General features: G+C 40.7%; 1 long non-coding RNA gene across 5 annotated transcripts; it reads left to right on the top strand.

Annotated features, from left to right (window-relative positions):
• The first annotated feature begins 5,232 nt into the window (after positions 1-5,232).
• Positions 5,233-42,589, top strand: LOC119261137 (uncharacterized). 5 transcript variants are annotated; one of them, XR_008549281.1, is made up of 6 exons: positions 5,233-5,430; positions 18,022-18,087; positions 18,503-18,614; positions 19,876-19,919; positions 22,410-22,500; positions 24,138-24,589. It is a non-coding gene; the product is annotated as an uncharacterized LOC119261137 (long non-coding RNA). The 5 variants fall into 5 exon arrangements; XR_005128940.2 differs by lacking the exons at positions 22,410-22,500; positions 24,138-24,589 and adding an exon at positions 20,899-21,170; XR_008549282.1 differs by lacking the exons at positions 19,876-19,919; positions 22,410-22,500; positions 24,138-24,589 and adding an exon at positions 42,574-42,589.
• Positions 42,590-63,072: the final 20,483 nt, after the last annotated feature.

The following is a 63,072-nucleotide window of genomic DNA, read 5'->3' as shown; positions in this document are numbered from 1 at the left end:
TCCTGGCTCTGCCTGCAATGACTGTGTCGGTCATTCCTGTCTCTGCCTCCAGGAGACACTCAGTCCAGAGACTGGGTCAAAGCCACTGTCTTTCCTGGCAGGGTGTCCAGAAATGCCATTGGTGCCAGTTAATGGTTGATCTTGAGGAAGGGGTATAGGGAAAGCAATTATGTGAGGGGGTATAAGGAAAGCATATTCTAAAGGAATGACTCAGTGGTCAGTGTTCAATGCTGCTTATTCCGATTCGTACTGCTCTAAGCCTCCATCGCTTATACATTTATTTTTTTTAATTTATTTATGCATACAAGAACCGGGGTACAGGCCAGAGGTGTGTGTGGGAGGAGGGTAAGAGGATTCACCAGAGACAGAGTGGGTAAAAGAACAGGCAGACTGACTGAAATACACTTTTGAGGGGAGCAGCGGGCGAGTCAGGAGAGGTCTGCTGCACCATGTGGGCAGCTCCGGGCCTGAGGATCGAACTCATGTTGCAGTGACTGTGGCCGCTTCATAGGTTGCGTCTTAACCCCTTGTGCCACCAGGGAGGTCCCCACTTACACATTTGAACATCCAGGTCACCCTTCATGCACCTGAGCTTACCAGTCAGACCATACTCTCAGTCAACAGTTTGTGTGTGCCCTTTATGAATTTAAAGACTTAAATATGGATCCATTTTTCTCCGCCCAGTTTGGTGTCGAACCAAGCTCAGCCTCTCTTGCAAATGTGTCTGTTGCAAGTGCAAGGGGTGTATGCGAATAATAGATTTTATCTGTGTAGAAATCACACTTGATGGTCCGTAACTACCGTGCTTCTCCGCTCATAAAACACCCATCTCAATTAGCGAATTAGCAGCCCAGCAAGTTGGTGCCAAAGATGTGAAACCTTGAGAATGTTCATTGCGGCTAATGAAAATATGTTTAGCGATGACTTGCACTAGCAAGAAATTGGCTTATTATTGTCTACTGTATTTGATTCTGAAAAATCAATCTTCTCTTCAGCTCTGTCATCTAGCAGCTCGTCAGACATTTAAAGCATCAAATAAGCTGTCTGCCTTTAACCGTTTTTAGAAATTGGGGCATTTTCACAGTTTATCAAGTGACATTAGGACCATTATTATATGGATTGAAAACATAGCTACCGCCAAACAAATGAATGACTGCTACGCTTCTTGAAATATAATCCTTCTGTTCACTTATAGTCAGCACTGGGTAAAAAATAGCTGTGTTTCTTTGAAGGGAACAGATTCCAGGGGAGACGTAGTTAAAAATATTAAGTATCATACATTATTCCAAACATCTGTTAAGTGTTTGTATTGTACATTATGAAAACCTTGATATAAAATGCCACAATTGAATGGAAAAGTATTAAAAATGTCAGCACTATTATATCATTTCTGAAGCCCAATTTGCCTTTTTTTTAAGGTTGTAATGAGCCTGGTTCATTTTGCTTCCTACCATTTATCTTTTCAGTAGTAATGGAAAATTTCCCCCTTAGGCACAGCACGCTATTCTTGTCTTAGACGATTAGGCAGAAATGAAGAAGATCATAAAGGTGAGAGGAATTTTTCCACAAACAATACGATGCCTGGTGCAGTGGCTTGCACAATTCAGGCTCAGGGATTCCAACTGAATTCAAGGATGGTGGTTTTGTGATGTGGCAGAGCTGGTAGAAAACAACAAAACATCTATTTCCCACTGCACTGGAGGTGTGTGGGGATTCAAAGTTCAGACTCGGTCTCAGCCTTTCTTTGAATGCACAATAGCTGTCAAACAATATAATTTAACTCAAGAAGGTAAAGTGCTGATCTGAAATGCATTGAGGCTAGAAAAGCAGGAATGGAATAATTGTAGAGCTATTACATTTAAACTGGTAGAAAAAATGTTTCAGTAATTACTCTTTGTGGAGGATTAGCATTTGTGTATCAGCTGCTTCTGGAACAAAGACAGCTCAGTGGCTGTTATGCCTAAGGAAGCAAAGGTGCTAATTGTACTTTTGAGAAAGAACAGGAAGAGTCCTTGGGTTTGGAGCAGCCAGCGCTGAAAGCAACTCCTGGATCTGCCCCTCTCTGCTAATGCGAATACACAGAGGCATTTAAATGCACTCCCATCTATTTCCTGACCTGCAAATGCATCTGGGTTAGTCTGAACCATATGAAATTGTTATTTGACCATTCTTCACTGACCAAAATGGCAGAGTTAGTTCACAGCCTAAGAACTGAAGCCATAAGATAAAAAACAACAAGCTTCCCGAGAACACAGGGTGCAGTGCCCACAATTCTCTTGATGCTTCTTGGGATGAACATGCAGAGCCTTCCAGGTACGCGCTACTGCCAGTGCCTGGCTGCTATTCGGACTCATGTTAGCTAATCCTGGTGCTTAGTAAGCAAGAATTATGCAGAACTTTGCCAGCAGTATCTCATTGAATTAATCCTTAGAGATCAAGATGGGTCTTACGGTTATTTTCTAATACGGGTTTGCAAATGGAGGTCACGTATCAGGAACTGCTTCAGCAAGGACAGCTGGAGAGAATTTGGTCCTAACCAGCACATTCTATGAGGTCAGAGATCCATGTTCAAGGTCATAATCAGAACTTCCTACTCAGGTCTCCTTTTCAAGCCCTGAAAGTTTGATGCTCACGCAGGAGGGGATTTCTGGAATGCAGTTTGAGGCCTGCAGATTGTGTCATTTGGCTTCCCGCATGCAAGTCCCAGCACTCACTGAGCTGTATGACCTGCCGACATACATCCCATGGCCATTATTTCATTCATTTTCTTTAGATAATATTTATTGATCTTAGAGGCAGCAGTCACTGTTTCAGGCATGTTGCTCAGATACCCCCTTTCATATTCATTTTTACCACTTTTGTACCTTTATTTAAGTTCTCTCCTACATATTTTTTTTTACTTTTTTTTAATCGAAGTGACATCTGATTAAAACACTGCCTATGATTCAGAAGTATCAGTTCACACTCTGCAGATGATGTCACCACACCTCCCCGCCACCTGCGCCCCATCATGCTCCGCCACGGCCCACTGGCCTCCTGCCCGCGGACCCTCCTCACCTGCACGGTCACTACCCCCCTCTGCTAGTTCCAATCTTACAGTTGACTTCTAGGCTTTGGTTTAGTTTTATCTGTGTCTCTGTTTTGTTAGTCTGTGTGCCACATGTGAGTGACATCACCCAGTCCTTGTCTGTCTCCTCCTGACTCATTCCACCCAGCATGTGCCCCGCCAGGTCCATGCCTGTGATGCTGAACCAAACGCTGGTCTTAGTTGCCTCGGACAATAAAAGGAAACATTTAGAGGGACAGGAAAGTAGTTTAATTTGCAGACACAGGGAGGGCAGCAGACTCCTCTGACAGGGCGGGGCTGTCCATTCAGAGGTCCAAGGGTGTAAGAAGGGGAGGGGATGGCCAGGGTCAGCCCCTCACCCTGTGACACACGCCTCTGGGGAGTCTGGGGGGAGATTCTTGGTCTCAAACTCTTAGCAACGATACCAATTTAACCTCTGATCTCCATTTCTTTGATGTTTAAATAGGATTTTATGATTATGTACATGAAAAGACCTGGCAATGCTATAGTCAATAAAAAGTTTACTCCTATTATTGTTTTAATTATATGTGTTAACCGCTTTCTGACAACAACGAACTTGTCCCATAAAGATTTCTGGCCCTAAATGCAGATGAAAAACTGAGCCTTATCCATGAGATTCATTTCTCCAAGACACACATCGAAAGATCCTGAAACCTAAACCTTTTGACTCAAGGCACTGCTTTCCACTCCACCATTATTTTCCCACTGTAAATGTTTATAATTAATTTATAATTTTATCTGATTTTTAAAATTCAATTTTACATTATAGCTCTCTAATTTTTAATTTCCTATACCTCAAATCTCATTGCTCTCTGTGTAATAACTCTCTGTGGTGCCTAATGTACCGCCTCTATGATGACTTACTGATAGTTTTCTGACAGCAACGTTCTTGCTACCTTCTTATTTTCTTATGCAAACTGGATGGATGAAAATGCTTTTCTTCTATTTTTTTTTTCTTTAAATCAGAGGAAGAGAAGAAACTGGGCACAGATAACATGCTGTCTTCCCTTTTCTGGAAGGTCACAATGATGCTGTGAATGCCCTAAGCACCGAAGTGCAATTAAAAAGTGAAAAGAGACGGCTTCTTTCCTGACACGTCATTTTGATCATTCACACATTGCCCAAGTTTCAGGCTGGTCCACCCCTGGAATTCATCCCCTCCATGCTGAGTCCGAGATTTACCCTCAGCCTAGGTGACCCACACACTGCTCACCAGCGGGCACCGTCTCCAACGACTGCTCATGACTGCTCAGTGAACAGGCATCATAGATTGGTCCCTTTTTTTTTTTGGTGGGACCCTCACTGGCGGCCGGGGATCGAACTGGCACTGCAGAGGTTACAGGCAGCATCACAACCCAGCACTCAACCACTGCGCCACCAGGGGAGTCCCCATAGACTGGTCTCTTTAGCTTAAATTTAGAAAACGTTAAAGGGCTATTCCAGCTCTTGAGTTCTTGGTGCGTTCTAGATTAGCCTAGGGCTTTGCTCCTCTCTGATCCAGACTAGAGACAAAAACACACAGCTTCTCCCTTTTCTCAGCTACTCCCTTCATGCCCCCACTGACCAGGATCCAGAGACTGCACGCCAGTAAATTCCCTAACACCATCCTCTATCTCAGAGCATGTTTCCTGGAGAACTTGAGACCTAGGGCAGCCAGGTTTTCAAGAGAAGAGAACTTCTTTGGTGCTTACCTTATTATGATCTAGTGTAGAACACTTTTATGATTCCTAGACTCAGTAGGAGTTATTTTTTTTTTTTTTTAATTAATTATTTTATTTATTTATACATGCACTGGGTACAGTCAGAAGCGCGGGAGGGTGAGAGAATTCACAGAGCCAGAGCGGGGAGCAGAACAGGCAGAAGAAGTACACTGCTGAGGGGAGCAGCAGCGGCAGGAGAGGTCTGCGCGCCATGTGGGACCTCCTCCGGTGGCGGGGAGCAGCGGGGATCGAACCGGCGGTGCAGAGGATGCGGGCAGCTTCGCAACCCAGCACTCAACCGCTGCGCCACCGGGGAGGCCCGACTCAGTAGGAGTTATATTGACTATGGTTAAATTTCTCTGCTTCTAACCATTGCTGTTTTACCAGAATCTCATGATCTCGTCAGTCAGTGTTATGTCATAACCATCCCCTAACAACGGAACACAGATCTCTCTCATCTCCGTTCTAAGTGCCATCCATTCTCATCCTTTGTCTTTGGCCCTGCTGTCTTGGCTTTATTCCATCCATTGAATCTCCACCTTTGGCCTCACATTTGAACCTAGTTAGCATTTGAACCTTGCACGTCGTGCTGGTTTTCTGGCTTTGGACACATCAGGGGACAGACAGCTCATGTTGTTACAGGTGGGCACGCTCGGCTCTTGTTTCCTCTTGGGGCTAAAGTTTAACCCCTGCTCCCTTCAGAGATAAATTCAGTCAACATCTCGGAATATTCTCATGTCAGGATAAACATTGTAATGTCAGGATAAAACACCCTTTGAATGGATCCATCACTTTCCAGATTTCACCGCATGAAGCTAGAATCACATAACATGGTAAAGGTGTTCCTCAAAAAAAAGAAAACATTTAAAAAGTTTTGGAAAAATTGCCTTTCTAAAATCTGTTTTCAGGATTCATATTTTCTTTTCCAAGACATTCTTCATGCTGTCTTCACTGCCCCTAACAACTTCCCAGATCTGAATTGACCATGTTGTTCTTTGTTTCTGTCTTAGACACATAATGGGGAACATCAACCTGGTTCGACCTGTGAACAAATTTCAGCTCTTTGCCTATATCCTTGTGATTTTTCTGACACTTGCATTGATACCAGGACACTTGTACTTCATTTGACTTTTGCCTTTTACTTAAATATTTGGGTTAATTTTATCACACAGGTAGAGGACATGAAAATGACTACAATGACAGTGGTCATACATCATTTCTTTCCTGTGCTCCAGGATAGAGCAGCCCTTGTTGAAGGGAAATTTAATAAATAGGGTCCAGATTGGCCCTCTGGCCTTGTCACGAACATCTCCAGGGAATAAAGAACATAGCTTTACATAAGGCAGACAATTTCACTGCTAGATTGTTCTAATTATTATAAATTGTCTTCATTTTAATTTCTATACACCTTCCCTAGATTGGCTCTCTGGAGCAACATCAAAAGCTAGTTTTATTATTATTACTTTATTATTTTTAATAACTTGTCATCCCATTTGATATTTGAAGGCAACCAATTACCTTACTCAAGACTTCTTGTCTGCAGACTAAATATAGACGAATTATTTAATATTCCACAGATGGCATCATTTGCAGAATCTTTTTATAATGTCATTTTCACATGGACATATGCTAATTTGCAATAATTCCCATCCCTAAATTTTAGCTACTCCTAGATCTTATATTCCTGTAACAGTTTGGACACAACAGAATACTACTTCTTTGTTGTTTCAGAGGAACGGGTGAATTTTGCATTTTCCTCCTAGGGTTTCCCTTTCAATAAAAGATTATATGAAAAAATAGATAGGGCTCCTATTTTTAGTGTGACTATGATTAAAAGACCTCCTGGGCTGTGATAGTTGCATCCTTTTGTGATTTACACACCAGCTGGCATATGTGTCATTTAAGAAATGGGAGCCAGAGGATTCGGAATTGCTAAATAGCATTAGGTCCTCTCTGGGAAATGAAAAGTCAACACCTATTTTGCTTTACTTCCCCAACTTACAGAATTACCACAGTTCTTGCCAATATTTGACATTTTAAACTTCAAACAAATTACCCACAGGCACAAAGCTACTTCACACATATTTTCTTATTTAAACAAAATATGATTGAGAGGAGCTCACTACTAAAAAAAAAAAAAATCACTATTTTTTAAATGGCTGGATGTAGTTAAGATCCTGTATTGAGGGCAGGCACAGTTTGCTAATGAAAAACATAGACTATGATTTATCAGTATATATAAATGAACTATAGCAAATCATGTTTCCTGCAAATACCAAAATTGGGGTAATGATAAGTGAAATGAAAGACTAATTTAGAAGTTTTAGTCTAATTGACAAGGATATTGAGAGCCTGCTGAATTATATTATTGGTTTTCCTTTTAGGTCAGTTTGTCTTTTATCCTAAAGAGAAAAGTACATATAGGTGTGATGCTCAAACCTAGCTGACTGTGCTAACCCTAATCTATCCCATAACTACCTTACATTTTTTTTTTTTTTTTTTTTTTTTTTTAGTATGTAGACAAGTATCTTTGAGTCTATTCTATTTTGTTGGGGGTAGAAGAGGGAAATACATGAGAGAGAAAAGGAATGGATGATTTCTTCATTGTGTCTCCTACACGAGTTCAGTCGTATCTCATTCAAACCAGTATTATGGTGTTGACTTCTCTATTATTTGATTGATGAGAGTAAGAGTGTAGTGAGCAATTCTATTTTTTCTTCAAATACAACCATTGGGTTTGATGGGAAGCCCAGTTTGGGTGACTCTTAGCTCTCTTGGCTCTTTCATTATTGCATTTGACAGCTCGGAAATCTCAAGAACTTATTCAGGTCTCAGAAAAGTTGAAAATTCAAGAAAAATTAAACATATGAGTCCTGACAGTTTAAAAAAGTTGAAGATGCAAATAAAAAAGCATGGAGACAATCTAAGTTGTTCTGTTTCAAATGAAAAGCAAATATAAACAATTAAAGAAATATAAATATGTAATAAGGCAAAATTTAAAAAGATAATAGTAGACATAATTTATAAATACTTTATGGAATCTTAACTTTCAAAGAGAAATTTCTAGAGAGTAAACATTGAGAAACTCCTCATACCTCAATGCATTTTCAAACATTAGATCACACATTTACAAGAGATCTTTCTCCATTGGGATATAAAGAATAACACTACATATACTTAAAAGGGTAAAAGGTGGATATAATACATAATAGTTATCTGCAACTCCTGCCTCTTCACCATAGTCTTAATTTGAAACCAGATATATGTTAGAAACTTAACTCTGATTGGTTTTGTTTATTTATTTTAAATTTAAATTCCTCCATATGCTAAGAATCCAAAACACAACCAAAATAAATGAATAAAACACAAAAACCAAATTCCAAAAGAAACTAAACTGAACCAGAAGTAATCAGAGCACTAAGACATCTCAATGTTTTTCTATATCATGGTGGTCTGTGTACATAAAGGAAGATAGCAGGGGGTGGATTAATATTAACTTAATTAACACTATAAGCTTATTGTAAAATTTTCTGGGTGCCCTGCCCTGGCCTAGAAGGCAAAAGAGTAACTGTCTTCACAGGCTCTGCCCTGAATGTAGAAATATGATGCCTGAAGGTAAAGTCTGTCTTTTCAGATATATATATATATATATATATATATATCTCCAGGCTTTGCATTTCTGCAGTGCATTAACTAGCAAGGGAAAATTAAATCTTCCATTACCTTCCTCTATGATAGGCATACCTTTATGTCAGAACAATTTAGAAGTTTCAGCCCTCTTATCAAGAATATTACATTTGTAATGCCAATGATTCACTCTTCTTCTCCATATAAACTAAATTCAAACTTGTGTTTATTGGAATAGCTCTCACAAAGTAAATCTACAGGGCTGCTTCCTATATTAAAGTCTTCACTTTTGTTATATGATAAACTCTGCACATAACTATCACTTTGTGCTCACACCTGAGCCAACATGACACAATTTCTGTCTTCACCTTGATTTAACACTTCAGTTTAACGCATTGTGTCACATTCAAGAGCCATGGTAATCATAACTTGCTTAATTCTTAAGGACATATTTCGATACCAATAACATCCTAAGGAACACTTGTTGGCCATTTTAAACTGATAACACAAAAGCGAGCAGCTATTCCAGAATGTCACCAATTACCCTGGTACTCCCCATACAACGCTTGGTGACTCCTGAACTGGAGAATGAAGAAAACTTCCCCAAGTCCTGCATGTTCTCAGCTCTCACATCCTTGAATGCCTGACTTTCCATTGTAACCTTCCTTCCCTTGTCCCTAGGAGATGGTTTCTATAGAGTACTGACTTTCGAAAGTATTATGGGGCAGACATACCTACGAAAGAATTGAAGGAATTGTGTATACACACACACACACACAAATATACATAATATATATGCATATGCATCATATATATTTAATTATACTATAAAGGTATAACCATATATGTAGAAAAGATAAATGACTGTAGGATCTAAAATGTTTCCAATTAAAGCATATTACCTAGAGACTAGAGGTTGCCTTTGCAAACCAGAGCAGGTACAAAGAGTAAAAAAATGTTAGAAATGGGAACAGTACAGGACACAAGGGGGAGAATAGATTCTGAACATCGTACATGAAAGGCTCTGTATGATGGCAGGGCTTACACCATATATGAAACTCTGGGCAGGAGAGTGGCCTGCTAATTCTAAGAGTGTTTAGAAACGACCTGCAATGTCACAACCTTTCCATTGGTAGATCCAAGGGACTGGATGTCTTCAAGCTAGATTAAGTCTGGGCTAAGGAGATAGTAAGTGACTTTCAGAAGAGTAGTTTCCATTATGCTTACCAAGTATTTTACTTAAACTTCAAAACAATTGAATTAAAAGCTCAGTTCTATAGATGGTTTTTTAAATTCATACTGTATAGATTCAGGAGCTTGAGGTTATCCACTAAGCATGCTCAGAAGGGTAAGTGATCCTCTGACCCTGGTTGATTCCCTTCTGTAGATCTGTAAGAAAGCTGGCTCCAAAGCCCTGGTTCGCTTTTAAATTGCCTGTCATCTGGAAGTGCCTCGTTTTTAGTTTTTCACTTGCATTCACTGGCCTGGGGACAAATTGTCACTGGTAGTTCCACATTTAATGTTGTGGGCTGCCACTCACAAGGCTGAATTTTGGTACCCCCAATGAAGATAATTAAGTAAACCTCATAATGCTTTAATTGGAAAGTTAGCAGATAATTGCCCATGTAATCATTCCAAGTCATTTTATTATCATTAGTGGAGGATAAAAGTCAGTGGTATAATTCAACATCAAATATTACTCTATTACTGAGATACATTTAATGTTAATGCATCTGTTATATAGCAACTTGAGACTTTTCATCTGTCTGAAGACAAAGAATGCTGATTCTGGACATGAGTAACATCCTTCAAGAGAGGAATACTGTCTCTGAGGTGTCTCATTTACCTGCTTTTATCCATTTCTCTCATTCTCAACAAAACATCCAAAAGTTTTGAATTTTCTTTTGGAATATCTTCCACCTGTAGCATATGGGTAAAAGAAATTGTTTCCTCTAAGAACCGGAGGTAGAGATGATGAAGTCTTAAGTGTTCCATTTTCCTTTTGTGCATCATTTCTTAACCACGGGACACCTCCATTACTTCTCTCCAAATGCTCTGACACCTGACTGCTTACCACGCCTGTCTTATTGATGTACGAGTTATGACCAAATTTTCTATACTGGTTTGCTCAATTTAGCTTAACTTAATTTGATTTGATTTAATTTTAATTTAATGTAATCGATCTCAGTAAGATTGATTATGATTAAAGCCAAAAAAATTAGCACTTTTATCCTTACTCTGTTGCTAAGCAACTGAAAATATATATTTAAAAAATGGGGGGTACATCAGGTACCTTAATAAATAATCAATTTCACAGTCATATCCTTAAAGATATCTGTCTTTTCTGTTGGAAATCCAATATTTCCCCAGACTTTTCATTAAAATATTTTCAAAATCTTCTAGAATGCTTTCCAGTTGACTCATCTCACAAGTCTCCTTTCTAGATTTGCTATTCTAGCAATTATCTGAAAAATTGAGATTACAAGGAAAAATGATTTGCGCTAGTGCCTGAGGGTTGTACACATAATAGTTGATCGGGGTCCACAAAATGAAGTCTCTTTGAAAGATAGGCAGGAAAGTCAGATCCTATACAATCTCTTAACATTTTTTTTTTTTCCTAAAGATTTATTTGTTTATACAAGCACTGGGTACAGTCAGAAGTGCGGGAGGGTGAGAGAATTCACCAGAGCAGGGAACAGAACAGGCAAACCGACGAAACACACTGCTGAGGGGAGCAGCGGGCACAGCAGGAGAGGTCTGTCGCACCATGTGGGACCCTTGCTGGTGGCCGGGGATCGAACCGGCACTGCAGAGGCTGCGGGCAGCTTTGCAACCCAGCACTCAACCGCTACGCCACCAGGGGAGGCCCTGATCTCTTAACTTTTAAGTGTTGAAAAGGAATAATTTCAACTTTTTGCAAGTGAAATTATGCATTTATTTGAATATTGTTTGAGACTCCTATTATAAAAATTTGGGGCGCATTCAATTTTTTTTAACTTCTCTCTCAAATTTTTCTGTTGAATGAAAATGAACAGTCATTTATGAAATGAAACAACTTGACAGAAAGGAGTCTGTGGAATATTTGGATTAAAAAAATGGCAATATTTTCAGATTAGGCTTTATGAAATCGGACCTATGCGTATTGCAAATTGAGGAAAACAGGTTGGACAAAAAAGTCTAAATGATTTCTTCCAGTGATGAATGCTGCTCTGATTGGTCTTCACTCCCGAAGATGATTCCCAAATAGTCTTGAGTGTGATGAGAATTCAGGCTTCTGAGAGGATCGCATGAGTGCGGTGATGAAATCCATTCCAAACTCAATAATTTTTTAATGTACTTTAGTATCAGCTGTGGGATTTTATGGATTTCCCTTATGCTTTCTCTTCTCTCATCAAACGTCCAGCGTGTATAAACTACACTCAATCCACTGTGCTCAACCCATGGGGACATACAGGTCAGGAGTGTCATTAACAGAGGACGCACACACACGACACATAATGCAGGATAAAGTGAGAGTTAGTCTTACAAGTGACGAGAAAGATGTGTAGTGGGTTGGAAGGGACATTGTCAAAAGAAGAGAGACAAAATAACGCCCTGATACTTGAAATTTTCGGAGGGTAGCAAGCTTTCTATTTTTGCATCTTTTCTTAGTTGGAAGCTAGATCTTTGATTTGCCTGAATTAAATAATATTTACCAAGAATGGTTTTATTTTTTAAAGTTATTTTTTTAATTTTATTTATTTTTCATTGAGGTACTATTTGGATACCCCCATCAGGTATTTCCAGTGTGGTGCATCCACCACCACATCACCCATAGTCCACCACCATAGTGGAAATGTAATTTAAATGATTGATCATACGTCATGATGAAGTATTTAATGTCACCCTCCCCTAAACTCATTCTTCTTCTGACAGAACTCTGTCTATTCTTAGCACTTTTACATAAAATGACAGTGCCATCATACAGGCATTCTTCCCAACCTTTTAGATAGATCTAATCAAATAATCTGTGTGTGTACATGTATATAAATATATGTGCATGTATATGTATGTATATAAATGTACCTTTCATTGCATATATATTATATAGACACTTATTATATATTATGTATGTGTCTTTATGTATAATATACTCTATTAGTAGTAAAATACTACTAACATAAAGTATTAAAATTATAAAAATTTAAAGTAGTGAAATTATATTCTTATGCATATGTCTACTTCAACAGAATATAAGACATATGTGGGTCAGCATTTTGGGAGAAATTATGTTCCCAATGCCAAACATGAATAATATATGTGGGATGACTAAAATAACAAATGAATTGGCAAAGGAAATCCAGGTGAAAGATTAATGTGTCTCATTGCAACATTTTTTTTTTTGCCTTCTTTCTGTTCAGATAAATCAGCTGATGATAGATTAATGAAGAGTTTTTACAAGAAAATAGTTATTACAGATACTTCTAGATTTGCATGCCATGAGTCTTAGCCATCAAATATAGAAAATGAGTGGATTATGGGATTTATTGTCCTCTTGTAGTAAATATATTTGTGTTATATGTGTCTAACTTATTTTTTTTGCAAAGATAATAATTAGAGATTTTTGGTATCAAAACACACTCTGTAAATTTATGTTGAGTAGGCAGTCCTTTAGTGAAAATGTTGATATAAGGAGCTCCAAAAGTTATCTTTTTAATAAAATGAATAAGAAAACTGATATATGTCATCAGAATCAACTTTTCAGAACACTGTATATCAATCAGAGACGTGTAGCAGTCCAGGATGTCTGCCTTCAAGGAAACACTGAATTTCTGTAAGACTGGTGACTTTTTCGGCATTTTATTTTCTCTAATCCCATTCAACTCTTCCTAGCCCCAGGATAGCCTTGAAAATCAAGAGACCACAATCACTGTGAAAGCCAACAAACACTTGATAGTTGATAGAATGGGCTAACTGGGTTGGAAGTAATTTAACTCCCCATTCCCAGAAAATTTATATTATTGGACTGAACAGGTAGTTTCCTGGAAGTCTCCACTCTCACGGCTGTCTTTATTTGATCCAACTGAGAGCTCACTTGTGCAAACAATGTTTTCCATAGGGGTGTTGTGTAAGACAATCAGAAGGGATTGTTGAACATCACGGCTGTCTGAAGCAGCGGGTAGCTTTGGACAAATAGAAAAATCAAGCAGTTTAAGAGGAAAATATGGAGAATGACAAATTCATAAAGGGTTTTAAAAAGCTCTGGCATAATCCTGTGAATCTAAAACAGCACACACACATGTGGGACTGTGGAGATGGGGTCGTGTGCAGGCTGAGGAAGGACTGAAGGAAACCCTTGGATCAAATAAAGCTCTGACTGACCCTGATGCTGAGCCGGCAGAAGTTAAGGCAAATAGTTAAGTTTGTGACCGACTGTCAAACGTATGACCTGACATGTACACTGAACCTTCCTGAAAGTTTGGGGACTATATTGGAAATATCTGTCAAATTATAAGCTGATCACTAAGCTAAATGAGCAGACACGTCAGTGTCCACAAGTGACAAAGAGTAGCTATAGTGATGGAGCATAAAAGTCACTGCATAAAGAAAAACAGCTACAAACTTCTACAGAAACAAATCTTAGGAGTTGGGGAGGCCCTGATTTTCAGTCCTGTCAGATTATATTATTTGAAATTTGTGTTTAAAACCAACTCTAGTTTTTAACAAAAAAACTATGAGACATGCAAACACATATATACACACAAATAGAAAGTGCAAGAGTGAGCAGTTACTACCTAAGGGTGGGAGGAAGTCAACAGAAACCGTCCCTGGGGAAACCCTATTTTGGACTCACTGGAAAAAGTCTTGAAATCAGATATTTTAAATATGGTAAAAAAAAAAAAAACAAACTAAGGGAAACTATGTCTAAAGAACTAAAGGAAATTATAAAAATAATATTTTACTAAGTAGAATATTAATAAAAGAATACATTTAGAAAAGCCAAATAGAATTTCTAGACTTGACAAGTACATGAATGGAAAGCAAAAAAAAAAAAAAAAAAAAAAAATCATAGAGATTTGACATCAGATTTGAGTAAACAAAAAAAAAAAGTTGCTTGAGATCATCCATTCTATGCAACAGAAAGAAAAAATAATTAAAGTAATAAAAACCAGTCTCAGAGACCTGTAGGAATATTCAAGAACATCTACATATTCTTGCATATGAACTTTCAGCATATTGGAATCCCAGAAGGAAGGGGAAAAAGAAAAGGGCAGAAAGAATATTTAAGAGAGATTGTGCCAAAAAATTTCCATAATGTGAAGGAAAATAATTGGTTTACATGTCCAAGAAGCATAACAAACTCTAAGGTGGATGAACTCAGCTTCATAGCTGGATGCGTCATAATCGGTTAAAACCCAAAAGTGAATAGGTCATTACTAACACTAATAAGTGCTAAACAAAACTATGATGAGATTCCATCTCACAAACACATGATGACAAGTGTCCATTCACATGAAGGTGCAGAATAGAAGCATCTGTAGAAGACAAAATAAAGAACAGCGGTCAACAAAGAGTGTGGGCTAGCAGAATAGAGTGTGACAGCTAATGGACTGAGATCTTTTTTTTTTTTTTTGGTTATCCAAACATTCTGGCATCACACAGTAATGATGTTTGTACAACTCTGTGAATTAAAAAAAAAAAAAAAAACTAAAACAACAGTGACTTGAACATTTTCAAAGGATGACCACTGCAATTTTAAAAGAGAGAAATATATCTCAATTAAACAAAATACATGACACTTGCAATGCTGAAATATTGATATCCCAAACCAAAGTTTACTGAAAATATATATGTAAAATATGCAATGATTTCAGCAGAAATTTTACATCAAGGGCCAAATGCTGACACTGAAATGAGGGTGGTGTTACCTGATGTGATTTTCACAACCATGGATCCTAAACTTTGATGCTCCAAGATGTTCCTCAAGTGCATTACATGCACATTTTCATCTAAATCTTCATCAATTTATGTGAGGACTTATTTATAAAATCCCCAAATATACACATGGAAAAACCAAAGCTTCGATGATTAAGAAATCAACCCCAAGTCTCTCCACTTGTACGTAGTCATATTTGACTTGAGATACATCTGACATTAAAGCCCACAACATCCCACTGAGATATAATTTTTCATTAATAGGTTAATTATTTGTAAATTATATAATTTACTCAATAGCTTTTTATTTTTAAATATTTACTGTGGCTCCTTTTTAAAGCAGGCAAAACACTGAAATCTCAAGGAAAATCAAGGCACTCGCTGAGCTAGCAGGCTTGTGGGATGGATAACAAGTAGGAAACAAGCTGATTATTGTGGGAAGTCTTGACAAAATAGAAGAGGCGGCATGATAGCAAGAGACTGAGCGCTCCCAGGAGGCGGTGGAGAGATGATCTGTGAGTTTAGCTCTGCATGAGAAGCCAACCAGCTCTGCACAAAGCTGGAGGGAGAGTGACTCAGACCCTGGAAGGAGTGAATGCAAAGGCCTCAAAGCAGGAATGTGTCTGAGGAGAATGCAGCTGGATGTTGCCAGAATATGATGATGGAGATGGAACAGCAAGTGTGAGGTCAAGAGCAAGGTCAAGGTCAAATCATCCAAGGCCATAAATCTGAGGAACAGGTTGAGGGGAAGAAAAGGATGACAGTGTTGATGGTGGTGCCAGTGGTGGTGATGATGCTGATGATGGTGGTGATGATGGTGACAAGTCTACCAGAAACACACAAAATTGGGTACCTGATAATGCCAGCATCTTGCTAACAAAGTGCTTTGTATACATTGTCCTCACTTGCTTTCAAAAAGCATAGAAAGAGGAGGATTTTCTCCATTTTGCAAGGGAGAAGCCCAGACTCAAAGATATTGGTTAACTCTCCCAAGATCACACAGCTCTATGTCTACTAAATGGGTGTGATTCTTTACCGTGGTTGCCAGTCCCAACTGCCCTGTAAGGTGAAATTCTGAGGTAGAACACTATGGATCCTTACTATTCAACAATGCTTTAGCTGAATGAATTAAACCAAAGTGTATTTTGCTTACCAAATGTTCCTTGTGTGTGTTCTACGCTTCCTGTGGTTGGTAATAATTCTTAAAGTTTTGATGTCTATTATTTATATCTCTGAGGCTCTAATAATACCAACATCGTGATTTCACAAAGAACCCCCACCTCCTGAGTTGTCATTCTGGGTCACCACCTTGAGGATATTTTAAGAGAGCACCTTATGTTCTAGGGACAAAATATCCCAATCTCATTGCAAAAGCCAGCTTGCACGACTCAGAGGCTGTGGCAGGTTTAAACTGTCAGTTATTAAGCAGGTTGTTTTAAATAAGCAGGAAAGATCTTGTTATTTTGACATGAAGTTACAGAAAAGGGTCAGCAGTCCCAGGAGCATAAAATGAAATGTCACAGGGTCCAGGAATATGCCATTTCCATGAGAAGCCATCGCCCCTGCCAGGGAAAGCATCAGATTTATGTTTCCTCCATCAAGTGGCAAACGGTATTGACAAGTGCAATATTTCTTGTGCTCTGTCTCCTGGGAGGATTTTAAGAAAGACAAAAGATACCTTTTTTTGCCCTTGTATTTTGAGAGGTTCAAACAATGGTCAGTGGTAGAAGAAAAGCCACAGCTGAAAGAAGTCACTGCCCTTTCACAGACGCACACCCCATGGCAGAGGGTTGGGGGAGAATGGGCTCAAGAGAAGTTCTTTTATTTTTTGGACATGGGACTAATAGCAAAGATTTATTATTTATTTTAAACATCCTTGGTTATTTTATCACCACACTGGATTCCACCTGTCAGTGGGGTCACCTTAATTCCCAGCACCAAGTGCCCAGGGCCCTCCATTCCCTTCTACTGCCCTCTCCTCCCACCACCCCCTTCAGTGTCAGGGATCTCTGGTCTGCTTTCAAGGGTCAGTCCTACAGTTTGTCTTTGTCTGATACTCCAAGAAAAAAAAAATGCCAGTCAAGAGAAATTCTTACTGTCCCTCTCCTCAGATAAAGTTTGGGTCTTGCTGGTTATTGCTGGGAGGCTGGAGCTCAGCAGCAGGGAGCTGGCTCAATGCACTTTCCTTGGGTAACAGCAGCTCCCAGATGTTAACCCAGCAGTCTGCTTCTGGGACCCACAGGAGCAGCTTCCATTTGAGGAAGAAGTCAGATTTCTCTCCTTCTCTGGGGTAAAACCATCCCAGCCTACTGGTTGGCCAGGTTCAAATCACATTCAATGAAACATTTTTCTGAGACTCAAACACATAATTAATTACTAATTCCTTTCTTTAAAAAAAAAAAAGCAACACGACTCAGAATGTTTTGAAATATTTTGAAATGTATCCAATTGTCTACAAGTGACTAGTGTATTATTTATCTGTATACACCTCCCTTATGTCATCTGGGAAAATGCAGCGATTTCTTTTATTATCTTCGGTCCATAGCTAAGCACATAAAAAGTAGTAAATAAGTAAATGATTAAATAAATTAATAACTCAAACTGGAAATAATCTAGCAAATGATGCTTTGGAAGTTCTCACCAACCTTGACAATAGAATTATGGCTTCATTACTTTTTTCAATCCCTTCAGATAAAATTGTCCAACCTTTCACTCGCCCTGGAAGAAAAGGCCAATTTAGCATCATCCATCTTCCAGGTAAGTTCAGAAGGATGTTTCAGGTGTTGTGATTTATGATAAACTTGTCAGTATAATAGGGGAGAGAAAAAGCTACCAGATTTTCAGAGTAATTTATTCTGGGATTGCGAAGGAGGTATGGATTGTGTACAGCCTTGCGTGCCGTGCCTCTCACACGTCTCTGTATTACCTGTCTCTTGGAGATACTGCAGTTTATCTCTGCAGAGTTCCACATATCTGCAAAACAACATGGCAAGGATTTTCAGCAGGATCTTGGCCTGAATCAGCCAAAATGGTGGTGGATTAGCTTTTCATTGATTATCTGATGGAAGAGGGATGTATAAAATGAGCAACTCATGTCTGAGTCTTGAAATAAAATCATTTTCTGCCTGTGGAAAGGATTAAGAAAACAGAGTCTGTCTCTCTCTCCTGTTAGCATAAGCTCTAGTTCTACCACCATCTTTTGATGTCCTCAAGCTTCTAGTGACATCTGGCCATTCAGCCCTACCGAAGTCCTGCTTACATCCTAATGGACTATTGATTGGAAGGTGAGTGGAGCAGGAGCTGTAATAACATCATATAAAAACAGGAAGACAATGTCTGTACCTTCCAAACATATATTCCTACATAGACTCACACAGCACTGAAAATTCAGGCCCAGCCCATATATAATGCTTATCGACTCTATCCCAGGCCTATCCTAGGCTGTTTATATAGTTACTTAATCTTGACCTGAAAGGTAAAGCCTTGTACTTTTAACTTCACAGATGCAGAAATGGACTCAGAGAGATTCAGCAGTCAAAACAGCAAAATTTGGTTTTGTGTACACTAATTTCACTGATCTGTATTTAGGACAAAAATAACTAGTAACAGTAAATAGCTATGATCTTATATTGATAATTGTGACATTTTAATGTCTATTATAGCCAAACATTACAGATGGAATTTTGTCCAGAGATCAGCAGATAAGCAGCACACACCTGTTAGTAAAGATAGGATAAGCAAGAGTCTGATGTCTAATTACAATCCTTGCTATCATATCTCACAAAGAGCTCTCAAGTCCTTTCTGACTTCTTTTTATGTATTGCCAGCACTCTGCTTCAAGCCAGTACCAACTCTATGGGACTGCTTTCCTAGCTAACTAGGCTGCTCATTTCTGTCCACCATTATTCATTCTCTTTCTATAGCTAGAGGTCATGTTTTGAAACAGTAATTCAAGCATTCTGTTGCCTTAAAATGAGTTAACAAATATTTAAGATGTCCCCCAATTTTTTTCTTCACACTAGAACTGCACATGAAACCATTCACTCTATGCCCATTTATTGGATGTCTCATTGGGATCTCAAATAATGTGACCCAAATGGGACTCTTGAAAGCTGCTGAAGATACTGATGCTCAATATTAAACCTTTCCAAAAATTAATGACTTCAAGCAATCACAACATTTATTTTGTCCATAGATGTGCAGTCTGGACAGGGCTTGGCAAGTGTGGCTTGCATCTGTCCCACTGGTACCGACTAAGCAGACTCAAGGTCATCTGGAGTTGACTCAGTGGTAGTGGCTGGGCTGAGTCACAGCTGGGGCCGTCAGGGAGAACGCCCACAAGCACACTCTCCGTGAGGTCTGGGCAACCTCACACCATGGTAGCTACGGTTGAATGTCTCAAGAGACAGAATATAAAGGGGAAACTTTGGTCCCTATTGATGTCCTGCCTTCCACATCAGCTGTTTTATTTTTTTGAAGCAACAGTTAAGCCCTGCTAAATTTTAAAGGAGGAGAAACAGACTTTATTTTTTGGTCATGTTCTAGAAGAGCATGTACGACTGGAGCTGTGCCCCTTTCAGTGGACAGAGGTGAGGTATATGTGTACTTGTGTGCAACTCTCTCTACCCCTCTCTATACAAATAGTAGATAGATGGTTTTGTGGGTGTCTATCTATAGTTGATATGTAGATGCAAGCACTAGTACATCATCAACAGATAACAGATCTTTGAGATCCTTACACATAATGTTCTATAAGGACAGAAATATTAACAAGTGCATTGATATCCATCATCTCTATTGTTGAAACTCATGAGTTGACACCAATATCTCCAATCCAGTGATTCCTATCCTACATCACAGGGTTATTTAGTTTTCTTTCTTGCCATGAATGCGACTCCTTTCTGTGACAGAGAAACTCCTTCTGTCCTTGGTACACTTATTTATTTGATAAATTTCCTTCATGGCAACCAGGCTCCCATTGCTACCACCACTGCCTTGCCTGGGAGGACACTTTATTTAACCTATTTGTTTTCTTCCACTTTGCTTAATCCTGAGTATCTGCACATTGTCTCTTCACCTCCCCAGTCTGCACATATGCATGTCTCTTTATCTTCCTAAAGCTCTGACTCACCAAGTGTCCCCGCTAGACCTCTGTTCTCATTTGGTTCAGACCCTGTATTCTTGAGTTTGTGTGACATCCTCATGGATGCCCTTCTCAGCCCATTTGGTTCTGGCCTCCATACTAGGTTTTTTAACCCACACTCCTCACTCAGCATGGACACCCTCTTCATCCAAGTGTTTTACAGGTAAAAACACTCCTCCAAGTAGACACTCATTGCCCTGCATGGGCTCTGAATCCCTCAGCTGAGCCACTGCCAAGCAAGCATTCCATCCTCACACTTGGATGACTCCCCAGGACGCCCACCCCATGCAGATGCTCTCCTCAACTTGTTGGGGTATAGGTCCCACAAAAAACTCCCCTTCCTGGTGGGTGGCTATCTTGCTTGGCCTTACCTGATGGTTTCTGAGCTAAATTGTTTAGGAAGTTGAAGGAAAATGTTGTGTCAGTTGGGCCCTTCAGAAAGTGGATGCTGAAATGGAGCCAGGAACGAAAACAACTGATGGTGGAGAGCACCTGAGAAGTCATGGGACAGACGCAGCGTGGCTCCCAGCCCATCTGACAAGGGGAGTCAGACAACGCCACCTGTGAACTGGGAGGCAGCTTGATAACAGCCTGTACTGGTCAGAGGAGGGCACTGAAGCAAGCATTGTCCTTCAAGTGAGTGCTGTGATGGCACAGCCAGGAAAGTGCAACCTCAACCATAATCAGAACTGCAGAAGGTAGAGCTGGGGGGCTCCAGTAACCTATAATCCTTACAGCCTGTCTGTACGTTGTTTCTTGAAGAGGAATCTGAGAAGTGTCTATCTCTGTCCATCTGTCACAGTCATGGTTAGGGAAAGGAAAAGACAGGGTCTCTATTATCTTTTGATGTGTGCTAAGGAAACATCAATGTAAATGCACGGCCATCTTGAATAACAAAAGCAATCCACAAAAATTCAAAATTGAATTCAAATTCAAAACTGATTCTCAAATGTCATTGTCAAAACCACCCTGGTTGATTGGCAAAAGTATAGATTCCTGCCACTGCACCACTGATCTAGAACTGAGCCTCAGTACGGATCTCAGGAACCTTCAGTTTGAACAAGTTATTATAAATATTTTTAACTCTGCCTTCTATTCACTTGTCTACTCAGTGAATATTTATTCTAAGGCCATTTTTATCATGCAGGTATGTGGACTAATCTAGCACTTCTGTCCAGCCCATAACTCTGGGAGCAATAACTATTGTTCTGCTGAGTGCAACATCTTGTCCTTTTACTGTAAATCTATTTTGCTCAGGGGCACACTTTTATAGGTCAAGATTCCTGCTGTGTTATTGAAAAATGGAGGTTAGGTTGTACAGAGCAATTGTCCCCTGCAAAGTCACAAAGTTGGGTCTAGCGTGATGGATATTCTTAGGTTATATGCGCTAAAACACACGCTGAAAGTTGAACTTAATTTGATAGGGTGCTTAGCAATCTGACCTGCCTTGCCAATATGAAATTTTAGGTATTAGGTGCATGTAAAAGAGGAAATATGGGAAAAGCTCAACAGTTCATGATTTTTGCTTAAGCAACACTTCTACCAGCTCACTCTAGTCTTTTTCTACGCTTTCTGTTTTTCTTTGACTTACTGACCCTTTGACTGTGAAGTTTAACTCAGTATCTTTTCTTAAGCTGTTCTTTGATTTTAATATATGTCCCCATCTCTGACTCAACACTATTTTTAACATGATTTGGTTACCTCCCCTGTCTTCACACATAAACATATGTGGTTGTTTAAGCATGTGCCCTATGGTCTCTCAGGTCCCCACAGGCAACTAGCAAAACAGGAAAGTCTTTGTCTTTTAAGCACATTGGCAGATATGTTGGTCTTTTTGCATCAAAACCTTTTGTTTCAAAATGTCATTACTGTTAAGGAAACACTCCAAATACAGTGACTTAAAACATAATTATTTGTTTTTCTTATGCCTTTGCAGTTTAGGCATAATACTTCATCTCTTTTTCATCACAAGCTTGGACAGTTCGAGGCTAGAGATGACTCAGAGCTGGAGGCTGGAATCATATAAGGTCAGATCACTCGTGTTGCTAGCTCATTGAACTGACATGTTGGCTGGGATACCTGTGCATGCTTGTTCCTCACTGAGCAGCAGCTGTGTTCTAGGAATGGGTGTCCCAAAAGGCAGGACTTGCGAGGTGACCATTCCTTAAGGTCTGAACCCAGAAAATGGCCATTTCCATTCTCAGTTGCCTATTTGTCAATCCAAGAGTCCAGATTCAAAGGTAGGGTCATAGAGCTCAATTTTCAATGGATAGAACTTGAAAGAATTTTGGGGCCTCTGCTTAAAACTTCCACACTAAACATACCATAGTAACATTTGCAGTGGTGAGGCTCTAACCCCAATCATAAGATAATCACCTTCAACAAAGTTTATTCCAAAAGAAGTTCCCATTTTATGTGAACTGAACAGTATGTGACCTACTGAGACAAAGGGAAAGGCAGAGGAAGTGCACTTGGCTGATTCCTGCAATGCAGTTATTCTAGAAATGATGTACAACAGGGGCGGGTTTTCTCATGGGAGTCCTCTGGCAACGGAGGAGGAGGGAGAAGACTCCCTGTAAAAGCTCATTAGACTCTTCAAAGTTCTGGCACAGAGAATGTCCTGTGTGCTGTTCACAATGCCCACCAGAGAGGAATCTGGGCTGCTGTTACCACTTGCATTAAACCAAGGCTAGAATTCAAAATTGTGATCTTTGAGAGTATGGTCGGTATTGAATAGCTGGCAAGCAGAGAGACTTAAAATCAATTTTCTGCCCAACCACATGCCAGGACAATTTTGTTCATTCAGTCATTCTGAATTCCAATTAGGGCCAAAGATTCCAACCTGAATTGGTTTTATGACACAGGTATGTTGTGAGACCTTCATAAAACACCTCAGTGGTTCCATTCATTAACCTGGAGAAGGGGGCAATTTGGTCAGAAGAGGGAGTCCAGTTCAAGCCCACTGACCTTCACAAGACTGACGACATCAGTGTTTCCTAGGACACAGCGTGAAAGGGTGCAGTTATGAGTGTGGACACTTGGGGCACACCACACTGTGCTGTTCATGTTGAATTTTCACAATCTTTCTCCCAGCTTCCTTCATGCCCATCTTAGGCCGTTCCTTTCTTTGTGAAGTCACATCTGATGTGGTCTAAGAATAGTGATTGGGCACTAAGGTAAGTTAATGATGTGATTCAGGATAGATGAAGAACCGAGTAGTCTTCTGCAACTCAGACTTCTGTGGGAGTCTTCTGGGGTCTGGGAGTTGCTGATGTCTCTGGCAGGTTTAATAGGATCAGTTTTGGGACACGGAGGGAAGTGTGGATGAGCAGCATGAGGTCAATTTTCCATTAGGATGTCTCAAAAAAAGACTTTAAAATGCTCTTAAGGTTTGTTTATAACACCTCTGAGTTTTCAAGGTTAGACAATTAGGAATAAATTTATTGAAGAAGAGAGCAGGAAGAGAACTTACTTACCGACCTTTTTTATGTTCTAATTTTCTTGGAAGGAGATGACCAGTTTGAAATTTAAGATGCCTGTTTATTTACAGGCAATCATTGTGTCCCACTAACACTCCTGCAATGCCATTGTATTAGTTTCCCGTTGCTGTTGTAATTGCCATGAACTTGGTGACTTAAAGCAATAAACATTTATTTTCTTACAGGTCTGGAGGTCAGGAACCCAGAATCAGTTTCACTGGCTTGAAATAGAGCTGTCAGCTGGCCCTTGCTCCTTCCTAAGACATTAGGAGGTGATCTGTTTCCTTGTCTTTCCCAGATGCAAGAATAGAATTCTCTCTATGCCTTGATTCTTGGTCTCTTCCATCTTGAAAGCCTGCAGTGTAACATCTTGCTTCATCAGTCATAACTACTCCTTCTCTTAGAATAAAATCTTCTATTTCCCCCCAAAAAGACTATTACAATTAAAATCAGAACCTCTCTGCATAAACCTCCATTTTTCTAGCTCTTAATCACATCTGCCAGTTTCTGTTTGCCATATAAGATAGCATTCACCAGATAAGAACTTAGAAATCTTCGGAAGCAAAGATATACTCCTATATTTTTTTCATTGTAGATAAAGCTCCACGGAAGCAGAACCTAGATTAAAGTTCAGATCTTTCCTTAGCTTACAGTTTTGTTTTCCACCCACCGCCCTCTTGCTTTACTGTTTGAGTCCTAGGAAATGCACCAACATCCTAGATGCAAATCAAGAATCAGCTAGCACCAAGATCCCAAAGTGTACAGAGTTTACACAAGGTAGTAGGTGTGGATCAGATAGCATCTTGGATGAATTTCTATATGAGCAGTACTGAGAGAAGTTGAACTTTAATTTTTCTTTTTTTTTTTTTATGATTTTGAACTAATTTTTTTTTATAGAGGCATGTTTTTTTTATTTTTATTTATTTGTTTGTTTGTTTGTTTTTGTTTTTGTTTATACAAGCACTGGGTACAGTCAGAAGCACGGGAGGGTGAGAGAATTCACCAGAGCCAGAGCGGGGAGCAGAGCAGGCAGAAGGACCGAAGTCCACTGCTGAGGGGAGCAGCGGGCGGCAGGAGAGGTCTGCGCGCCATGTGGGACCCTCCTCTGGTGGCCGGGGAGCAGCCGGGGATCGAGCCGTCACCACAGAGGCCGCGGGCAGCTTCGCAACCCAGAGCTCAACTGCTGCGCCACCGGGGAGGCCCTGAACTTTAATTTTTCTAATACAGGCACAACGCCTCTTGGTTCTTCAGCTTCTGCAGATTGTATGAATACTTAAATTTACCTTTTTTTCTGAAGGTGTAGGTTTAATTTATGAACCTTATTAGTGACAATAAATAATATATTGGGCCTTCTGCAAAGTCTAGCAAAAATAATTTTTGACTTATAAATATTGAAAAAATTGAATTAAAACATCCCTTAGAAAGAAACTTAATGGAGCAGCTGGACTAGTGCATGACCATTTTCTAATCTGATTTTACTTTTCTGTCTCTTTGGCTCATCCATGTTGATACATTGATCCTTCTAAGAACACAACAATCCTGCAGAGCACAGAAAAATTTCAGTGGCCAAATGCATTTGGGATAATTGCTATTCACTGTACATAAATATGTTTGTCACTCAAAATCACAAAGAAATGAGATTGGAATTGACCTGGAACTGCCAAGAGTGGCAGGGATGTGTGGTAAAGGGAGACCACAGGATGGGGAGACTGGAGAGCAATATTTTAATCCATTTTGATGAGCCTGGTCTCTCCCAGTACCCCATCATCTCTCTTAGCATCTCACGCATTTGTATTCCCCATGTGACCACTGCAATAGATGCTTAATGATTTCTCCTATGGGCATGGACACAGACCTTCACTCTCTGCCTCCCATCTATTCTAGCTGTAGACTTCTGGACAGTTGACTTTGTTATAACACTTAGCCCAGGAAAAATAATTAAAAAGACAACATCCACCCACTGGGATTGCAATGAAAATTTAAATGGTAGATTCAAAGTTCTTATTACAGTGTCTGGAAAGGAGTTGGTACTAAAGAAATACTAAGGGGATACTCTGAAGTTTCTGTTTCCATTTGGCTCAGTCCCCATTCATCTGCAATATCACTGCCAAGTTAATTTTTACAAGTAATTCTGATCACGTTACCCCTTTATTCAAAAATCTTCACTGGCTCTTTGTTAACTATACTTTGACTCAAACCATTCCTGTTGCCTTCTTGGTATTCCTCATTCCCTCACCTCAATATCCTGCAGTTTTGCTTCTGTGCTAAACCTTTCAAGTTTCTGACAACTCAATCTGTTGACTCTTTTCCTTAATTGCATTATTTCCCTGCACCATGCATGTCCAGACCTTACCAGTTAATGGAATATGGAGTCAAAGTGATCTATTATTTCTGAGCCAAGAAAATTAATTGGTGTGTAGTCCTCCATTCTCTCTTTGTCTTCAGCCAAATTCAAACACAACTTCTTAAATAAAAAATATATCTCTAAAAAGCAATAAACAAACAAAAATCCTGTGGCCAATTTCATACTTAGTAGTGAAATCATTTTGGGAAAACTCTATGAAAGTTTCTACTAACACTGAACATTCATGCTCATTGATTCAACTTCTAGGTATTTATTCAAGAAAATAGTGTCCTTATGTTTACCATGATTAGTTCAATGCTATTAGTAGCTCTGAAAATAACTTAAATATCCATCAAAATAATAAGGGAGATTACTCATGTGTTGGGACCCTAGTCTCAAAAATGAAACCAACAGAAACCTGAATAACAACAGAAAACTAGAGTAAACAAATAACTTGGATGAATCTAGCAGACCCAACATTGCCAGACTCAGCCAGTCATTTGTATTCCATTTACCTAACTGTTAAAAAACAGTCCAAGGTAGTCAACAAAGTGGAAGGCAGGATGACAGTGATTCAAAGAAATGAGAAAGGGACTTTTGTGATGCAGCTCAAGACCTTATTCTAGTTAGTTACATGGTTATTTTTACCTTGTGAAAAAGAATTAATTTCTGTATGTATGAGTTACATAATTTCCTAAATGCATATTATTATTCAGTATACATCAGTCATCTTGGACTGCCAAAGCAAAATACCATCAATGTGTTGATGTAAGCAACATAGGTGAATTACTCATAGTTCTGGAGACAGAGAAGATCCAAGTGCCAGCCACGTAGGTTTTGCTCCCACGCCTCTTCTCTTGTATTGAATGCAGCTGCCATTTTGCTGAGAGCCTAATTGCCTTCTTTGTGAGCTGGAGGAAAGGCAGGCAAGAGAGAGAGAGAGAAGTCAGCTCCCTGCTGTCTCTCTTATAAGAACAGTAATCCCATCATGGTGTTCAAACAGAAGCTGTACCCACATGACTACTGAAAATCAAAGTACTTCATGAAACCTCCATATTTAAATTTCATCCCATTGGGGCTACGTCTTTACCATCATCAATTGTGGAATTCAGTACATAACAAATCCCATGTTATAAAAATAACTATAAACTTAACCCCCTTCAACTCTTCAGAACATGCCCCCAACGCAATTATTTAATTGTTAGAACACATCCAAAACAGTAGAGATTTTGGCAATACACTCGTATCATTTTTCCTTACACCCTATTTGCAGGTCCTTGGTGTCTAGATTGAGTCTTCCTATTCATGCCATATGACTGTAGGATTCCTGCCCATATTTTCATTCTTCTGTAGCTTCTAAGACCCAGCCATCTAACTGTAGGAACTCACCTTGACCACTTTCATTACTTCCAATGATGCCATTTTCTCATTTTATTCAATTTGTGTTAGCAGAAAAATTCCCTTCTGGAACTAAGATGCTACCCTTTGTTAATGGCAGCTTGAGGAGAGGATGTGCCTTTGCGGTGGGTCTTTCCTTCCCTTGCCCGCCCACCAATCATTGCATCCTCCAGGCACAGACGGGGGTCCTGTTCCAATGGCAGCCTGGAAACAGCCTTATAAGTAAATCAAATCAAGTCAAGGCAAACATGTCTGCTAGCTCACCCCCTCGCCCCTGCAACCTGCATTTAGAGTGATCCCTTCAAAGTTTAGCTCTATTCAGTTCACCTTTCCTGGATCTGACTTTTTTTTTTTTTTTTTTTTCACTTCTCTTTGGTCAGTGTCAATGAGGGTCAGACATGTCAGGCCTTCAAGATCATACAAGTCCTGATACATTTGGTTGTTAACCTACCCCATTTCTTCTTGTTCTGCTCTTCTCAAATGTTTTCCCAAGCATTTGTGGGAGCTCTTCAAAGACTAGTCACCACTTAGAGAGTCACCATTTAAAGAGAAAAAAAGGGTAAGCTGGAAAAATCAAAATGAAGATAAGAAAACACTATTTTCTAAGTAGATAGAATATAAATCAAAGAAACACAAGTGTGGAAGGCAAGAATACTCAAATGTGGACAAATAATTTCAAGTCTATGGGCTGTCCAATGGCCATGTGCCAGGGTTGGCAGGAAACAGTGAAGGGGAATAGCAGGTCATTCAGGAGTGGTCCTCTAAACAGCACTAGTCCTTCAGTTTCTGAATCTAGTAGTCATAGGGTCCAAGTGCAAGCCTCTTGTTTCCCTAGAATTGAAGGGTTTTGGTTGGATATAATAGTGATAGAACCCACACCTTTGTTGCCTTCATCTTTGTATTAATCAAACTGCAATTATCCAACAATTTTTTTTTTACCAAATTGTTGAGACACTTTGAATGTGAAATGAACAATGAAATTGCTTTCATATGTTCTATTTAATAACATGTTATGGACAAAATTTATCACTAAATAATCACTTTCATTATCAGGTTAATGGGTTATAGTATGACAACGCTTAAATGCCGTGGTCAAAATAAAATGCATTAAAGGAACTGTTTAATAACAATTATTTCTCAAGAAAAATCATATACAAAAGATAAACTTGCAATAATGCTTGAGAATCATCAATACTCTAAAACATAGAAGGATAACAAGGTATCATTAATTTTATCATCTCTTCCCCTTCATTTCTTGCTCTTTATTCTCCTCTACCTATTTCCTCTTAGTTTTTCCCTCATAAATCAAGTTGATTTTAATAGTCCTAAAATAAAGAGTACACTAGAAAATGATATAAATTTACTGTGGTGATTCTATCATATTTTGCAATATATTTAATGGTAAAATCAGTAAAAAAAATGCATGCATTATCATCATCATCATAATCATCACCTTCTCTGATGCTGGCAAGGTTGACATGAAATGAACTGTGGGTGAGAAAATTGGTCTAGTCTATATAGAAATTTATTTGAAGATATGTATTAATAGAATAACACAATCTTTTCAAATGTAGCCCCAGCAACTACATTTCTGAAGCTCTAACAGTAACAATCCAAAATATACAAATACCATTACACTCAAAAATACTTAATCTATTTATAATAATATAGATATTTATAATACTAACAAATATGAAACAATTTAAATGATCCAGAAAGTGGAATGATTAAACAAATTATAGTATATATGTTCTAAGGAGTATTGCACAGGATTTAAAGTCCATGCCTATGAAAAAGATGTCATACATTATATTATAAGCCTTTTCTTTATTAAAGGAAACAGCAGGATGGGTTCTGTACATAAAGTATGATTACAATCATGTTGAAGTTGTTTATAAAATGATTTTAAATAAATAGATTGCCACTGTAGAATTCCAACTGCGGAGAATGTTTCCACCCATATATTAATGTCTTACCAACTTTATGTAATCACTCTGAACTAATTTTTGTACTGAAGTAAAAATAAACATAATTTGAAATGAAGTTATTTGGGGAAGTTTGGAGGCCAATGGTTGTTAGTTAACCCAAATTCATGCCTCATGGTGTCAACAAACAACTCCAGGGGCAGATACTCAGCAAAGCACAAGAGATGATGAGAAGCCCTCCCTGTCCTCAACTCAATCCCAAGAGGGGGGTGCAGATAAGAACCCAGCTAAACACAAGGCGATGCCAATTCTGAAGGAGCTCAGTGTGCAAACCACTCCCTTTGAAGGCACAAAGAAGGAAAACATTAGTTCTACGATGAGGGCTCAGGAATGCCGTGGAATTCAAGGCAGCAGTTGATAAGAGACAGGTCTTCTACAGACATATTTGGGGAAGTCAATTCTGAACAATGGTATGTCACAAGAAGCGCCCCAGTCAAAATGTAAGCACTGTATTCAGGGAAAACAGAGGGGTTGGCTGGATGGGAAGCTTTCTCTTGAAGTACTTAGTCTTTTTTTTAAGATTTATTTTATGTATTAATGCACACAAGAACTGGGTACAGGGCCTCCTCGGTGGCACAGCAGTTGAGCTTTGGGCTGCAAAGCTGCCCGCAGCCTCTGCAGCACCGGTTCAATCCCCGGCCACAGGGCGAGGGTCCCACATGGCGCGCAGACCTCTCCTGTCTCGCCCACTGCTCCCCTCAGCAGTGTACTTCGTCGGTCTGCCTGTTCTGTTCCCGGCTCTGGCTCTGGTGAATTCTGTCACCCTCCCGCGCTTCTGACTGTACCCAGTGCTTGTATAAATAAACTAATTAATTAATTTAAAAAAATGAACTGGGTACAGGCCAGAAGTGCAGGGGTTGAGAGGATTCACCAGAGATAGTGGGGAGCAGAACAGCAGATCTACTGAAACACACTGCTGGGGGGAGCAGCAGGGAGACAGGAGAGGTCTGCTGGGCCCTGTGGGTCACCTCCCTGGCTGGGGATCGAACTCGTGCTGCAACGGCTGTGGAGAGCTTTATGGTGCTTATACTTGACCCCTTGTGCCACCAAGGAGTTCCCTGAAGTACTTAGTCTTTTATAAAAACTTGTACCACACTTATGGAGGTGTGTTGGTTTACGACATTCTGTGTGATTTAGAGATACCAGTTTACACCGCTTCACGTGGATGTCACCACACCCAGCCCATGGCTAAAGCACCTGCCATCTTCCATCACAGTCGATTGCATCCCTCCCCTTTACTCTACACCCTGTTCCTCCCCCTCAATTCTATAGTCAGGTTTCTACTGTTGGTTTCAGTTTAGTTTTGCCTGTCCCTTAGTTTTGTTTCTCTATATTTCACCTATGAGTGAAATCATCCCTTATTTGTCTTCCTCATTCTGACTTACTTTGCAAGTATTAGTCTTAGAGCTGGAGATTTTGTGTTGTGCATACTACCGCACCTCCAAATACACACACACACACACACACACACACACACCCCACACACACTCTGAAGTTAGAAAAAAAAATTGATATGGAATAAAAGCATAAAGAAGTTTCTTTAAGAAGAAGTGAAATATTCAATCGGCAGAGAAAGGAGATGAAAATACCTTCTTTTGGTCACACACACTATCCAATCCTCACTCTGAGGTATGAAGTACTCTTAGGATCTTCAGCTATCTTTTCCTCCCATGACAGGGACAGTATATTTGGAATGGCAGGCAGGAGGCTTGGAGGGACTCAGTCCTGGGCAATCAGAAGCATGTACACATGTCACGTGGGTCCTGGCCAGTCAGGTATATGCCCACACGTCACGTGGAATTTGCATTTGAGAGACACAGGAAGCTGAAGTACCTGAAAAGAGGCTCCTCTGGGCTTTCCTGCTACCTTTTCCTCTATGCATGGAGTGTGGACGTGCTAACACTAACGTTCATTTTGAACCGTGAAGTAATCTGGAGCACAGGAGCCTGTGTGCAGACAGAGAGAAGGATGTGAGTGACACCACCAGCCTGAAGTCGTCTGCTGTGAAGTGGTGTCCTCCAGAAGCCACAGCTATTTCAGTATTTCATTCTGGTATAAATTTGAATGCAATTGCAAACACTGATGTGTGCATATACATACATACGAATGACTTATGGAGAGATACACAATTATAAGATGAAAACTGTGCTGTAGTTGTGGTACACATGCTGAAACTCTTACTTAATGAAGATAATTCTTAAAATCACACTGCAGTGTTCATATTAATTCTGTAATATATTGATAAAGTAGTAAGCAGCGGGTAAGGGAGATTAAATGATGTTTTCAGGATCAAATAGTATAAGAATAATATGAACAAAAAAATTAAACACCATCTTAGTGTTACCAGAAATATAGTCTTTCATATATAGACTATTTCTAATTTGCACGCAAATTATAAATTCTTTGTTTTCTCTTTTAGATCTTATTTTAAGACTCATGTCAGTTATCATTTCCCATTGTAATTAGTTTTTAAGCTCAACTCAATAGTTAGAATAATTGGGACATAAAATATTCCAACTTCCAGAGATGCATTTCTATTTTGTTTTCTATTTTTATTATCAGTATATTAGAAAGCATATTTTTATGTAGCATTATTTTTCACCTGAATGTCTTAGGAAACATGTATTATTCTTAATTTTTAAGTTAATTATCTTTGCTTTCCTAGAATAGACATCAAAGCATCTTTCAGTTACTAAATCATAAATTTGCCTATCTATTTATATTTTACCCTACTAGTCATTTCTCCATCAGCATTTCCAAAATAATATGGATAATTCCAATGTCATTTTCAGTCTCCCATAACCTTATTTGTTTCGACAAGTATTTGTATTTTTCTTTATTTTTCTCCAACACCTGTCCTTTGTGTGAACCTCTGCTCCTCTTAATGTGTGCACTTTTTAGTCTGTAATCTTTAAGAGCACAAAGTAGATTTTTTTCTCCCTATCTGTTTTCAAAGCTAATATTAAAATACATTTAGCCATTTTATTTGAAGAGCAAGGCAGCACTCACAGCCCTGCTTGACTGCTGGAGAGGAAGCTTCCTGGTGTGGAGTCAACCCACCTGACCCTCCTCAGTGGACCATTTTAATTTATCATTATTGCTGCCAATAAAATGCAGCGCAAAAAGGCACTTGTCCACATCTGGGCTTTGTCCCTCTTTGTCTTCTAGGAACATGTATTCTGTGCTCTGCATTGTTCCAGGAGACGCGAGGGGTCATGCAAGTGTCAAATCCTTCTGTGAATTTCCCCTTCAACTCAGCATCTCCCATATACATGAGGGGCGCTTCTGGAAGAGGTAGTCTTCTGTGGGGCTTTCCTTCATGTCTTCCCGAATGAGTTCCAGTTCGAAAAACAAAAGGAAGGGACAACATTTCTTAATTTTAGTGGCAAAAGAAGGTTTTGTTTGTTTAGTTTAGGGAAAGAGTTTTCCGATTACATAACAGTGCGACCTTCTTTCCAGGGTTTCTACCCAGACTCAGCTTGGTGCTTGGGTAGCCCAGTGGGAAGCACACCCCAGCACCCCGACTCCCACTGCAGAATGTCAGCCTGTGCAGGAAGGCTGTTTTGTCTGATCACGAAAATAATAAATTAAGAGCAAGAGGTTCTAAAATTCTCTTGCTCAACTTTGCCATACTAGATACTTATATGGGAAATGTACAGTGAGTCAGCTTGTTAGGTGAGCAATACTTTATTCCTCACTGGAATGCCAGCTCTAGCAATTCATTTTTACATTTTACTTTCTTTCACATCACTGAATATATAAGAAGTAATTTTGTGTGTTTTTATGTGCCTGCGTGTGCACTGCTGTGTGTGTGTTTGTGTATTATCTTCCCATCTGCTGGGACAGACTCAAGCCTGACTTTCTTGAAGGTACTGAAAGAAATCATGGTACAGGCCTCTGCTGATAATCCTGTTCCTTCAAGTTACCTTGGTGATTTGACTTTTTAAAGTGCATTGTTGAAACAATATGCATTCACTGATTTGCATGACAAATAAATTACCAGTTTGAAGTGCTGAATACCCAAAGAAACTTAATCACGGTGTTTCAGATAAATTATAGTTACAATGTGCTTTCTGTTTAAAAAGTAACTCATAATTTCAATTGGGTTCAAAAATTTTTCTGAGTATTTACCTTGTGCTCAAAACTGCTTTCTGTGGGAGACAGCGAGGAAGAAGAGAAGGCCCTTCACGCTAAGAAGCGCTTCCCTGGTGTACTCAGAGGGGCTAGTGACTCAAATGGCTCCTTTGTCCCTGAGTTACCTGTCTCAAGTGTCACGCAAGGAGGAAAGCAAACACTCCAGGGCATGAGGTCTCTTCAGCCCTTGATTTCCCCCTTCTGATCTAAAGTTTTTTTATATGTTTTGGACTTTCCAGATTTTGGCCTTTTCCTCTCATGTCCCAATTCTCCCTGTTGGCATAATAAAGATGTGGTATGTACTTCTGGGCAATGAGGCTGGTGATGGAGATGAATGGTAAGCAGCACAGACACCGGCTCAGCCTTCCCGGAATCATGCCCTGTCATGCAATGACAGACTCGGGTTCATGACTCCTAGATCCAGTGTGATGGTGGTGGTGGCAGTTCATTTATTCTGGCCCTTGGATGCCAAACCTAAATTTAGAGAAAAGAGATATTAAGCTATTGAAATAATCCATAAGAATCAATTCTGAACTAGAACCTGTGGCACTAATAGCGCAAATGTAGAAATTCCAAAACTATTATCAGCATAATTTCATGACTGATAGGGCATGGGGTATAAAAAGAGGGAGAAATGTATTCTATCTTGAGGGCTTTTGTCTTGATTTCCTCAGTAGATGGGAATGTTATTAACTAAAGTAGGGATTAATGAAAAAAGCTGTAGAGATGGGATGTGATGGAGGGAGACTGTGTCATTTTAAATATGTTAAATTTGAGTTTTGAGAGGGTCATTTAAATGGTTATATTAAAGAGTTACATTTAGAAAAGTGTCAAGGAGAAAATCAGAGTTAGAGATGAATAAGTAGATCCCATCTGCCTCCGGTGACCAGTTATGCCGAAGAATAGCTTAGTAAGAGCCTGTGGAGTGTGAACAGCTATTGTCACTGGCCCCATTTCTTTCAAAAGAGACCTGCCATGGACTGAATGCTTGTGAGCCCTAAAAACATCATGTGGAAATCCAGTTCCCATGGTGATTATATAAAACCTCATGTGGAAATCCAGTTTCATGGTGATAATATTTGGAGGTGTGAACTTCAGGAGCTGCTCAGGTTATGAGTGTGGGGCCCTCATGAATAGGGTTTGCGCCCTTATTAAAGAGACCCCAGAAAGTCCTCTCACCCCTTTCTAACATGTGGAGAAACAGTGAGCAGATGGATGTCCATGGGCCATGAAGGGGTCCTCACGAGACACCAAATCTCCTGCATCTTAATCTTCTACTTTCCAGACTTTTGAACTGTGAGAAATAAGTGTTTATTGTTTAAGTTATTTAGTCTTTGGATTTTTTGTTATAGCAGCCCAAATAGACTTATACTCAGAATAACTAAGTGAATTAACTGTAGGTCATGTAGCAAGTTAATACTAGAGTACAGATAAAGAATTATTTTTTTACTATACTACTTCTAATATGGAAAGAGGGTGATGATGACAGACAGATATTCTGTATTCATTAAACAATTACTATGTGACTATAATTTTTATATGAATTAGCTTACATCCACAACACTGTAAATCTATCTGTGGCACACATTTTATAGGAAAGAACATTGAAATCAGGAGAAGCTAAGAAATGATCTCAGAATGCTAACCCTAATTTGTCTAACAGTAAAAATATTTCAGCATCCTTCTACATTTTTTGCCTTTCATCCATCCATTTATCTATCCAAAATAGCAATTAATCAAACAAGCAATATTGTTAATTCTCTCTGTCAATAATTGCCTCCAAAGAACTCATAGCCTTGTATAGAAAACTAGAAAATTAGAAATTCCTTTATAGTTTGTAAATAAGCTGTTTCTGAGAAACTACTTAAAAGCACAGGATAAAGTGTTAAGACTGGGACACTGCTGTTACTCTTACTGTTCTTACCAGTGCCACATTCAGAGTAAATTATCATGTATCTGTCTTGGTGAAGCACCAAGGGCAGCAAGGGGCTTAATATTTATGCTGTGAAGATCCATTGCCATTAACAAATTTGTATCAGAACCTCATAAAGTGAGCAGGTCCTTTTGGGAGGAAGTCGTAAAGAAGAATTTAGTATTTAAGTAGTTTTTATTTTAATGTACTCATGTGTAAATTGCAATAAACTTTCATCTCCTCGCTGAGGTTACTCTGATATTTTACACAATGGAATGGCTCCCTGTTAGTCTTGGGGTCTCAGGTTCAGAATGTCTGTCTCACACCATGGACCTTCTACTTCAAAATAGTGAAGATCAGTATTTCAATAACCATCCTTACATTTTATCTCTCCTTGGGAGTTTTCTTCTTAGAAGTGTTCCCCAATGTGGACTTGAATTCTAAATGCTGATATGAAGAGTTAGATATTGAATGCCACCAAAAACCTCGCACAATTAGGTCAAGTCCCAATGGGTGATACTCCTCTTGACTTGTGCTGGTACTTTGTGTAGAGACTTGTACTATACAGGGAACGAGGTCTGTGAACCATCACTCATGAAGGAACCAGCCAAAGTCAAGGGCTAACCAAATTCTCAAGTGAGAAGAGCTTTTGTGAATTGCCAGGGGCTATCAGCTTCAAGTTGGGGGTCTGGCTGGTATTAAATTCAAGCTGGGAGGCAAGCTGAGAGCAGTATCCCAAAGGGAAGGACTGAAAGCAAGAACCTGCAAGCACAAAGCATAGCTTTAGGGAAAGCTGGTCCTATATTATTATGCTTGAGCTCAGTTCTTTTGAAAAATTTAGATACCTATCCCTAAGTGAGTTCTCTGCTCGGTTTAAGGACGCGGAACTCTAAGCCAGCTTCCTGCCTGTAAGTTACTTGCTTCTGTGTCTAGGGTATGATTCTGTTATAATGATTTTGACTCCATAATTGAGAAACCAGAATATATTCATCAAAATAAGGTGTGCTTTGGTAAGAGATCCCACAGAGGCAGAGAGAATGCCTGGCTCAGCATGCATAATCTACATTATTGAGTATCTGTTCTGTTCCAGGTACTTTCCATACATGATTTCCTGCAATTATTACTATAGAATCAAGACACTAAATATTATTTGACTCATTTTTACCAATAAGAAATCTAAGAATTAGAGGAAGCTTTAGTAACTTGCAATGATGCAGAAGCAATATGGTGAATCCAAAATTCGAAGTTAGTCTTACTCTTTATCACAATTATGCATCAAAAAATTGCTTTCCAGATTCAAATTTATTTTACACTGTCTCACAACACCCTAGGAAGGAGAGTGTTGGTCCCTAAAATAATAAAATCAAGCAAATAAACAAAAAAAACTCTATATTCAATACAGTAAAAATGATATCACCTTCTTGGATCCCTCATCTAACTTATAACATTTGGCCAGAGATTACTTTGAAGGCTTGACATTAACATAAAAATGGAATCAATTCCCCAAAGTTAAAAATTTCTACCTTCAAGTTATAGAACCTCTGAGGATGCTCCTAAGTTTTGAATAATGATGACATATTTAACCTTATACTACTACTACTGCTGATAATAATAACTAATGTCTATTATTAATTTACAGTTTTAAAACTTAAAAAAAATTATTGCTTCATAAAATCAAGTAAACTCTCAAGGGTCTAATTTGAAAATGACTCACGTTAACATCTAAATTAGAATAATACATCATCTTAAGTGAATTGGCTACATAAATATAAAAATAAATAATTATGGTCTCATCTTAAGGAAAATGATGCATCTTAAAGTACTTTGTAAACTCGGAAGTTCCACTGCAAGGTAGGAACCATTATTAATCTTATACTTAGTCTTTTCCTCAGGAAAACACTCATTCCACCATGCTGGGTGGGGAAGGGTAACTCCTCGCGATGGAGAAACTCTGTATCCTGTTAGCTTTTTTCTCTGCAAGAGTCTCCCAGCAGGGAGAAAGAAATTCCATAGATGACATCAAAATCTATGTTGGTGTATGGAAAGACTTCAGGAAGTCAAGGAATACCACCTTTTCTTTCAGGAATTTAGAACCCATCAAGACCTGGGCGTGGGGGGAGCATGGACATGAAGCTATTAGCTTGGTGATGGAGAAGTTGGAAGTGTTGCTTGACCTATGGCCACAATTCAACCCCCGTTACATTCCTCCTCCCAACCTGAATAGAACTCTGTCCGTCAGTTTCCCCTTGAATCAGCACAGAGTATGTGCCACTTGACAGGGGTCACCCAAGAGAGCAAGAAAGGGACCAAACTACAAGTGCTCTATTTCCGTCCACAACCATCTCACCCCTGACAAGCAAAGTAATAAGGACTTTGTTAAAGAAAAGAAGAGAAACCACCTGGCACCTCCTGGAGCGGGACAGTTCCTTTGTCCATGGACACAGGAGGAAAAAGTGATAAGTGTTCCATTATTACTTTTTTTAAATATCTATAACCATTTTACAATTTTTTAAAACTATTCTTTTTTAAAAAGATTTATTTATTATTTTATTTATGCATACAAGAACTGGGATACAGACCGGAGGGGTGGGAGGGTGAAAGGATTCACCAGAGACACAGTGAGGAACAGAACAGGCAGACTGACAAAATACACTGCTGAGGGGAGCAGCAGGTGAGACAGGAGAGGTCTGCTGTGCCATGTGGGCATCTCCCAGGCCGGCTGTAATCTAACCGCGCTTCAGAGGCTGAGGACAGCTTCACAGCACGGCGCTCAACCACCTGCGCCACCAGGGAGGCCCCATTATTATTTCCTAATGGCCCAGGTTTTGTTCTTTAAATTATTGGTCTTGTCAATTAGCTCTGCAGCTGTCCAGACTTGCGGCTGCTCCCTGCAGGAATCCAGATTTTAAGACAGTTTTTCGTCATTCATAAGACTTTTCTCCCGATTCCAAGCATCGTCCTTTGTTTTTCTTTTGCACAACACTCGTGGACAGTTAATCACCTCACCAAGAATAAACAGCGCCAAACAATGATTTGAATTTTGAATTAATTAAACCCTATTGTAGCTGGAGCCCAATATGCTTGTTTTATCATGCGCCGCTGCCCAACTTACAAAGCTTCAGTGTTTAGCAAAGACTTCATATGACAGCTTAAAGTCACTCACTTAGTGCAGTATTCTCAACACAAAATGGCCCTGATTTGAATGTAAACATCTTCAAAGCTTCAGAGAAAATAGATAGGTTAGAACCTCCCTAGTGGCAGAGGGGTTAAGTCTCAGTGTTATCAGCTCCACAGCCTAAGTTCACTACCCGGCCAGGGAGCTACCCACATGGTGCAGCGAACCTCTCCTGTCTCACCTGCTGCTCCCCTCAGCAGTGTATTTCAGTAGATCCACCTGTTCTGCTCCCCACTCTCTCTGGTGAATCCTCTCACTCCCCATGCACTGGGTCTACACCCCAGTTCTTCTATGCACAAAAAAAAAAAAAAAAATAGGGCCTCCCTGGTGGCACAGAGGTTGAGCGTTGGGTTGCAGGGCTGCCTGCAACCTCTGCAGTGCCGGTTCGATCCCCAGCTGCCTGGTGGGGGTCCCACATGGTGAGCAGGCCTCTCCTGCCGCCCACTGCTCCCCTCAGCAGTGTGCTTCATCGGTCTGCCTGTTCTGCTCTCTGCTGTCTCTGGTGAGTTCTCTCATCCTCCCGCACTTCTGACTGTGTCCAGTGCTTGTATAAATAAATAAATAAATCTTTTAAAAAAATAGATAGCTTCAACCCTTTATGTTCTTTTGCTTTTAAGTTAAATTAGCAATACCATTCTTCATCTACCCTTCATTCTGATCTAGTCTTACCGAGGACCCCAGAATGGGTGTAGCTGGCTCCCATCACTTAAAGGTGAGTTCATCCACAGCACCTCCCTCCTGTCCCTTGATATTAAGATTTCAGGCGTCACAGGCCATGGCAGCCTTCACCTGACCAGTTCTATGCATTCTCCATTGACCCAACACCAGCAAACCAGAAAAACATTCATTCCCAAGAGCATTCCATGCATTCACACATTCACCCACTCCACCATGACTGAGTGGTGGGCACCACGGCAGGTATTGGGGAAACAGCAATAACCACACAGACAGATTCCTTCACTCATGAAATCTGTATTTGCTTGGGCGAGGCAAAAAATTAAAAAAATACATAATCAAAATGTATCTGTGTTCACTGTTGATGCATGATCCCAAGAGAAAACACACACCCAGAAAGGGGTCTGAAACTACTCTGAGGATGGGTCGTAGAATATTTTAAATAAAGTGGCCGGGGCAGGCTCCACTTTTCCACGCATCAAGGAGAGACCAAAGCACAAGGGAATGGAAGATGGATCCAAATACATTTTTCCAGCTGCCTCAGGGAGGGGGGGTGTCAGAGAGCAGGCCTGCATAAAGATGGAAGGTATAGAAATAAAGTCGAAAAACAACAAATGTTCTTTCTGGTACCTAGAAAGATAGCAAGGCATGAGCTAAAAAAATGTGAAGAACTCAACTATCTGCATCTACTCTGAAAATGGAAAAATAAGCCCTAGATCCAAGAATAGTTACTTTAATTTAAAACTAAGTCTTAAGACACAGAACTCAGGGCGAGGCAGAGTCACTTGACTGCTGGCCACCGAGGACCCCACAGGAGACGCAGGCTTTGAGGACCATGAAGACCATGAAGATTCTTGCTTTCTGTCTCCCCGGGAGGCCCGTTAGTCAGTCTACATTCAGCACCCAGTCGATAAAACCTGGAAACTTCAACTCTACTAAGGAACATCACCCGTCAAAGAGTCGTGTTCATCTTGACGCCATCACGCTCACCCATAGGGGGCTGCGCCCCTGACCGCGTTGAGCTCTACACCAGTTCTTAGTGTCTTCGTGTAGCTACTGTCCTTCTTGATCTCCCCTATTCAAAGTGCTGAAAATTACCTGCCACCACCTTCTATTTTTTCTGATCCCTTACAGAAGGCTTCCCTTTATTACGACACAGCTGCTAAAGGTCTTAGATCTATGTCCTGTGCCTGGTTTTCCTCTGCGGTCTCTGTACTCTGCTTTCTGGAACAAAGCCTTCTCTCTGTGTGGGACTGGGGGCAGAGACATCAGTGTCTCTGATTAGCATCAACATACAGTAGCTTCTTTCTTAAAATCCCTTCAAGTACTTTCAACCCAAGTGAACCTCCTTCCTATCGCGTATTTGTCCCCAACTGGCCTCTATGATCCACAACTTAGGAAACACCCCCTCTTTGTGAGCAAACTTACCACTTTCCCTGATTGGGCTGGCTTTCCTCATTGCTCCCACTGTGATAAAAAGACAGAAACAGAATAGTTAAACCTAATCAATGCGAGAAAACTCAGTTCCTAGAGATAAAGTGAATGCTACAAACACAGGCCATTTTAATGGCTTTCATTGAATTTCTCTCCACGTCAATCCAAGAATACAGTGTAACCCTTACTCTTTTTTTTTTTTTTCACTAGCAAAATCCACTTCTCTTTTTTTCTAGAAAGTTGTATCTTGGTAATCCAGTTCCGTTATTCAGAGTATGTGCCCTGGCTTTGGATGAATGCAAAGGCTTGAACTTGTGTTCTGGAGCTTATGTTCAGCTTTGCTGCAATGACAGTGTTAAGTCACTGCATCAAGCACATGCAAACAGATTCCTGATGGGAGCAAAAGAGATGCCTAAGACATCTCTTCCCTGAGGAATCTCTTCTTCCTGGGGCCCAAATCTTTTCCCTGCACCCTGCTCTCTCCGGCTCAGCCCAGGTATGTAAGCCAGGGCACACTCACCCCCTGTGTCTTCACGCTGGGCCCATGGGTGTACTATTAAGAGCCAAGAGGGCATCACCTGTAGCCTTCTGGGGTCCTTATCGCCACAGAGATGTCCGACATAGTTTCTCCTATGGAGGGGGGGATTCCAGACCCAAACCCTTCCTATTCTCCAACTCACACCACTAGGAAAAATCTAGCTACTGTTTATGTTTATGAAGGATCCACCGAAGGAAAATACCCAGCTGGCATTTTAATGTAATTGCCTTTGAGTTATTGCTGAAGCCTTACTTTTTCAGATCAATTTTCTATGAGACTTTGTATGGTTCTGTAACAGTTTTCAACTCAGCTTTTATAAGCCCAGTTAATGATGTTGCAACTTCCCTGGGGGGTTACTAGTCTCAGGTGCTCTTGGGTGGCAGATGTAACAAAGCAGCTGGAAAATGTCCGGGTTTGCACAGACAATAAAAACCCTACATACAGAAAATCGAATAAGTGTATTTTATAACAAAGTGAAACTAAAATATTTGTGAATCAGTGTAACTCTTTAGAATAGAATGCTGGTGTGCTTTGTGATTAGAGAAGATGCCCCAGAATGGCAGGTAGAGACGTGTGATCCTGTCCCGGTCTGCTTCCAGCACTGTGCAAAATCGACAGGTCCCACCCTGCATTGGGGCTCTGCATCTCCATGGCATGATGAGGGATGTGGACTACGTGGGCATCAGTGAGCATATTTTGATGAAAATAGTCTAGACTTTGTGGACCGTGTGTGTAACACGGTTAGCCCCCAGAAAAAGGGGAGGTTCCAAGTTCCCTGCCCCATCCAAGGGAGGCTGGAGCTGAGCAGGGGGGAGGAGAAGCTGTAGAGAGACTGGGGAAGGAAGGAAGCAGGATGCAGAGCAGGGAGGAGACCTGGAGGCAGCTCATGGAGCAGAGAGACGCGTGAAGAAGCTGCACTGGCTTCTTGGTCCTCGACTGGTTGAAGCAGATGTGGGTGAGAGACCTGCGGGGAGGTTCACAAGGGCAGCATTGATCTTAATTTTGATTTTTCTCTTTTCCTTCCAGACTTGTCTGGCTGTTTCTGACCCTTTTCTGTGGGTCCCCACCAGAAGGTACTTCAGACTTGTGGCAGGCTTTTGGGCCTTGCTTTGGGCCAATCCTGTTTGGTTGGACTTTTACCCACCGGGGATGGGTAACTTTGGGTGCTTGATTTAAAAACTGTATTCTTTGTCTTGTCTGTATTGCACACTATTTGTATTAATGTTCCTTTCTATTAAAGGTCTTATATGTCTTGTCTTGATGCAGCAGGTGGCAGAGCCTATTTACAGCGGGCAGGTTTGGGGGTTCTGGGGTGCCCGTCTTCCTGCCCTGTAATTTGCAACTACTGAGTTCTTCCATTCAAGTATGACAACAGCCATAGACAATATATAAGGGAATGAACTTAACTGTCTCCCAATAAAACTTTATTTAGAAATAGACAGTGGGCCAGTTTGAAGAATGGGACAAAGTTAACGACCCCTTGACTAAGTGATCTCTCAAGGTCACACATGTCTGCCCTCATGTTATCTGACCCCCAATATGTATGCCAAATTATCCAAATCATTTAAAATTTAAGTAGTCTAAAATTAATCAAGAAAATGTTTTATTCATATTAAATTTGTCTCTTGTGATATTTGCCATGATCCTAGTCCCTCATCCTTGCTCCTCAATATTCTTATCCTTTTGTTTGCACACGCACACACACATGTGCACACACTCATGTTTTCCTCACAAGTTCAAACTGTTGCTGCCTGGAAATCAGTGCTCCCAACATTCACTGAACTCACGGGCACTTTTAATAATGTCTGCAATATAGATGGACCCCTAACAAGCAATCTCATAATTTCATCAACTCAACAAATATTTATTAAGCACTTACATCCTTGGCACTGTGCTTAGAGCTGCAGACAAGATGTTGGCCACGCCAGACATGGTTCCTATCTCCCTGGACTAAATAGTCCAGCCTCAGTGAACGAACATTTCAACATCACACCTACTGAAAGGTTATTAATCTTGTCCTCAAAATACAGACATAAGAACCAGAACTTTTTTTATCAGACACTCCTGGATATTGTTATTTTTACTTACTAAGTATATATCTACTATGTATTTTTTTATTTTGGTAAAAAGTGAAGCTGGATTGCTCATTGAGCATGTGCTATTTATATCAGAATTGTCATATTAATTGAGAATCATCCTCACTGAGCTCATGGCAGTAAAGCTCAGGGATTTTTGAGGCTCTATTTGTCTTGCACGTTCTGTCACGCTCATCTCTTCTCCCTGACCTCACAACCCCGGATGGAGGCAAATTACAAACCAGTATTAATAATGCCAATGTGTATAAGGTCAAGGACAAGACATCGAGCTAATGAATTTGACTAAATAATAAACAAAAACATTGGCTAAAAAAATATTGACTAATCCAGTCATGCTCCCGAGTATCTGACATGTACGAGTGCATCTTACTGCACACATACCCTGTTTGATATTTTCTCCATTTTAAAAAATGCTCACAGTTAACAACAGATGGACAAAGATTCAATTCCAAGTTAGTCTGACTTTAAAACACCTGCTCCTTCCTCAAATTATACAGTGTTCTTTTTCTCTTTTCTCCCTCAGTTTGATACTAAATTTAGCTATTCTGGTTCTATTTATTCACCAAGCATAAAAGGGTTGATTCATGTGCAATGTTATCCATAAACCCTAACTCAGATAGTCTGGAGTCACTTTGGATGACAGCGAAGTAACATAGTTTCTATACATTTGAAAATAGACCTTTCTGAGTTGGGCGCACGGCGGAAGGGAAAGGCTAGTTGTAGTTTGAGTACAAGGAACCAGAATCAGAGGGATGGGAGGACCTTCAGAGCTTTCAGCTCTCACAGTCTCTGGATCATTCCTTCCTCTTCTTCCTGGCAGGAGGGAGTGGGCAGTGGGCGAGGCAGTGCAAAGGGAGATCAGCGATTCTCAAGGAGCCAAGACACAGACTGCATCTCGTCAGAGGCAGACAGAGTTCAGCCTTCCAGTCGGCGGGCACACCCATGGAGGCTTGTGTTCTGCTGAAGCCCATGGTGGCTTGTCCCGGGTGCAGACTCCTCCAGAACAGCCATGTTCACACTCCTGCAGTGTAGCGTGCCCTGTGGAAGGGGCAGCGGGTGCACTGGCGGCAGGTGCTACTGCACGCCTGCTACTTGCTGTTTTCTTGGAAAGGCAAGCAATTCCACAGTTAGTTGCTTTTGCTGAGAGAAGAAAAGAAAAATGCATCCAGATATTTTCAGTGGAAATTTACTATGGTGCCCAGGTTTTCCTAGGGCAATTGGTGGTGGAATTGTGTGTGTGTGTGTGTGTGTGCATATATACAAATATGATGCAACCTGCATATATACTAACTTCTACTTTTTTGTAGTCATCAGTTCCAGAATCAGTTTTTATCCACCATTTTAGTTCATAAGACAGTCTTTATTATACTGAAAATAATAATGACTCTATGGAAGTTCCTTCTCATTTTATATTCACTTAAATTTATAAACACATATAGATTAAAAATTGTAATTTACGTCTCTCTACTCAATCTCCCCATAGATTGCTGCTTATCCTTCCAGTTCTTTCTAAGTCAAATCCACGAGTTTTTGCCCCAAGAATTAGTTGGATTCATTACCAGAGGGGACCAAGACCCTTATCTTTTCACTTCCTTACACCTGGGGCCAACTCGGGATGCCCACCATCTTACTCTTCTCAAAATACTGCTCTGACCTCCTGGCATCCCTGGGATCAGAGTCTCCTGCAAATGAGAGAAGAGAGAAGGGAAGGAAGAGCTGTTAAGAGGGACCCACAAAGACTTTCACACTCCAGCCTGCTCTCGAGAACGTCCACCCACAGCACTTTCTCTACCTAACTCCCTGCTTCAAGCTCCGCTCTCCCACAAGAGGCTCTGGGGAGGACACTCATAGAGAAATGAGAAATGATTCGGTAAAACAGCAGTGTAATGAAGGCCCAGATCCTGCCTATGGAGAGGCAAGACTCCGGAGATGTGGCCTGCACTTTCTGACCCTCAGTTTCTCTCCAGGAATATGGGGTTAACAAACACCGCCCAGGCTCCTCCAGGAGGACGCAGCTCGGTACTGTTCACCAAAGAATGGGGCCTGGGAAGAAAAGGTGACATTTTAATAAAAGAAAGAAAGGCAGGCTAGAGGGAGTACGTCATAGAGGAAAATAGTAAACCTTCTAATTAATGCTATTTCCTATTCTTTCTGTCTCTTCTCCCAGCCCCAGTGGGGAAAGCGACCAGCTACTTCTTCTAACTGACCTTTCCTGCACGTACACATTTCAACGTTTTTTATTTTCGCATGACTCCAGCTTCGCCCAGCCTTGGAGCCTTGGTGTCAGACACCCAATAGCAGTGTTGCTGAAATGAGGTGGGGGAATGTGAACACTCTACTTCCTTCCCACTTGATAGTTCACACGGTGTCCCCAACCCAGGCGTACCACCCTTGTGTTCAATTTCCTTCTTCATGGCTAAGCGCCTTGTGGTTTTGTTTATGTACTAGAATATGTTAGGGGTTGAAGTGTTTGCACGACTAAACAGTCACATGCCAAGGTTCCGTTCCCCTGAGAATGTGGTCCTGTTTGGAAATAAAGTTGTTGCAAATGTGATTGGTTAAGATGAGGTCAAACCAGAGCAGGGATGGGGCCCTAGATCACTCTTGTTCTTATGAAAAAGGGAATGTAGACATATAGACACACACACAGAGAAACAGCACATAAAGTGGAGCTCAAGGTGATGCAAATACAGGCTAAATCGGGCCAAAACTGCCAACAAACTTCCAAAAACTAGAAAAGGTGACAGGGATGCTCTCTGAGCAGCATGGCCTCTAACCCCGCCACCCCCAACCAGACTTCTGCCTGAGAGAAGGCATTTCTGTCCTTTTAGTTACACAGTTTGTGGTACTTTGTTACAGCAGACGCAGGAATGAGACAAATGAGATTTTGACAAATGAGATTTTCTTTCTAGACTACCTTCTCAGACTGGTTCCCCCTTATATATGTATTTCTTTTTTCAAGTTTTCATTTTCAGAAGTCAAAGTGATCTTAAATATACAAAGTCTTTAGTCATTTCGCCCCCTCGGAGCCTCCTGCCACATCCTCCAGGTCCTCTCCCCAGCCCTCTGTTCTGCAATTCTCATGCAGGGCACGGTAGACATATATTCCTATGATTTTAGGATTTTTCTGACGGAAAAGATAGTTATTTGTGTATGTTAAATTCTGTTTGAATTCCCCTAGGACTAGTATCAGAAGCTTCGGTAATAAATCAAGCAAACACATCAAAGAAATACATTTCTGAGCTTCATTCCTGAAAAAGTGGCCTTTGGTACCCTGGCAAAAAGCTGCTTTTAGTTTGATGACTTTTCCATTGCATTAATTCCTGCTTTTAAAGGCAGTAGGTGCAGGGTGAGGTGACAGCTCTTTAGAGTCTTCAAAAATGGGAGGAAATTAAAACACTTAAAATCCCCATTGTGTTTGAACTGCTCCCTTCCATTTAACTGCTAGCTTCAGGTTTTTCATTATCTACTTACTCGTAATTAACTTACCTGAGCATAATCAACAAATAATAAAAAGCTAGGGCAGGAGAAAGCAGCCGCAAAGCATTTCCTACAATTACTCTGAGAATAACAGGCACAATGTGCAAGATGGCGCCGCCTTCCAGGAGACCCACTAAGTAAACGGAGCGATTTTCCCAGAATCAGTCTCTGGCTCCTGTGAAATGGTTTTCTACCTATAGATAGATTTGCTTGTGTAACAGATCTACAAAATCAAAGTGCTCTGTTGCACTCTAGGAAGAAGGAAGAGGACATTTTTTGGACTATGAAATGGATGAGGATGCTTGAGTTTCTCGAAAAGTACTTTCTTCAGGAATGAGACACGTTAGATCTGAGGTATGAAATGCAGACTCTAACCTGAGGCCTTTTCCTAAGATCTAGGAACACTTGATTTGGAGCCTAACAAGCTGATGGGATTGGGATTGTCAGTGTTTTTGGGTTTTGTTTTTTAATGAATTTCTTCCCACCTTGAATGTAAAAGAAAGACAAAATAATAATAATTATTATTATTATCTTGGAGTCTCAGAAATACGTGGGGGTTAGATTGCAGGAAATGTGATTTGGGTTTTAGAAGGTGTAGACTGAAATCAAATCATTCTGGCATCTTAATTCCAGAGCCAATTCCACTCTGTGCTGATTAACATGGCATAGTGATGCCGACCGAAGGACTAAGTTCTATCCAGAAAAGGCTTCACAAACTCTAATTTTATTCGACTTCAAAATGTTGAAGTGGAATTTTGGGGTGGCGGATCTCATAGATATTTAGGAGGAATATAGGGTGCTCCTCAAGACTGCAGAATGGATATAATTAGCTTGCTTGTGTCTAATCCCTGCATACCCTGGGCGAAGAGTAAAGGACAGGAGATGGAGTTCAAAGCTGACGAGCATTGGTTTGAAGACCTACATTATGACTTGGTGATGGGTTTGCTTAACCTCCAGGACTCTCCACTTCCTGCTGCTGGGCTGGTATCTGCTGGGCTTCTCCAAAGAACCCACACTCTGTCCTCCCATTCACTTTCATAACTCCTGCTAATCTGTTATACCTCAACTCCAACAAGACTTCTTGCTTTAAGAAAAGATTTAGCATTTACCAAGTAAATTTTCTTGAACCAATTCCATCCTGTTTTTACCTAGATTGTCCCAAAACTTTGATCCATTGACTTTGTGAGAATTTTTGTTTTCTTATCTGCTGTTCCCTCCCCAAACAAACTCACCGGTCCGGTCCCTAGTCTTTCCTGTCTCAACAAATGGCAACTTTGCTCAAATTATTCACAAAGTGACATAATTTCCCTCTTTGTTAGCCCACATTAAATCTGTCGGGAAAGTTTATTGGTTCTTCATTCAAAATATATTAAAAATGCAACCACTTTCACCAATATTACGGCTACTCTTATTCAAACAACCACCACCACTTGCCGAATGACAGTAGCGTTTTAACTAGTTTCCTTTCTGCCAATTTTGCCCCATGTAATCTATTTTTAATAAAGAAGCAAAATGACCATTGGTTATAACGTGTAAATCTTTTAATTACTCAGACCAAAATGGCATTCCCAAGTCCTCTCCACTTACATGGAATTCAGGGATCTCATACCTTTCTGTCCAACTGTTACTCTCTCCTTTGCTCTAACCACCAAGCACACTGACTCCCTTCTTTCTGAGCACACCAAGAGCATAGCTTCAGGGCTTCAGGGCAGGATATCCTTTATCTGAAACACTCGGAGCTTGGGTATCAATATAGCTTGATCTCTTACTCCTTCAGGTCTCCATGCAAGTATCAACTTAGTGATGAGGTTTAGCCTAACCAGCTTAACTAAAATAGCAAGAGCATTGTCCTTCTACCATAGGGCGGCGTAAACCTATTCTTCATGATGCATTTTCATCCACAACATTCTACATTTTTCTTCTTTATTCATTATTATCATGGAGACATAGAATTCATTATTATCATGGAGACATAGAATTAGTGTTCATAGCTAGATTCTCTGCAGGTAGAACAATGTCAGCGAGAAGTTGGGAAAATATACATTGAATAAAAAAATCAGATTTGAAGTAATTGCATGAGTTATAAATGCTTGAAAATAAGTACTTGTTAAAGAGCTACCAATATTCTCATGTAGAAAGGGCCATATTTTTAGAAAGCCAAACACTATCAGCGTGATTTTTTAAATTGGTAGTCATTTCCCTTATTCATTTTGGAAGCGGTTCAACTACGAGTCTACTGTCTCAGGAAGTCTCATCTACTCATCTAGGAAGTCTAGTCTACTGTCTAATGAGGCCAGACTTCTCATCAGGAGTCCTCCACGTTTCCCAGACTCACGCTGCCAACCCTGTAGGATGGCAGTGGAATGGCACAGTTACAGAAATGAGCAGAGAAGACACAAGCTCTGTCCTCACTCTTCACTCTGAATGAGAGGGACAGTGCTAAAGGCAAGTGAGGGAATCAACAGCAGGTCATCGGGTCACCCTACACTACCTTAGAATAGGAAGGAAAGATGTCTGAAATAATGAGGTTGGAGATAGAAGAGATGTGGGCGATCGGTCTGCTCCTCTTTTGTCCCTTTGCTTTCCTCTCACATTGACAAGGAGACTTTGCCAAACTCTTCCCCTTGACAGAGAGTAAGTGGTGGCTCTCCTGGAACTAGACGATGGGCTATGAGCGTACAAGTCCGGGAAGGTGGAGAGGACTTCCTTTAGATGAGGCTGGAAACTTCCTCGCAACTTCCAGAAAATGCGCCAACGTGAAGAAGATGAGTTTGGAGATGATAACAAAAAGACTGATGTCACCAGCCATCAGCATGCACACTTGTGATTGATTACACAGTTCAAAGGGGTGGGGTGGTGTTTAAGTCCCAAGGCCCTAGCAGTTAACTTAAGTTGGCTAACTTGTTGTTTTACTGCTTCTTACATGTACCCTGACGAATCTAGTCATACTTTCTTTCCTTGTCTATAACTTTCGAGGTAGCAAAACCTTGGCTCCAACCCCATACTGAAGTATAAGTTGCAAGTGGCAAGGCAATACAGGCTGCCTGTTAGAATAAGCGCTCATCTTGGCCTCACCCCTTGTTACCTGCCACTTAGCTCCTGCTTCCCAGGGTCACTTAAGCCCATGCTTCCAGGGGCTACTCTGAAAGGGATGATGACATCCATGTGCATGCTAATCAGGTTTTTTTTTTTTTTTAAGATTTATTTATTTATGCATACAAGAACTAGGGTACAGGCCAGAGGTGCAGGAAGTGAGAGGATTCCCCAGAGACAGAGTGGGGCGCAGAACAGCAGATCTACTGAAATCCACTGCTGAGGGGAGCAGCAGGGAGACAGGAGAGGTCTACTGCTCCTTGTGGGTCACCTCCCTTGCCGGCTGGAGATCGAACTTGTGCTGCAGTGGCTGCTGACAGCTTCATAGTGCTTTGCTTAACCCCTTGCGCCACCCCTTGGGTCCTTAGGTCCCCTAATTGGGCTTTTCTAAAAAAACTTTCCCCAGCAGTTAAATGCAGCCTCCCCTCCAATGCTGTGTATTCATGTAAACCGGTCCACCTTGGCTCTTGTGTGATTTTTGTGATTGATGAGTTTTTCTATTTCTGTGACAGTGTTTCTCTAGGAGAGGGAACCAGCATTGAGGCCAGATTGCTAACAATATCATTATGATTTTATTATTGTCCTGGTTCTGGAGATCCGTAACTGGGTTTTCCATTAGCACATTACTCAAGTGAGACAGTAGGAAAGCTATCATTTCTGTTGGGGGGCAGCGCAAGCCACCTGGCTTTAGGAAAGGCCTGTCTGGAGGCTCTGGAAGTGAGGAAAGTAAGTGGGGTGACCAGCATGAGTGGTGGTTTTCCTTCCTTGTGCATCTGTGTCCAGTGTGAGAGATCGTAGTCTCCCTGGAAAGGGAAATGCGAAAGGCCCATTAACATTTGCAAGATAAATGCACACGCACCAAGAGGTAAATAAGCCTATTAGAGTTAAGAAACATGTATCAATTTCATTGGCAATCTCACACAGGCAAGAACTAACAGTGTTAGCTTGGAAAGATCCTCGTGGGACCTGAAATTGATAGGTTTTAATTTAAGAAACATTATAAGAAAAAAAATTATGACCTTAAAAGATGAAGAAAACTTGGCATAAAAATCTCAATGCCATGCTCACAGCCTTTCCGTTCCTGGGGTTCCGAGACAATGAAGACACAGGAAGACAATGGAATGAAAGAACTTTCCTCCTACGGTATCGGACGTGACTTCCTCCACTAAACCCTAAATTTAGGACATGACGACCTCATTGCCTTCCAGAGCTAGAGCGGCCTGACAAAGCCCACAGCCTGGTGACTCAACAACAGAAGCGAATCTCTTCCCAGAGGTGGAGGCCAATGGCTAAGGCCAAGGCGTGTGCAGGGTTGGGCTCTTTGAGGCCTCTTGGTTTGTCTATGGCCGTCTTCTCCCCGTGTCGTGTCCTCACAGTGTCATCCCTCTGTGAGTGTTTGTGCCTTAGCTCCTTCCTATAAAGACACAAGTCTTACGGGACTAATGTCCTCATTGAACCTTAATTTCCTCTTTAAACATCCCATGCAGTCACACATTTAAGAACTGGGCACTAGTAATCAACATACTATTTTATTTTTTTGTGGAAGAGCAATGCCCTGTGCATAAACCTCCACGATGTACAATTTAAATGGTAAGTCTACTCAGCCCATTTTCCAGGAGAGAAAATGAAATAGGTGAAAGGTCAAAAAACTATCTGTTGACACAGAGAGAGAAACTGAAAGAGAGAAACTGGATCTGCAAAGAAGTGTTCCCCTGCTCTCAACCAAGGTCTCCTTTGCTTTACTGATTAACATGCAGGGAGCATGGCCTTAGAAAAGGGGAGAAAAGACAACCCACAAAATCCCTGGTGGTGCAGGGGTTAAAGTCTTAGCACTATTAAAGTATCGCCAGCCACCTTGACATGAGTTCGATCCCTGACCAGGGAGCTACCCACATGGTGCAGCAGACTTCTCCTGTCTCACCCACTGCTCCCCTCAGCAGTGTATTTCAGTCAGTCTGCCTGTTCTGCTCCCCACTTTGTCTCTGCTGAGTCCTCTCACCCACCCCCTTACCTCTGGCCTACACCCCAGTTCTTGTATGCATAAATAAATAAAATAAATTTTTAAAAATCATAATACTGTTTCTTCAACTTCTGGGTTTTCATTACAAAAATACTGAGAAAGCATTGATGATAATAAAAGTATTCATTCATCAAGAAATCATATAAACAACTGAACCTAGAAATTGGTGAGCACATATCGGGATAAGGTATTTGGATAATTTACGTATCAGCATTTTTCTCCATATATAGATTAGTATTAAATGTCAAGATTTTTGAGGGCTGTATAAATACATCTTGTTTTGAATCTGATCTTAGCCTTATTTTCAATTTGGTAAGACTGGGGTTTTCCCCATGAAATCAGTCTGTATGAAATCTTAAGACAGACAGTATCCTGATTTTCAGTGTGATTCAGCCACTGTAAACTGGAAGGAATTAAAGCTGACATATTTTCACCTTGGCATTCTAGATTTAGCTTCTGTGAGGTAAATATATTAATATTGCTTTGTCCAAATCAGAAAATTGTGATGCTATCAAAAGTGTACCAGTCTATTAGGTAGCTTCATGACAAGTCATCATTTCTAAACCATTCAGAGTTGCAAAGGGAAGTATGGGAAGATAACTAGGCTAGAATTAAGGAATCCTGATTTTACTTCAACCTCAGATACCAATTTGTCTGGTGATGTGATTTTGGACAAGTAATTAAAAAAGTACCCAGACATCAGTGTATTTGTCTGTGAAAGGAGGGTATCAATCCTTATCATATAAATTAATAATGTGCATGTAAACTCCAAGAAGGCATAGAGTAAAGAAAAATAGTTATTATTTCTTGAGGAAGAAAACCACCATGTTATTTTCTGATCATGTTGCAAACACTGGAAATTCAATGAGAATAAGCTCATCCAGTCCTTGGGAAACTGACAGCAGGTAGGAAGGAGACGGGGTAATCTGTGATCACAATTCCAAATGATGCATGCAACAAACACATAGTGGTGTGGTGTTTCCCGGGAGAACAAAAAAGAGAAACGATGCCCTGGTGGATGGAGCAGGCAGTGTGGAGGGAGTCAACAGAAGTTTCTGAAAAAGGACACGAGAACTGAGTTAACTTTGTCCCGTATGAATAGGACATAGTCGAGTTAATGAATCTTTTTTTATACATAAACCAAACCAATCTATGCACCATATGTTACAACCAATTAAATTCTTCACACAGAAGAAAATGGGGGATTCAATTGTGTTTTGACATAATTGGGAATTTTTAAGAATAAATTAAAGGTTGAATTCTATGAGGATATCTATGGGTTTTCCAAAACTTTCAGTCTTTTGTGGTCTTCGGTGTTGACAGCTACTGCAGCAGCTGTGCAGGATGCCCTTTCCGGGGGTGTTCACGGCGTCTCATCTTGGACACTCCTCTACGATGTGGCTTTGCCACTCTCTTTTTTTTTCTTTATTGAGGTAACGTTGGTTTACAACACTGTAGATGCTTTAGAGATACAACTTCACACCTCTTCAGCTGTGTGTTACCACACTGACCCCACCACCAAAGCACTGTAGTTGTCCACCACCATCCATGGGGTCCTCTCCTCCTTTGATTCCCTGCCCTTCTGGTGGCCTCAATTCTGCAATCAGATTTCTGGGGGTTTTGTCTGTTTGCTTTTGGTTTAACTTGTCTCTTTTCTGTGTTTTGTTGTATTCCATGTGTGAGGGAAATCATCCCAAGTGCCCAGGGACAGATGAGGGGCTAAAGAAGAGGTGGCACAAACACTATGGAATACTACTTCATGATAAAAAAAGATGAAGTCGTGCCATTTGCAACAACAAAGGACGGAATTGGAAGGAATTATGCCAAGTGAAATAACTCAGGGGGCAGCCACTTCTTTCATCCAAGGGTGGGGACTTTGTGTCTCCCCATAAGTCTGGGTGAACTTGGCAGTGCTGCAAAGATAGAGGATGCCAGACGTGATGCTGAGCCATCTGAGGCTGGTAACTTCATGCCCATTTATTAGCAATTCCTCATTTTTCCCTTCCTTCAGCCCCTGGATATCACCATTGTATTTTCTGACTCTGTAAGCCTCACTATTTTAGCTGTCTCATATAACTGGGGCTACGCAGTGTTTATTTGTTCTGTGACTAACATTTCACTTCACAAAATGTCTTCAAATTTGCACCACAAAAATACCTCCAGACTGTGTGAAAAGTAAATTGCCTACCAAAAGGAAGGTGGAAAGAGGGGGTGGGGGGTGTAATGGGCCAGCACTGGAGGTTGGTGGGAGGCAAGTGAATTGTGTGCCCATGTTGCTTTGTGAAGCTCTTGTCTCAAAATTATACAGTTATGTAAACAAATGGAAAACCAATAAAATTTGATTAAAATAAAGACAAAAAAGTCTTCAAGTTTGTGCAGTCATAAACAGTAGGATTTCCTTCTTTCAAGGCTGATTATTATTTATTTGTACGTATATGCAACATTTTCTTAATTCGTCTCACCATTGCAGTTGTAACTGTGTCTTCACTGTGATGAATAGTGTTTTGTTGAGCATGGGAGCTCAGATCTCTTCAAACCCTGATTTAAGGAGATATATGTTTGTATGTGTGTGTGTCCAAAAGAATATATATATATATATTTATAGTTTATTTTAATTTTTGAGGAAACCCTAAATCGTTTTCCTAGTGGTTGCCCCATTTATATTCCCACCACAGAATACAAGTATTCCAATTTCTGCACATCCTCAACCAGTCCTGTTATCGTGTTGTGTGTGTGTATGTGTTTGTGTGTGTGTAAGAGAGAGAGAGAGAGAGAGAGAGAGAGAGAGAGAATAGACAGGAGGTGATATCTCTTTGTAGTTTTGATTTGCTTTTCTCTGCTGATTGGTGCTATTGAGCAACTTTTTATACACCTGTCAGTTGTGTGTATTTCTTTGGATAAATGCTATTCAAACCCTGTGCCCTTTTTTTAAAATTGGGTTATTTGTTTTTTTTTGGTGATTGAATTGTAGAAGTGCCTTGCTTATTTTGGTAATCAACCTCTTATCAGCATTTATTTTGCAAGTATTTTCTCCCATTCTGTGGGTTGCCTTTTTACTCAGTTGATTGTTTCCATTGCTGTTTAGTTTACAGATTTTCAAACTGATGAAAGCTGTGCTGAGCCATCACACAGAAGGTGATGGACCTGATTTTGATGATGGGACCCTGGAGTCATAGCTTATGACATCATGTGACAATTTAGGAGTCTCTAGTAGAGGGTTTGAGTGTATTTTGAGATTGGACATGTATTTTCATGACCAGAGAAAAGACCTTGCCAAGTTTGTATCCAAAAAAGATCATGCATGCTTTTTTCTAGTGTCAACTTCAAGATTTGTGGAGGGGGGCGGGGGTTTGTGATTGCTTTGACTGCAACACAAGTGACCCTGTAACTTGTGAAGCTCGATCCTAAATTGGGATGGGGATTTTGCCTTCTGCATTGGCATACACATAGCTGGGATCACAGCTGTTATTTTGGCAGGTCAATGACCCAGAGGCCGTTATTCTGTGAGATCACATGTATGCATTGAGTCAGCCTACTTAGTCCCTACTCATGCCAGCCCAGGCACCAGACATGTCAGCTAATTCTACCCTGAGCCATGGACTTATGGCCAGTCTTTAATTCTTCAAACCCAGACCACAGACATCATGCAGCAGAGACAGTTTATCTTGCTGTCCTCTGTTCAAGCTGCTGACCTTCAGAATGAGGGCACAAAATAAAATTGTGGCTTAAAGCCACTAGGTTTTGAATCATTTGTTTTATGCACAAAAGTAACCAGAATGGTACATTTTAGAGAAAACTTTGTTATACTGTAAACTCACATCTCTGCTGTGAAATAACTTAAGAAATTTCTGAGAACATAAAGCTAAAAAGCTCCTTCAGACACACCCTCAAACTACTCATATTAAAGCAAGACAAAACTTCCTCCAGATGTTTTCTGTATTTATATATTTTACATGTAAAAGTAAGCTGTCTTTTAAAATAATTTGTGAAACATTATTCATATTGTACAAAATATTACTGTTTCAACTTAACAAGTTACCTTGGAAATCTTAACATCTCAGCATCTATAAATATATATTACTGCTTTTAACAGCTGAATGCAGAGCTGAAGTGTGACTTTTATGTGCTCTATTAAATTTTGCCTTCATGGGCCTCTTCCTACATAAAACTATAATAATATGAAAATATCTTTTATGACTATGCTGGTATAAAAATGAATATAATCCAGGTTGGAATAATTATTATGTAAGTATTATTACATTTTTTCTGATTTTCAAATAAATTAAAACATTTGAATGGGACTTAGGCACTCAGCCCACAGGTTCTGATGTATAAGTTTGCTCTGGTTGAAGAGTCTCCTATTCTGGTTAGTCACAGTTTATTTTACCATTCTTCAATTGAAGCACTTTTAAGATGCTTTCACTACTTAAACATTTTCACTGCTGAAATAATGCTACAATTAACTATTTATACTTCTCTTTTTTCAGCCCATGCATAAATATTTTTTCTAGAACACATACCTAAAGTTAAAATAGCTACATGTATGGACAAATGCATTTTAAACATTGCAGTACATGCCCCAAATTGTCTTTTCAAAAGACTATAGTGTTGGAAAAACTTTACATTTGCATCCAATTCTCTTGCTTTACAGATAAGATGCAAAGAAGTGAAATGACATACCCAAGATTCCACCATAAGAGGAAAAGCCAGAAAAACATTCAGCTTCTCTGTCCTGGCCCCCAGGGGTAGCATGGGGCTTTTCCAAATTTTAATTCAAAATCATGCACCAGAGATCTGTGTGTGTGTGTGGTCGTATGTCATTTGAAAGTCAGTTACTAAATACTCATCTTACCAACGAAGGAAAGGCAGTGACAGTAATGGCTTTGTGTCTAGGATTTGATGGAGTGTGACCTTGAGACCTTTTTGTTTTGGATGCTGGTGTGATTGACCGGAAAACAACGATGGCTTCCCAGCTCTTCCCCTCCTTAAAATCTCTGTTCTTTTTTTCTATAGGAAGTTTTTGCCTTTTCTTGCTCTAGCAGAACACGTGGCTGGAGATTGACAAGTAGCCTCTCTGCAGATGTCACTTCCTAAGAATCAACAGCTCCGCCACATTGCTTCCAATTACGTTTGACAGTGTCCTTGTAAAAATCTGTCAACAACCTATTTCAGCTTGTCACATGTGAATTATACTTTCCTTGCCTAGTCCTTCCACCCCAACAACAGATACTAGGCTAGAACAAACTACCTTGACTATGATGGTGAATGAGACTTAAGAGAACAACCCGTCCCACCCCAGAGTGATACAAAATCACACTTGGATGAAGCAAAGTTATCACGGAGATTGTAATTCATTGGTAGCCCCTGATAGGGAATGCCTCTGGGTGTGACAGCTGGAAGGCCTTCGTTGCCGGCTCTCTGCAATCACACATTAATATATACAGCAGAGCCAGGAGCCACATCTCGGGATGCCCAAGGAACCTGTCGTGTGTGTGATACCTGAGGAGCTGTCGTTGCACATGGAGAAATCCTAAAGAAAGGGGGAATTGCCAGAGCTATAAAGGTGAGAATGTGTCTCAACTTTTTAAAGGGAAGAACATAATTCATACCAGAAATTATGAATTTTGGGGCACCATCTAGAATAGCCAATTCATACTGGAATGCTTAGAATATGCAACTTCTCTCATACAGATACTTGAGAAGTAGCTGTCACTGAATTGACTTGTTAAATGGATTAGCGATCTCAACGGCTTAGTAGTTTACAGTTTATATTGAATAGACCATTTCAGAGTAAGTCTTACCAACTCCTCCAGTGTCTTTTGTTGGGTAGAGTAAATAAATGACATGAAGATGGCAAAATGAGAGGTGGGTATTATTTTTATTTTATATGAAGCTGATGTGACAATCCCTTCATCTAAAACAAGCAAGAGGCTTCTGGAGGAAGAACTCCGCGATCATCCCTGTTCGGCTGTGGATTTTAGGAAGGCATGAAAGTTCCCTTGAGCTCACTCGCTAGTGTAAACTGTATTTACTAGAATGTAAATTCCATGAAGGCAGGGACATCTGCTGTCTGAGTTTTTCTTTTTCCCCCATGGTGTGTTTGCCTGATTCACACGCTCAATATATGGTTTTGTTGGATAAAGGCACAAAGCCAGGGTAAAAAGCCAAGCGAGAGCGAGTGTGACCAGTTCTTCAGCATTCCAAGTCCTCCTCATGCTCCCTCCCTGATCTTGGGCTTTCTGACCGGCTGGTTCAGGCTACTGTCCAATCTGCTCCTGCCTGGCCAGTTACAGATTTCTGTCTTTCCAACTCCTTCCAAACGCAACTCATGTCTTCAAGAAAAATCTATCAAAGTTAGGGCTGTGCCATCTCTATGGATGACTCCCATGATGAAGATGTCAGTCTCTGAGTCAAAAAGAAAATGGAAAGGGTGAAGAAGCTGACCCGCAGCCGCCAGCTCTGCGCACACCTGCCGTGGGCTTCGACACGCGCCGCTAGGGACGCTGAGGCCGCACCTTGCTGTTGCCGCGCCTGGTGGCGGCTGCCTGACAGGGCAAGCCGGTGTGTCTGGAGGGCAAATGTGTTCCCTGCACCTGAAGTGCCCATGCCAGGGGCCCTGGATGCCACACACACGCTCCTGCTGGTGGCTCTTCCCACGTGAGAGGCAAATCCTTGCCTCTGGGTCTGCTTCAAGGGGATCCAAACTTCAACAGCAGAGGGTTTGCTTTCTGAACTGGATGTTTGTGCCCTGCAAATTTTAGATGTTGAAATCCTAACCGCCAATGTGATGTATTAAAAGGTGGTTCCTTTGAGAGAGCAGTAGGTCACAAATGTGGGGCCCTCACCGCCTGTGTTGCCATTGGTCTGTTTGCAGATGAAAACTCCCGAGTGTGTGTATCAGACACAGCACATGGAGCATGAACGTCAGCAGACCCCCACCACCTGCTGCCGATGGAACGACCTGCATCCAGGCCGTGTCAGGGAGGAAGCCAAGTCCTTCAACATCCTCAGCGCACCATTGCCAAGATTGTGGACAGCAGAGGTTTGACCTTGAATGTGCTTGAATCCTGAGCAACATGCATGGTTTCTGGCACCTCATGGGTGCTGGATTTTTAAAATGTGGTCTGTGGGTAAAGAGATGTGTCTTGGGCTACAGAACTTGCTGAGAGCTTTGAAGAGATGGTCATCATCCAGGAAGCTTAGTGTCGTGGACACAACGTGGGCAAACAAGCAGAGATGTCTTCATGGTATATCCACAGCTGTGATGCTTGTCATTAAGTCATAAAACACCCAGGACTCACAATAGCCCTAGGGAAAACACTCAGCAACAGGGTAAGTGGCTAAGCCAGCCAGGCAGTGTGAGTGCACTGAACATTTCAGTCTTGAAAGTATGGAGCAATCACAATTTAAATTATGTGCATAAGATATGGCTACATACCTATAACTTGGGATGCTGCTGTACAGCAACCTGTGTGTGTGTATGTGTGTGTGTGTGTGTGTGTGTGTGTGTGTGTGTGAGAGAGAGAGAGAGAGAGAGAGAGAGAGACAGAGAGAGAGACAGAGAGAGATCAAGAAGGGTTTCCATGATGGTGGTTGGGTGAAGTGGGACATGTTAGCTTCTACCATAAATCTAAACGGTATATACCTAACCATGTTGGAATTGTGGATTTTTAAAATATTTGTCAAGTATTTGTCATCAATATGTACAGCAATACATATGATGAGTAAAACTGAGAAATATATCCATGCATGTCAAGTGAAGACATTTGGAATTACAAAGTATATTTACTAAGATTGTGTGTGTGTGTGTGATTGCATGTGTGTGTGTGTGTGCGCGCGCACCTGCAGACTATCTGTATGTATATATTTGTATTTTTCTGTATTTTCTGTATATTTCTGTATTTTCCAAAATAGTTACCAAGGTAACTACTTTGAAAATGGATGCATGTTATGCTTTTTTAATTAGGTTATTTCTATATTTTGTATTTATTTGCAGTGAACTGGATTATTTTGTTAAATAAAGACAAAAAAAGCCAAAATGATAATATCAAGGCTGGCATAGTAGAACCAACAATTTTGTTCTGATGACTATTAGGAAGAAAAGCCTGTCCTTTTATTTAGGGAGGCTAAGGTCTTCTCTAGGTCATAAGGGATAAAGTAAAATTCAAACTCCTAAGCCCGGTGATCAGACGGCCCCACAGTCTGGCCTCAATACAGCATTTTGACCTTAAATTCCATCTCTCTCATAAATTCCATTCTATAAAACTGTATTGCTCATATTCTTAGAATGTACTTTGCTGTGTCCTGCTCCCACAAATATCCTTATATTAAATTTTATTACCTGCAATGCCTTCTCTCTTCCTCTCTACCATTTGAGTCCTCTATCCGATTGTTATTTGAATTCTCCCTTCCCCTAAAAGCCACGGCTTCCCTGAGATCCAGGGCTGAGTTCCGGGTCAGCTTGTGGCAGCTAAAGAGATTCTGCCGAACTCACGACAGTCTCTGCAACCTCTGGAAGAGATGGGGAGCCACGCTCTAGGAGCACAGCTACCCCAAGGTTATGTCTGTGAGGCAAAACCCCTTCAATGTGCCTCACATGAAATTGGGACTGTGAGGTCAGCACAGAACAAGACATGAGAGAGAAACAAAGACAGAGAGACCTACACAAATTGAGAGACAGAAAGAGAAACCAGAGCTTGTACTGACTTTCTCTAGATCTCCATTTGTTTCTCTCACCATTTATTAAGCCTCTGACAGGTGGTTCACATATTGTGAGGTTAACATATTGTGATGTACGGCTTTTTCCAATTAGCCCAAAGGCACCCCCCAGGGACAGCCAACTTTCCACCGCGCTAGCTGCCAACTAAGCTATGCCTGACAGGTCACAAATTGCCACTAAAGTAAGTGACATTCAGGACCTGACACTCAGCTCCTTCCTGACTAGCTGTGTGACTTTGAGCAAATTAACTTCTCTGAATCAAAGTTTCCTTATTTATAAAAAGGGGGAGAAAATAATTCTGAGTGCTGAAGGCATGAAACTGTGTCACAGGAGGCACTGCAGTTGTGCTGGGGGACAAACCCTGCCCCTCACTTAAGGGAGTGTCCCCCAGCTTCAGTCCCAGCCCTTCTGTCCCAACACCTCCTCCAGGAAACTGCCACCAAGTCTGTTTTGCCTGAAATCAGGCAGGGGGCTCGTCCTCCCACTCGGCAGCAGGACCAGGGAGCAGGGTTCAGATGCCAAACTCTCTCTCCCTCAGCTAGAGACCTGGAATGTTTACATTTTCTACTGACTTTCAGGTTCTTCAGGGAAAGTGAGCCCAGCAGTAATACCCTGCCACATTCCTGTTGTAGGCCTTTCATCTCTCCTGTCTCCCGTCCCTTCCCATCCTCATAGTTCCTACAGCCATCGCCAAATTCAAGCACCTACATGCAAATCCTTGCCTCTGGGTCTGCTTCAAGAGGATCCAAACTTCAACAGCAGAGGGTTTGCTTTCTGAACTGGATGTTTGTGCCCTGCAAATTTTAGATGTTGAATCCTAACCACCGATGTGATAGTAATAAAAGGTGGCACCTTTGAGAGAGGAGTAGGTCATGAAGGTGGGGCCCTCATGCTTTGGATGAGTGCCCCTACAAGAGAGACCCCTCTCCCCCAGGTGAGGTGCCATGCCAAGATGTCCATCTATGTGCCATGAAGCAGGTCCTCACCAGACATCAGGTATGCCCACACCTGGACCTTGGACTCCCCACGTCCCGAACCCGGAGACATCCATCTGCTGTTTGAACCCCTCTGCATCCCCAGGACCATGGTACTTTGTTTTAAAAGCTGATGCTGATGTAGGCCTGTGGACTGTAGCTGGCATGCAGCAAACATTAAGTTGTATGATTACTGCTTCTATGCTACACACATTAATAATTCACAGTTTATTTTTCACCATGATTGAGCATCCATGTTCCAAAAGCAAGTAAGCCTGGAAGTTTAATAAAATGATACATTAAAAAATGGGCAAAAGTAAAAGCTTACATTTCTAACTATTTATGACATTATCATCAACAGAGCTGTCAGAGCGCACCAGAGTGCATGTGATAACGTGAGATGCCCCTGGAGGGTTAAACAAAGGAAAACCACATCCTGACTCTGATACAAATCAAACCAGTGTGTTTGTCCTTATAAGTGTCTCTGGGAGGTCTCAAATCAGTTCCACCTGTGCCCCCACAGTTGCAGCCAACCCATCCAAATCTTCCAAATCCTTCCAAATCTGCTTTCTCCTGGAAGGCCCTACCACCACTTTCTCCCTCCACAGGATGTATTTGGAAAATAATGGGTAACAACTCATCTGATTGGTTTTCTCTTCATTCATAGGTTGGTTACATTAATATACGCAGGGGTATTATATTACATTGATCAAATGGTGCATGAGAATCCTTATGGTGAGTTATAATTACATATAACTGCCATGACGTACTGAGTTCTTTTTCATCCATCTCCCATTCTATTCACCTACAATGCCAACATCACATGAGTATATATATACTACTATTCTCATAAAGCAGATGAAGAATCTCTGATTTAGAGAAAATAACATAGTAACTTGGGGACACAATCAGAAGGCACAGTTCAGAGTTGTTGAACTGATGCAGTGTTCTTCAAATTCTTTTACACTTTTTTAAAGATGGATCTAAATGTTCTAGGTAGGTCATCAATATCAGCATAACAATGGCAATAAAGTATCTAAAAAAATAATTAAACACAAGTGAGTTCAGTTGACTGAACCCTTAGGATCTTGACCTCCTAACTGAGGCCAGGTACACCTCAATTTTCCCCAACAAGCGCATCTC

Source organism: Talpa occidentalis, unplaced genomic scaffold (genome assembly GCF_014898055.3).
Source record: "Talpa occidentalis isolate TD23 unplaced genomic scaffold, MPIMG_talOcc4v2.1 talOcc4.6, whole genome shotgun sequence".
Classification (NCBI taxonomy): domain Eukaryota; kingdom Metazoa; phylum Chordata; class Mammalia; order Eulipotyphla; family Talpidae; genus Talpa; species Talpa occidentalis.
Note: the sequence above shows the minus strand (reverse complement) of the source record. Positions and strands in the feature narration are given on the sequence as shown.